The following is a 72089-nucleotide window of genomic DNA, read 5'->3' as shown; positions in this document are numbered from 1 at the left end:
CTGTCCACGTGCACCGCCTTGGACCTGTTGGTAAACAGCACCAAATCCACATTAGTCCCGGTCGAATGCATAGAGTTTATTGGGGCACTCCTGGACACAGCGTCGGCCACAGCCTCTTTCCTGCCAGGCAGATTCGAGACCCTGAAAGGTCTCATCGACTCTGACAACAGCCAGGGTTTGCCTGCAGCTCTTGGGTGACATGTCGGCATGCATGTACGTGGTGCATCACACCAGACTCGGGATGAGGCCCCTCCAACTCTGGTTGGCCTCTAAGTTTTCCCAGGCTACAGACAGGATGGACAAGGTCCTCACCATGCCGGACTCTGATCACCTCCTTACGGTGGTGGTCCGACTCCAAACAACATGTTCCAAGGGGTCCTGTTCAGGGACAGGGCCCCATTGTTGGGGCTGGTGTCAGATGCATCAGACCTGCAGGGGGGCTCATGTGGGGAACTTTCAGACCCAAGGCCTGTGGTCGGCCCAAGACCTGACCCTACATATAAATGTCAAGAAACTTAGGGCGGTGCGGCTGGTATGGCCTTCCACTCGCACCTGGAGGATCCTCACGGACAACATGGCCTCAATGTTCTATATTAACAGGCAAGGCAGGGCCCGATCTTCTGCCCTCTGCCACGAAGCCCTCAGGCTGTGGGACTTCTATATTGCCCACGCTATCCACCTGAGGGCCTTCCACCTGCTGGGCGCCTGGAACAAGAGAGGTGGATCGCTTGAGCAGGGATTTTTCCTTGCAACACGAGTGGTCCCTCTACCTGGAAGTTGCCCACCGGCTCTTCCAAAAGTGGGGAACTCTCCAGGTGGACTTATTCATGACTTGGCAGAACTAGCAATGTCCCCGGTTCTGCTCCGGGGGTGGCCTGGGCAGGGGCGCTGTCTCCAATGCCTTTATCCTGTCCTGATCAGGCCTGCTTCTCTACGCCTCTCCCCCACCCCCAATTCCCTCTAATCAGCAGGGTCCCGGAGAAGATAAAGAGGGACAAGGCCCAGGTCATCCTGATTGCTCCAGCGTGGTCCAGGCAACGTTGGTACAGGACCCTCACGGGCCAAGCGGTAGCTCCGCCATGGCCGTTGACGCTCCGCCCGGACTGCTCTCTCAGGACTAGGGCCGCCTCCTCCATCCCAACCTAGTGGCTATTCACCTCACAGCGTGGCTGCTCAGTGGTTAGGCAGAGAGGAGAGGATGTGCTCAGAACAGGTTCAGCGCGTCCTCCTTGAAAGTAGACAGCCCTCCACTCGCTGCGCTTATTTGGCAAAGTGCCCCGTTTTTCTAGATGGGTGGCGGACCATGGTGTCTCTCCCATGACCGCCCTGATCCAGCTTATTCTTGACTACCTCTGTCAGGGTTCCTTCCCCACTCTGAACTCTAGGGTACGGATGTGGGGACCCGCATGAAAGACCCCCTAAGCTTTTTTCTACCAGCTTAGGTTAAAAACTTCCCCAAGGCACAGATTCTTCCTTGTCCTTAGAACGGTATCGCTGCCACCACCAAGTGATTTAGACAAAGATTTAGGAAAAGGACCATTTGGCGTTCCTGTTCTCCCCCAAATATCACCCCAAGCCCCTTCACCCGCTTTCCTGGGGAGGCTTGAGAGTAAACAAGGTGAGCACAGACCAGACCCTTAGGTTTTTAGCACACTAAAAACCCCAATCAGATTCTTAAAAACAGAACTTCTATTATAAAGGGAAAAAAAAGTAAAAGAAACACCTCTGTAAAATCAGGATGGAAGGTAATTTTACAGAGTAATAAGATTTAAAACAGAGGATTCCCCTCTAGGCAAAGCTTCAAATTTACAAAAAACAGGGATAAACCTCCCTCTTAGCTTGTGAATTTTCCTTGTGCTAAAACAAAAGATACTCTAATGCATTTCCTTGCTATTACTTACTATTTCTGTAAGTTTAGATGTATCATTCAGTAGGAGCTAGATTACTTGCTTGGTCTCTCTCTTTATCGCTGGAGAGAACACAAAGAAACACAAAACAAAAACCTTCCCCCCACAGATTTAAAAGCATCTTCTCCCCTTATTGGTCCTTTGGGTCAGGTGCCAACCAGGTTATCTGAGCTTCTTAACTCTTTACAGGTAAAGGAGGGATTTTATGCTACCCTTAGCTGTATGTTTATGACAACCTTCTCCACCTGAGAGCCCAGGGACTGGCGCCTTCGTCAGTCAAGGTGCACCTGGCAGCCATATCGGCTTTCCATCCGCTGGTGCTGGGGCCCATGGTATTTTCCCATGCTATGACTGGCCGGTTCCTCAAGGGGTTGGACTGTCTTTTCCCATATTCTAGACCCCCTCTCCCACACTGGGACCTGAACGTGGTGTTGGCTTGTCTCACAGGGCCCCGTTTTGAACCATTGGCCATGTGCTCCTGGTCTCACCACTCATGGAAGGTGGCCTTCCTGGTTTCAATCACGTCAGCCAGGCAAGTCTCGGAGCTCAGGGCCCTGACCTCCGAGCCACCGTACACGGTTTTTCATAAAGATAAGGGCCAACTCGGCCCACAGCCCGCTTTCCTCCCGAAGGTGGTCTCCACTTACTACGTGGGTCAGGACATTTTTGTACCTGTCCTCTGCCCCAAGTCCCACGCATCCAGTGAGGAGCATCATCTCCACACGCTCGATGTGCGACGGGCTCTGGCTTTCTACCTCAAGTGGACTAAGCAGTTCAAAGTCCTCACCACTGTTCATTGCCTCGGCCGAGTGTGCAAGGGCCAGCCGATTTCCACTCAGTGGCTTTCCAATCGGATCACTTCATGCATCCGCTCTTGCTATTGTTGGATCATATTTAAAATGAGTAACTGTCTTTTCTGCTACAGGGCTCAACATACCACCAAGCAACCTTAACTCTGCATAAATGTAGGTTTATTGCATTGAATTTCCCAGTTTTTTGGAAAAAGAAAAGATATGTTAGTAGTTATTCAGATAGTTCTACATATCATATCCTACCCTTAGCATACAGAGCCAGCCAGCCTCCTCCCCACAGCATCAGCTGGGCTGCATTAGCACCAGCCCTGCTTTGGCACATGGCCCCAGCCATAGTCCTGACCCATTCACTAGGCCTCCATCCTGGCCCCTTCTCCACAATGGTACCCAGCACCCCAGAGTAAGAAAGGAACACAACTCCCTAAAGTCTTCATTCCCTGGTACACAAACATTTTATTGCCATTCCTCCCTCCCCACCCATAACCCATCTCACATGCAGAATCTGGAGCAAAGGAAAGCTATGTTACAGTGGAATAGTCTTCCTGATCATATTTCAGAATGGTTGGAGGGTGGAATTTGTTGCAGGGCCAGTGAGTGGAATCAGACCCTATTTCTGTTCCAAAATACTGTCAATTTTATGTTTGAGAGAAAGATCATCTGACTCTTAGCCAATGGATGTACCCCAACTCTGAGAAACAGTGAAGGTGTCAGTGCTTGTAATCTTTCTATAAGTACAGTATTACATAGTACACATTTTCTGCTCAGCCATGAACAGAACAATAGCCTGACTAATGTTCTTCTAGAGCTTATTAATTATAGGCACCGACTCCATGGGTGCTCCGGGGCTGGAGCACTCACAGGGAAAAATTAGTAGGTGCTCTGCAACCACTGGCAACCAAGCTCCCTCCCACCCTACCTCCTCCTCCTCCTTCTTTCCCCCCACCCAGCACGTTGTGTCCCCTGCTCCTCCGCCTACCTCCCAGCGTTCCCCACCTGGCCACTGCCAAACAGCTGTTTGGCGGCATTTTAGCATGCTCCTGGAGGGGGAGGAGCAGGAACGTGGTACGCTCGGGGAGGAGGCAGGGAAGAGGCAGGGCCGGAGTGGGGATTTGGGCAGGGAGTTGGAATAGGGGCAGGGAGGGGGCAGAGTTCGGCGGGGACTTTGAGGAAGGAGTTGGAATGGGGGCAGGGCAGGGCCTCATGGAAAGGGTGGAGTGGAGGCAGGGTCAGGGGCAGAGGCAGGGTTGAGCACCCAGGGGAAAGCAGGGAAGTCAGCGCCTATGTTATTAATAGCTTTCAAAGTGCTGCTGTACCAGTTATTCAGATGCTCAGCCAAATCAGAGAAGACTATCACAGTGTCTTGGACACACATCTCTGATGTGGTCCAAATCTGCTTCTATACATTGTAGGAGATGTACACCAGGAATAAGTGTGATGCTTTCTGGGTGTACCCAAGGTTGTGTGGCACCTCACTACCATCTGCCTTTAGCTTGAGGAGACTGTGCCAGCTAGGGGTCAGCTCCCCAACTCCACCAGCCATGGCCAACACAAGCACTCCTCTGTAGGCCTTGCAGACACCACTGTCACTCCAAGTTAGGATGAGCACAGGTCCAACCCTTGTCCTCTGAGCATCTCCCTAGTAGTATCCAGCACCTGGTCCACTGAATGCTCGCAGTATTCAGAATTACTACTTCCAAAGCAACAGTACACCCCAGCTTATCAGTTCTACCTCAGGAGCGCTCTGCTTACTCATAGGACTTAGATAAGCTGACTGTGAAATCAAGTATAAGTTTATTTAACAAGCTATAGAGATTCAAGAATTTTTGGAAGCAAATGGCTACATATAAAATAAAATCATAAGCATTCTAGAGCCAAGACTTTAGAAAATATGAGAGTATTTTGTTGAACGCTGCTCACCCAAAATCCATGTAGCACTTTACAGCAAGTCTGGCTATTCTTATTTGGCATATGCAATCCGGTCTGGCCAAGCCACAGCGTTCTTATCAACAGTGTTCAAGGCACAAAGACCTCCAGGAAATTGAGTCATTTTGCAGTCCTCAACTGTGTGTGTCATGGTTTGTGGCTGCCCACATTGACCTATGGACTGTCTCTAAAATGCCACCGAAATTCTGCTGCAGCACAAATTCCATGTCCGGTACAAAACTGGTTAAGAAGGCTCCATTGCCTTCATGGTGAATCAAACCTGGGTTGACACTGAGTGGGGTCCGAGAGAGAATTTGTAGCTTTCTTGACAGACCATGAAGCTTGCCATGCATACTCTACTGTAAATCCCTCACCCGGTAAACTTATCCACAGCAGGTGCCATGAGGGCAGATGACCATGTGGTGGATTAAACAAGTCTTTAGTTAATGGTGGATGTGGCATATTGCGCAATTTCGTCACAAGGTTTGCTACGTTTTACTCCATGCGAACAGTGGGTGGAGCAATATTGCAGGTGTAGAACTGATCAATGAAATTGTTTTTAATTGTTCACTTTATTAATATAACTTCATAAGCAAAGTTCTATGAATGAAACAACATTCATTCATAAAACCGGTTACCCCAATAACTGGCTAATTGAGTTTCACTTTCAATCCAATTGCTGCTTAAATCGCTGAAACATGCACTGTTTCAACATTCTAACTTCTGCTCCTGTTTGTCATTTATTATACTTGTCTTTATTGGAACGTCTGTTCCCTGTTTGCCATTCCTTACACTTGTCCATATTGTAATTCAAACTCCATTTTCACTTGTCCCAAACTCCATTTTAAAATTTTCACTCCATTTTGTAAAAGCTTGCTGCAACCTTCATTTTTACAAAACCCTGCTGTAATCTTATTAGTTTAGTTTAGATGTGTGAATGAGGTATGGATGGATAATGGAATCAACCTCCAGCCCCAGCCTGTCCTGATGAAATAAAGTGTAAACACCAACAGCTGAAGATGCAGACAACAGCCCTGACAAAGCAAGAAGAGTCCACCCTAAAAAAGAAAAGAACAAAAGTACAACTGAAGAAAGTACAAAGAAAAGAAAAGAACAAAAGTACAACAAAGCCAGGTCCTACACTGAAAGTCACGTCTGCAATTGACGGGTGATCAATCACACCGAACCCAGAGGCAGCGTGACACAGCGAGACATATAGACTCTGGATTCAAACTAAAGCCTACAAAAAGGATGGGTGAGAGGGAAGACTTTGGAGGGTAACATTCTGCTGCCAACATGGAAGGGCATCAGTGGATGCCCAATAGAGACCCAGCCCCTCCTTGTGCTCGGCTTTCTTGGCCAGTTAGCTGCCACAAGCTACGAACCCAAGCCACGAACTCAAGCTACATTCAGGACTGGTAACTCTACAGCAGCTGCAGAACATTTGGGGTGTGTGTGTGTGGTGTGTGTGTGTGTGTGTATACATAGGTATTAGATATTAGTTATTGGTCTTAAATCAAATTGTGTTATTATAATAAACATAACATCTTGTCTTGTCCCCTGAAACGATCCTGAGCAGTTTTGTCTGTATAACACAGGGAACCAATAACCATGGAAGACAAGTAGATTTAAGTGTGCCTGAAATAAGACGTACGGTGGAATTAAGTTGATCATCCTTGTGTGAGACCAGTTAGTCCATACTGGACTGCAGTACTCCGCTGCTGAGTAACAAAGTGCCAAGTATGAAGTGCGTAATGTTTGGGCATTGGAACTCCATGTCATTCTGGCCAGTTTATCGAGCTAGTTGTTGAACGTTTTGATCTTACTTGCCGTCTTAAAGATGGTCACAATATATGTGAGTTCTATCTTGCTATGACCCTCCTCAATGTCAGTTTGCCTCCTCTATGATGGACCCAGTATATCTTCTCTGTCCCCACATCCACTTCACCCACCCACAACGTCCTCTGTCTCTGGCTGCTCCGCATCTGCTATAACAAAAATTTTGGTTAGACTGGCTGCTGACTATTCTGCTATGTTCACAAGTAAATCTCCCCATAAACTATCTTGTATTATGTCATAAATATAAAGGGAAGGGTAACCACCTTTCTGTATACAGTGCTATAAAATCCCTCCTGGCCAGAGGCAAAATCCTTTCACCTGTAAAGGGTTAAGAAGCTAAGGTAACCTCACTGGCACCTGACCCAAAAGGACCAATGAGGGGACAAGATACTTTCAAATCTGGAGAGGGGGAAAAGGGCTTTTGTCTGTCTGTGTGATACGTTTGCCGGGAACAGATCAAGGATGCAACCCCTCCAACTCCTGTAAAGTTAGTAAGTAATCTAGCTAGAAAATGCGTTAGGTTTTCTTTGTTTTGGCTTGTAAATTCACTGTGCTGGAGGGAATGTGTATTCCTGTTTTTGTGTTTTTTTAACTTAAGGTTTTGCCTAGAGGGATTCTCTGTGTTTTGAATCTGATTACCCTGTAAAGTATTTACCATCCTGATTTTACAGAGGTGATTCTTTTACCTCTTTTTTTAAATAAAATTCTTCTTTTAAGAACCTGATTGATTTTTCATTGTTCTTAAGATCCAAGGGTTTGGGTCTGTGTTCATCTGTACCAATTGGTGAGGATATTGTTATCAAACCTTCCCCAGGAAAGGGGGTATTGGGCTTGGGGGGATATTTTGGGAGAATAGGACTCCAAGTGGTCCTTTCCCTGTTCTTTGTCTAAATCACTTGGTGGTGGCAGCATACTGTTCAAGGACAAGGCAAAGTTTGTACCTTGGGGAAGTTTTTAACCTAAGCTGGTAAAAATAAGCTTAGGGGGTCTTTCATGCGGGTCCCCACATCTGTACCCTAGAGTTCAGAGTGGGGAGGGAACCCTGACATATTGTAAGAAACAACTTCTAGCAAGCAACATGCATTATTAAATTATACAGGTGTACGAAGGTTCACCCTACAAACAACAGAGGTGGAGTGTTCATTGGGGCAATGGCATTGGCACATTCCCTCAAACTACCCAGGAAAGCATAAAGTGGATGAATAGAAACCCTCTCATATGTTTTCTTTATTGATGCATGCGTGATGTAATCTTTCCAGACTGCACATTCATTTCTTTACTTGCACAAATATGTTCTTAATTTCTCAATTTGGGTCCCTCAAAGATTTAGTAAGTGCCATGCACTACCTTGGATAAAACTCAACAGATTGAAACCATTTTAACTCGCATCACATCAAAAGTTTGAGCTGTAACTGCACACACAAAAAACACCTGCAAACTTTTTTGAAAATGGCTATTTGGCGGTGGTGACTTATATCGCTGCAACCCATAGCCAAATGATCCTAAATTTGGATCACTAACCTTACCCTGCATCCTCCCGAAGCACACCAAATTTCAGAGGAATCCAACTAAGCATGTCAATTTTAGGGGACTTAGGTCAACATTTAAAGAGAAGTCATGACACCACCTTAACTATAATGATGCCATCACATCACTGTCATTGAAATATTTTTGTGATGCAAGTACCTTAGTCTCAGTCAGACTACCGTACACCTTCACCACCCCATAATAAAAAAAAATTCACTTCCACATCTACTAGGAAAAAATGCTTCATATATAACTTTACCTATCCTAATGGATTAATGTCTATGGATTATTTTTTTTTGTTGGTTATTGTGTATGGTAAAATTGACATTTACAGACATTTACCAATGATCTAAGCCTACCTAACAGTAAGGTTCCAGACCTGTTTTTTCAGGGATAGTCCCTAGCATGTGGTAGAGGTGTATCCTGGTAATGCTTCTAGTTATCCTTGTGACAAGGTGGGTGTGGCAGTATCTTTTATTGGACCAATTTCTGGTGGTGAGAGAGACAAGCTTTCGACCTGACACAGAGCTCTTCTTCAGGACTGGGAAACTAACTCAGAAGGTCACTGCTAAATACAAGATTTGAACAGATTGTTTAGCATAAGTAGTTAGCACATATTTCAAGGTGAAATGGCATGTCAACTTCCCTCCAGTCATAAAGAGGAAAGGAAGGGGGAGGGGGACAGCTAGGGGGGTTGTCAGTGAGTTACAAAGTACACCGGACCCGTGCTAGAATGTGGGGTTCGGGATCCAGGTGCGGTACCGCGTTAACACATGGACTGCTTTACCATGGATCCCACTTTAAATATTTAAATTTGGGATCCATTGCCGCGACCACGCTATATGCGAATCTGCGCCCAGCGATGCGCGCTCTAGCTAGGGTCCGCTGTATTGTAATCCATAAATCCAGTGTCTTAAGACCACGATTTTTAATGTCTAGCAAAGTTATGAACTTAAGATCCCAGGTTCACCTTTTGAAAGTGTTGTACAGGTTTCCCTTGAGGATGAGAACTGACAGGTCAGATATAGAGTGATTGCTTTGTGAAAAGTGTTCACCCACAGGTGAGATGGTGTTTTTGTCTTTTATCATTTTCCCGGGTGAGCTCATTCAAAAGCATAGTGATTGTCTGGTTTCACCCACACAGTTGTTTTGGGGGCATTTAGTGGACTGGATGAGATCCACCACATGTTGTGACAGGCATGTGTAGGACCCATGGATCTTGAAAGGAGCGTTGGGGTAGGGGGCGGGGGGCACAGAATGTTGGTCATTGTAGTAGTGGAGATATGTCTGCAGGTTTTGCATCTGTTGTTCTGGCAGGGTCTGGTGCCGCTTTAAGTTGATGTGTCCTGATCTGTGGGGAGCTTGCTTCTGATGATGAGCATGGAGAGTTGGGAGGTTGTTCGAAGGCCAGAGGCGGGGGTTCAAGACAGATTTCTCTCAGGATGGAGTCCCCATTCAGTCTGGGTTGTAGTTTGATACCCTGTATGGGTTCCAGCGTGGCATGGTAGATGACAACTGTCTTGTTCGGGCTGCCATCTATTCATCTTAGAATGAGTTTCTTCTATTTATGTTCACCTGTGTGGTGAGGGGGAAGCTGTATGGATGGCAAATGCAGCTACTTCCCCTCAAAGCTGCCACCAGTTCCTCTGCATAAACTCAATGCAGCACATGGACTATGGGGGAGGGGGAGTCACTGAACAGCCATTCTAAGTGGCATGTGCCTCTCCAATACTGCCCAAGTAGTGCGTCGAAAAAGATTCATTAACGTTGCTTGCAGCAGCATTTGCTCTCCTTCTGTGCTCTGTGACCCCCAGCAGCGAGGTCAGAGCACAGCTGTGGCCCAGGAGGAGCCAGAGGCATGTTGAGGGGAGAGAGGAAGCTGAAAGGAACCTGGAGGGACAGTTCTTCTGCCTCTGGCAAGGGATTTTACCTGGTTTGGTCATGGTTTGCTGTGCCTCTTTGGCCTCTGCCCTTCTTTCAGGACACAGCCCTGGCCCCTCACCTCACTGTTGCCCATCCAGAGATGCAGGAGGGGTAACAATCTGCTGGAGCAGAGGGTCCTGCAAACTGTCTATTGTCAGAGAAATCCCAGTTTGCTTACAAACTTATCTATTTAAAAAGTTTAAATATTTTTAAAAGATTTCTTTAGCGTTGTATTTTGGATCTGAATCAGTTTCCTGGGCTTATATCTTAAATGTGAGCAGTGTTGCTTAGCTGTAATTTGTAAGGTAAAGTCATAGTATTGGTTAAAAGAACTTCAAATCGATCTTTCAAAACTGCACACGCAAGTACTTCTATTTGCTTTGCACAAACGTTTGTGCCAATATACCTTGATTACGCAAATGTTCATGGAAAACAAATATAAAAGACGTGTGAGCACGTCCAAAGAAAACTCATTTTAAAAAATCAAGTGAATGTGAACGGCTTTTGCAATATTTGCCCAACTCTAGCTTCATCCCAGAAGAATGTGGGTGTCTTACTCCACTGCACTTACAGAAAAAGGAAGACTACTAATGGCTGTTTACTGACACCCTTGCTATTCATTGAATCAGTGATCATGCTTAGTCATGGCTTGCTGCCCCTAATTCTGTTCTTTTCGGATTTGGGAAGAGACGGTGTTGTTGGGGAGGCAGTACCAGTCAAAGGCTGTGTTTTAGGTAAGGTCAGAAGCTGGCATGTGTTTCAGTAGTTGTAACACTAACACTGTAAACCGATTTTAGTACAGCAGTTGAGGAGCTTTGGGTGTCGTTCAGGCAGAATATCACTGCAGCCTTTGTACTTCTGCCCATTAGCCTGTACAAATAACGCCCTAACTCGCTACCAGCTACTTACAATATGAATAGGGCTGTCAATTAATCACAGTTAACTCATGCGATTAACTCAAAAAAATTAATAGCGATTAGAAAAATTAATCATGATTAATCACACTTATAACAATAGAATACCAATTGAAATTTATGAAATATTTTTGGATGTTTTTCTACATTTTCCATATTGATTTCAATTACAACACAGAATATAAAGTGCACAGTGCTCACTTAATATTATTATTTTTGATTACAAATATATGCACTGTAAAAATGATAAAGAAAAGAAATAGTATTTTACAATTCACCTCATACAAGTACTGAAGTGCAGTCTCTTTATCATGAAAGTGTAACTTACAAATGCAGAATTGTTTTGGTTACATAACTGCTCTCAGAAACAAAACAGTGTAAAACTTTAGAGCCTACAAGTCCACTCAGTCCTACTTCTTATTCTGACAATCGTGAAGACAAAAAAGTTTTGTTTGCATTGAGGGGAGATACTGCTGCCTGCTTCTTATTTACAATGTCACCTGAAAGTGAGAACAGGTGTTCTCATGGCACTTTTGTAGACAGCGTGGCAAGGTATTTACGTGCCAGATGTGCTAAACATTTGTATACCCTTCCATGCTTCGGCCACCATTCGAGAGGACATGCTTCCATTCTGATGATGCTCATTAAAAAAAGTGTCAATTAAATTTGTGACTGTACTCCTTGTGGGGAGAATTGTATGTCTCCTGCTCTGTTTTACCCCCATTTTGCCATATATTTCATGTTATAGCAGTCTCGGAGGATGACCCAGCACATGTTTGTTTTAAGAACACTTTCACTGCAGATTTGACAAAACACAAAGAAGGTACCAATGTGAGTTTTCTAAAAATAGCTACGGCACTCCACCCAAGGTTTAAGAATCTGAAATGCTGTCCAAAATCTGAGAGGGACGAGGTGTGGAGCATGCTTTCAGAAGACTTAAAAGAGCAACACTCTGATGCAGAAACTACAGAACCCAAACTACCAAAAAAGAAAATCAACCTTCTGTTGATGGCATCTTACTCAGATGATGAAAATGAACATGCGTCAGTCTGCACTGCTTTCGGTCGTTATCAAGCAGAACCCATCATCAGCATGGACGCATGTCTTCTGTAATGGTGGTGTTCTCACTTTCAGGTGATGTAAACAAGAAGCAGGCAGCACTATCTCCTGCAAATTGTAACCAACCTTGTTTGTCTGAGTGATTGGCTGATCAAGAAGTAGGACTGAGTGGACTTGTAGGCTCTAAAGTTTTACACTGTTTTATTTTTCAATGCAAGTTTTTTTTGTACATAATTCTACATTTGTAAATTCAACTTTCATGATAAAGAGATTGTGCTACTGTACTTAGGTGAACTGAAAAATGCAATTTTTGTTTTACAGTGCAAATATAAAATGAGCACTGTACACTTTGCATTCTGTGTTGTAACTGAAATTAATATATTTGAAAATGTAGTAAACATCCAAAAATATTTAAAATAAATGGTATTCTGTTGTTCTTTAACAGCGTGATTAATCACGATTCATTTTTTAAATTGTGCGATTAATTGTGATTGATTTTTTTAATTCCGTGACCGCCCTATATATGAATAACAACTTTTCAAACATATCTTCTTGCAAGCCCTGTATTTGTATCTACCCTAGGTTTGTAGCAGCAATAATTTTTCATATTATGACTTTTTAATGTTTTCAGTTTGCCTTTAACAAGGGCGAGCATTTATAACATTGTGGAGCTCTTTTTAGAGGCAGGAGGCTTTTTATGGTGACAGAGGTGCAGCACCAAAAGTAAGTGGAAGGAATGTCCGTTAAACTAGATCTTATGCTGCTGTATTACTGTGGTGCTATTACCTGCTAAAAAAATGCCTGGCGCTGAAAGAGACGCGGAGGGGCCGTAGGTCTAAACGGCACATGGGCTCTTTGGAAAGGAGGGCCTTTGCATTGCCTTTACCAGCGAGGCGTCCAAAAGCCCCCACTCAGGGGCTGCTCTAGCTCACGAACGCTTATGCGCAAATAAATTGGTTCGTCTCTAAGGTGCCACAAGTCCTCCTTTCCTTTTTATAAACTGTTAGTAAGAAGAGGTGGGTGGGTCCTTTTGCCCCTTTGTTTCAGTGTCCCAAGCGATGGGCGGATCTTGAGGCTCACCAACAAATCGGCTGGCTAATGTAGGGGGCAGCAGATCCTTACGGGAAAACGGACGGGGCGCCCCCAAAGAATGGGGCTCACCTACACTCCGCCTGAAATCAGAGGCGCAACAGCCCGCGTGCAGCAGCCGGGGGCGAGCGGCGAGCCGCAGCTGGAGGGTAGAAGTACTGCTCGCCCCCGTGTCGCTGCTGCCTGCTACGCGCAAGGCGCCCAGCTGCCGCGGGGGCTCAGCCGGGCGCTAGAGCTGCCTGGGGACTGCTGGCGGCACAGCCCCGCGCGCCCCCCGCGCGCGCGAGAGAGAGCAGCCGCCTCACACCAGGAGAGAGGCGCGGGCGCGGCTCGCGCTGCGGCGGAACTGCGGCTGCGCCCATTCCAATTGGCCCAAGGGGAGGGGGGAGCCGCCCCCTCTGGCTCCGGCGGCTTTGGGGTTGGTCGCTGCTGTTGGGTCGGCAGAGCCCATCCCCCCAGAGCTAGCCGGCCAGTGAGAAAATGGTTGCTGGGCTGGCTTGAAGAGCCGCTGGCCAATGGGAGCAGGGCTAGCTGCCGGCGGGCGAGGCGCGCGCAGCTGCTCCCCCTCCCCCCCAGGGCTGGCCGCGGTGCTGCGTGCGGAGGGGAGGAGCTGAGGTGGCCCCGGCCCGGCGGGGGTGGCGCTCGCCTCCCCCTGGAAGGCGTCCGAGTCCCAGCCCCGCTGAGGGAGCCCGCCCGGCCGGCTGGGGAGGGCAGAGCAGCCTGCGAAGGAGCGGGCGGCCCCGCTCGCTCTTCTCCCAGGTGAGGGACTGGCTGGAGCGGGGCGACTGAGCAGAGGCCGGGCGCGGGGGAGAGGTGCCGTGCGGGGGGACTTGGAGGGAGGGAGTGGCGGGCTGGGGGGCGGGGGAGGGACCTGGGTGGAGGGCCACGGGGGGGACCTGATCTGTGGGCGGGGAGGACCTGGGTGGATGGCTGCGGGGTGGGGCTGGGACCTGCGGGGGCGGGGGGGCTGGGTGACTGGCTGGCTGCTTGCAGGGACTCGGGCGGGTGGGAACCGGGCTGGCTGCGGGGAGGACCTCTGGGAGGGGACACCTGGCGGGGGATATTCAGTCGGGGCTGGGCTGAAGCGCTCAGATCAGTTATAATGAGCCTGGCTGGAATCTCTGGAAGACGGGGAGGAGAGGAACTTTTCACAGTTCAGGAAGCCCAAGGTTATCTTTGGTTTTACTGCTGCTCATTGCTGCTGGGGGCGGCACGGGCAGCCGATTTCAGGAAGTACCCAACTTGTCTAGTCTCTTTTCACGAAGGCCAGATGGTGGCAGGCTCCCCTGGGCTTTATTATAAATGGTGTATTTGCTACAGTAGCTGTAGGGATGGCGGCAGGGAAGAGACTCTTTCTTGGTCCCTGTCTGTGTGTGCTCTATCATTTGCAATTATTTAGCCTTCTGAAAAATGCTAATTGCAGCCGCTACATAACTGCTTGCACCTTTATCGTATGTTCTCGTGTCTATTTTATAAGCTCCCAAGTTTGCCTCAGTTTCCAGCAGATGGCTCATACTTACTTCTCATCCTAGTCTCTTATATGAATATTGCAAATTTGCTGCACTAACAAGCGTGAGCAATAATTTCTGCTCAAGATAGGGCTGGAACTTATTGAGAGAGGCTGCAGCCATTTAGAATTGAGGTGCCTTCACAGAGCTATATGAGAAGCTTGCATGGTGGCTTTTTCTTTTATATCTGATTCAGCCAAGTGTTAGATCTCTCAATTCTGTGGGCACTAAATTGAGTTCAACTGAGTTGAAATAATATAAAAAAATAGATACTACACTGTTTTTAAGTTAAAAGTGGACCACAAACAAATTAGTACTGAAAGAATGAACATAGAGTTGGAGGGGGACAGAAAAAAGAGGAATATATTTTATAGTCTATAAAACTGGTAACTATTTACAGAATAAGCAGTTAGGTTCCCAGCATATGCTAAAAATGAATGCTTTCTAGTATATAGGCCACTTGTGTTTGATAGTCTTTTTGGTATTTTGTACTGTCTCTCATTGCATACCAGTGTGAAATGAACTAAGAATGGTAAACTGGTGGCTTGGAGCATGAAAATGAGTTGTAGTTAGGGAAAAGATCCTTTTTCCAATTAGCTAATCCTCTTTAAGGTCTGTATGTAAAGACATTAAGATCAATACATCTTGAATTCCAACAGTCTTTCCAACCAGAGATCAAATTTTAAAGGACATTGCATATTTTTCACTTTTGTTAAAAATCACTGTTGCATTATGAAAACTTCTTATTAATCTCAAGTTTGAAACTAAAATCCATTCTGACATGAGTGTGCACACTTGTGTTTCCAGAGTGAAAGACTATAAAGACTATGAGGAGTACTTGTGGCACCTTAGAGACTAATAAATTTATTTGAGCATAAGCTTTCATGAGCAACAGCTCACTTTATCGGATGGATTCCCCATATGTTTCACAAATAGATTTTAAAAAGTAGATCAACTTTCAGGCCTATCAACCATGTTAGTGCTTTTTTAAAACAAAAAAACTAGTCATGCCTTTTAATGTTAAATGCCTACCCAATGTTAAAAACAACTCTCTAGTTGTTTTTAAGCAACCTATTTTAATTTCTTGTCAAGAATGGCACAGACCTTCAAAAAGCCAATTTATGTGTGTAGTAGGGAGTTGTATCTGAATAGTTGTCTTACTGTTGGGTCAAATTGGCAGTCTCAAATGGAGGGTATCCTCCTGCTGGATTATTACTTCTCTTTTTACCAGCTGGTCCTGTGTGGTGAAATTTTGAGGTGGAAAGGCAAACAAACCCATACGTTTTACAGAGCTCTCTGTTGCCAGATGCTAATAAAGTAAGGTGTTCTCTGTTAATAGAATATTAGAACTAATTACTAAGTTAAATGTACTTACAGATAACAAAAATATTGGTTTATGAATAATTAAGTATGATTGTTGAAATGAAGATTTTGAACTGAAAAGCTAGTGCTTGATTACAAAGGAATATGTTTTCAACTACATATAGTGTTGATATTTACTCTAGTGCCGAATTTTCTAAATAGACTTCTGTGGCTAGGTCCAAGTTTGAAGAAACATTACAGCCACAGGCTGAAAAAGCACTCTGCTACCAACAGCACATGGGATTCCAGGGGGGCAGATAGCTGAAGTCAATGGAATTATGACAACTTACATCAGCAGAGGATCTGCTCCCAAGAATAAATGAGACTATCAGAGCACTCAGTTTGTGAACCTCAGTGGAGGCTGAACAATCCCTTTTACTACACCCTCAAGCCTTCGCCTAGTCCACTAGCATCACTTGAACTTCAGCCACCAAGTTGCAGTTTCTGTTGTGCACTGACGAACCGTGCACACTGTGCTCTCTGGATATGATGAAAATGATACTATGTTGTGTGGTGTTTTGCAAATTTATGGCTCAGGTCAGTTCACTGTATTCCCTATGGCCTCATATATACTGAAGATGAGGAAATTTGGGTAATTACTGTGAAAAATATTTTCATTAAACTAAAACTTAAGAAAATCCAAATCTGGATGCCTAATGTCATCTCCCAGTAGATAACAATCAGTTTTGAAAATGTATGTTATCCAAAAAAATTTACTTAAAACTTGGTCTGCCTGTTGTCTTTATGGTCATATTAGAAATCCTCTGAAAGAGAGCAATTTGTTGCAGCATGTTGGATGAGATGATGCAAAATTAATATAGCTGAAACTGGTACTTGGTGGTCAGTTTTCTTTGTCATGTTTAATTATGGAAGGTGATTACCATTTAACATCTGCTGACAAAATATAAATTAGAATTTTAAAGTATGAGCCCAAGGCATCGGATGAACTTAATTTTGACTCTTATATCAATTCAGGTTTTTCAGTTTTATAGTTGTCCTATTAGCACTGACTATCTACAATGTCAGTTTAAGAAAGTTGTCTGAAATTTCATGCCGGTTTGTCTTAGTATATTAAGACTTTTTTTTGTAAAACAATGTCATAGTAATAGAACATTTTTATAATTCTGTCCTAAAGTTGCATCATTCTACTGAAGCGGATGACTTGGGCTGTTATCACAGTTGTATAGTTCAACACCATTTCGGATGAATGCGCTTTAAACAAAATCTAGAATCTTCCTACCTTTCTAGCTCTTGTAAAGGTAATGTTTTTTCTGTGAAATCTTATTTTTACCTGCACGGTTTCTGTTATGCTTGTAGCTAGACTCTTAATATCCAGCTTCTGAATAACTTTTTGTGTTTAAAATCAACAGTCCAAAATGACAGTGGGCTTCTTTATGCTTAGTGGATAGCGTAAAATCTTCAGATTATTTGCTTTGAATAGCATGTTTTATGTGAGGTTTCTGTTCAGTTAAACATTATAGTGTTACAATAAATTGTTTGCATAAGACCCCATTTTTCTGGGTTTTAATAACTAGGGCCCAAATCCTGCAGTGAGCTCCATGGTGCATGCTCGTTGGCTTCAGCTGCAGGAATTGGAGGCCTTATGGGGTAAGTCTACAGTGCAAAAAAATAAAAATAAACTTTCCAGGACTACAGACTCCAGCTCACGCTAGAGCAGTGGCTCTCAACCTTTCCAGACGATGGTACACCTTTCAGGAGTCTGATTTCTTTCGTACCCCCAGGTTTCACCTCACTTAAAAACTACTTGCTTAGAAAATCAGACATCAGAATACAAAAGTATCACAGCACACTTACTGAAAAATTACTTACTTTCTCATTTTTACCATATAAAACAAATAGATTGGAATACAAACATTGTACTTACATGACAGTGGATAATATATAGAGCGGTGTGTGCAAGTCATTGTATGAAATTTTAGTTTGTATTGACTTCCCTAGTGTTTTTGTGTAGCCTGTTGGAAAACTAAGCAAATATGTAGGTGAGTTGATGTACCCCCCGGAACCCTTTACATACCCCTGCTTGAGAATCACTGCCCTAGAGCAGTAAAAATAGCAATGTAGATGTTCCCCCTTGGGCTCAGAAACTCACCCCTCTTGCTTAGTTTCAGAGCCCAAGCTCCAGCATGACTACAAACACGTACACTGCTATTTTTAGCTATGTAATGTGAGCCCAAGTCTGTAGACCCAGGATCTGAGGTTTGTTGTTGTGATTTGTGTTTGGTACTGTGGACATACCTATGTTATGTTATTACTGCGCTCTCTTGTGAGGCAGTATTTCTGATATATGCTGCTCTACCATGAGATCTTGGGTGTGATTAAAAGAATGAATCCCAGTTTGGCCGGATCAAATGTTTTAATGCACTTTAGTGAATTATGTGAAATATTGAAATGTTTCTCCTCATGCATAAGGCCATATGCTTCCTTCTCCACCCCTCCGATCAGTTGCATTTATTTATTTTGGTGGTGGAAACTTCTCTGATTCTCTGCCAAATCCACATACTAGCATTTCATCATTCTGAATAATCTGAATTCTCTTGACAATGGGTTTTCATCTGGATCACTGAAACTTATATGCAGTTTCTGTCTGTGGTTTTACATGTGTGATCACATGCAATAGTTTTGCATCTTCAGTAGATAAGTGACTTGAAGGAGCAGGTTTTTTCCAACTGTTTTCTATCAAGTAAGAAAAACTGGTAATAGGCATTACATCAAATCTGCTGATCTTTTAATTAGTTTGTCAATCCAGCTGTATTTTGCTTTGGTGGAACCACAGTTAAAAAGTTAAAATTTAATTAAACTTTTGCTGCAGTTTCTAGATTTAGTAACTTTTGATCATGTTTGGTTCAGCTGAACTGTTCTGCTATGCCTTAGCTTAAATGACAGCCCTCCCCTTCTTCCTGCTGAAACCCTTCACCCAAAATCTCAGCTGAAATGTAGCTGCTGCAACATTTTATATACTAAGGGTACATACTTGCAGGATTCACATCTGAAAGTGGAATCATACACACAGATGACACAAGTTTGGGCACAACATTTTTAAAAGATGGTTATGTCCTTTTTTTTTTTTTTAAAAAGCCATGCTACCTCATTACACTCTCCTGCAAGTGACTCTAGTGATGGATGTTAGATGCTAAGAGTACTGTATCTTGTTTGTTGCTATAAGCAGTCGCAGAGACATAACACCATGCTGTTTTAGCAGGTAAAAATACAAATCCTGACAGAGCTGCTTCTTTCCCAGAATGAAATACCAAAACTAATAAGGAGCAGTAAGTGAACAGCTGTTCGTTTTCTGTACACAGAAAACTGATTAGCGTTGCTTTACAAAAAATGATTTGTGAGTGACGTACCTTTTAAGTGTAGAAAGTCTTAGCATAATCTTTATTGCTATACTTTTCCTTTTCACCTCTTATTTTTAGATGAAGGTAAAACTTTTCACTTGAGTAGCACTTTCTATCCAAAGGACCTTAGTACTTTACAAACACTAGTTTAGCTTTGTAACACTCCTGTGACAGTCTGAATTATCCTGTGTCTACAGATAGTGAAACTAATGCAGAGAAGTTACGAAATAGAACTGAGGATTCCAAACTCCCAGTCCTGTGCTTTATCAAGGCTGTCATTTCTCCATTTATTTCATTTAGTGCTCTTTAGACTCTTGCTTCTATATTAAAAACATTGTTTGGAAGGTGGATTGTCCTTGTTTGTAGTTTATGAAAATCTTAACAATCTCTTGTTGTTGTGTTTAGATAAGTCCCGCTATTACTATTAAAAGTTATATGAAGCATCTGTCAGTATTTGGGGACCAAAAATATGTCCTGCTCTAAAATCACTTCACATTATCTGTTTCCATTTTTGAGGAGCTATTTCCTTTTGGATTCTAGCTCCAGTAAATAACTTCACTGCACAAGAGCTTAGATTTTTGGAAGTAACAAAGATTCAAGGCTGTATGTGTCAATATTCCTCTTTAAACCATTTCAGACATGCATACCTCCTATTTCATCTCATACCAGTTAGCTAAAATAAAAAGCAAAATGCTTTTAAGTAAGTCTCATTCTGTCCATAAGGCTAGAGTCATAGCTTATCATTTAGTATAATATGTTGAATCCTTCTTGTCTCACCTCATAAAATGACCCAGCCCCGTTGTTAATAGAAACCTGAGTTGAACTGTAAAATCCTCAGGAACCTTGGCTAGCAGGGCACTAGTTGTGATTATCCAATCACGCCTTGCTGTGTTATGTAAGCTATTTTGGGTTGTCAGTGTAAATCCATTCCTAATGTCCAGCCTGGTCACTTCTGTTTTGTCCCTTGATCTCTGCTCCATTAACAACACTAGCTTCTCTACCTCTTTGCTGCTCTTGTCTCTCTTTACGGAGGGGGAAGGGAGGGGGGAGCCATTGCAGGAATACTCAACCGCCAGTTGTCGGGACCTTACTGTGCTAGGTGCTGAGATAGAATGTGGGTAGATGTGCTCCCTTACCCTTGGATGTTTACAGTCTAAGACTGGATGCAACAAGTACATTAGTTAATACATTAAAGATTGTCATGCCCAGATACTACAGTGATGGGAGCCAGAAAAGTACCACATATTGATAGGTAAGTGGCAAATAGTAGGCAGGAAGGAGAAAAGATGAGGGTGACAAGTTCACACAGTTACATATACTAGCTGTATGCACAATTTGGTTCTGAATTATAACTATTTCTAAAAGTCATCTACAACAAACTTCCTTTCTAGATGCCCACTGTTAATTTGCTGACTTACTGTAGGTACCTCTATGTCTCTGTCTCCATATCTCCTTCTATGTTGTTCCTAGTGCTTGGAACACCACTCTTTCAGAATCTATTCAAGCCCTTAACCCTCACCTAATTCAAATTATTGCTAAAATCTCACTTCTCTAGTATTGCCTATGTTAAATGAGTCTTTACAAAAAAGAAGTATGAGAACTTAAACTGGGTCATCATGTAAAATCTCCATAACCTGTGCCCTTTCTTGCCATATCCTCTTGTCTATCAAGTCCGTCACTTACGTTGTAAGTTTGGGGCAGTGAGACTTGTCTTTTAGGTTTTTTATCTTAAGTGCCTCATACAGTCATATGGGCACTCTAAAATCTGACATTTTGAAAGCATATGCCATATCTGAATGAGTCAACAACAAACTATATGCCGTATCTGAATGAGTCAACAACATGATGCAGTTGTGAATAAAGCTAATATAATTCTGGGGTGTATTAGCAGGCGTTTGTATGTAAAACCTGGAGGTAATTGTTCTAATATGCTCAGCACTGCTGAGGCCTCAGTTGGAGTACTGTGTCCAGTTCTGGGTACCATACACCAAGAAAAATGTGTACAGATTGGAGAGAGTCCAGAGGAGAGCAACAAAAACAATAAAAGGCTTAGAAACCTTGCCTATGAGAAAAGGTTTAAAAAAAAAAAAAATTGGCCTGTTGCATCCTGAGGGGGGAAAAAAGATTGAGGGAGGATCTGATCAGTATTCAAATATATTAGGGGCCGTTACAAAGAAGACTGATCAGGTGTTCTCCATATCTACTGAAGGTAGGCCAAGAAGTAAGGGACTTAATCTGCAGCAAGGGAGGTTTAAATTAGATATTAGGCAAACTTTCCAAATGTAAGAGTAGTTAAACTCTGGATTAGGCTTCCAAGAGAGCTTGTGTAATCCCCATCACTAGAAGTTTTTAAGAAGGTATTGGATGAACACCGGTGAGGGAGGGTCTAAGTTTACTTGGATCCTGTGTCAGCATGGGGGGCTGGACCTGATGACTTTTCAGGGTCCCTTCCAGCTCTACGTTTCTGATTTTGACTTTCTTGGTATAGTTATTCTACTTTATTAAGACTTGGAAATAAGAAGGGCAAGCATGAATGTTGTGGCTATTTCCATAAGGTAGTATACCCGACTTAAGCCTGGTCTACATTAGAGTTAGGTTGACATAAGCTGTCTTACGTCAACCTAACTGTGTAAATGTCTATGCTGCAATGTTCCGCCCACCGATTAACTCGCCCGCTACGCCGACCTAATAACTCCACCTCCATGAGAGGGGTAGCGTTTAGGTTGGTGTAGTTAGGTCGACACAGTGTCTGTGTAGACACTGTGTTGCTTACATCGCCTGTTGCTGCCTTTGACAGATGGTGCCCTGTCAGCCCCGGGACTCCGGCTGTTGGCCCAGGGCATTGGGGCTCCGGTTGTCATTGCCCCATAAGGCCCCACTAAAGTTGGTGCAAGTGCTTCTGGTGAGGACACGCACCACCGACGGAAGGAGCGTGGTGTGGACACAAAGGCCTGATTTAATTACTGTGATGGTGTAAGTGGACCTAACTTAAGTAGACTTAATTTTGTAGCATAGATATGCCCTTAAACAGGCATAAGTACAGTAAAGATGATTATAAAAGTAACCCCTCACCTGTGCAGAAAGAAAAGCACCAGGAGATCCAACAAAGCCAAGTCAGATTCTAAAGTCAGAAGGACCCATTGTGATCAGCCAGTCTGACCACCTGCATAATGCAGGCCAAATGCTTCCTTTGAGATTGTGTTCATCAGTATGAAACTGTAACAGCAAATAAATACCAGTTAGCCCCAGTGCTGGGTGTTGTTCATGAGAAGGAAAAGTGTGCACACGTATACAGTAATAAATTCTATAAATTCACTTTCTTGGATGCTTTCTCTCGTTAGAACTGCATGTGGTGCAAGTTTCAAAGTTTAACAGTGTTGCGTACATCTAGTAGGATGTTTTATGAAAGGTGTAGAAAGAGGAAACAAGGAAATGGGCTTGCCCAAGCAGAAGTAATGGGAGATTCTAACTCAATCATTCACTGCTTTCCTCCTGCGGCTGTGTCCAGCTGCGCTTCCTCACCACATGTCAGGAGCAGCTGCTCTGCAGCATCAGTCCCTGTGACAGATGGAGCTGGTGTCTTCCTCTAAAATTGTAGCACTTGTATAATCTGCCACAGGCTTCTCAAGGTTAACATTTGAGAGCCTGGAGTGTTTCTTTTGCATCGCTGCCTGCTCTAACCAGGCTTCCCATTTGGCATTCTTTGCTGATGGTTGATCAGTGACATGCCTCCCTGTCTCCTCCCACTTCCTTCATACTTGAGTACAGTTTAGAATTGTGGCCCATGGTTGCTTTCTCCCAACCCAAAGGGGCAAAATTCCTGTGGAGCTACCATGAGGCTTAAGTGAGAAGCATGCTGCTCAGCCAGCACCTACTCCAGACTGGATCTGTGGATGTGAGCTCCTCTCTGCTTATTGACATGGATGGGGAGTGTTTGGCCCTCTTAACAGTGAAAAGGAAGCTGCTTTTGATTTGTTAATGGTCAAGAAGCAATTAGGCTTTCAAAACTCTTAATGTAAGCTTTCCATGATAAATGACCTATAACTCAATGTTGGTTCACATTGTATGCTAACTTTGGTTAAGTAGATGTGAGGACAGTACCCAAAATACATAAGTGTAGAATTCCCTATTTTTAATTGTTCTGTGTGCATGATGACCAGGGTCTCCAATGGAGACCCTAAATTATTTTCTAAAATGTGTTCTAGTTTTTATAGATTACACTTTCCTTAAACTTAGATAACTTGTCCTTTCGTTTCTAACTGGATAAGTACAAATCTCAGGTTTATGTTGACACAGGCTTAGTCTGTGCTCACTTTGTATATTTACAGTACAATTTTGAAATCGGTACACACACAATCATTTTGCTAGGGCCCTATTTTTGAGTGTTGAGTAGCTTCCTGGAATTAGGCTAAAGCAAGGATACACTTCACAGCAGTTTCCAGAAGCTCCTCCTACAATTCTAGCATGTCCAGTTTGTGCTTCTCTGTTGACCAGATTGTACAATTCTGTCAGCTGTTTGAAAGGACTGACAACTGGAGAGCAGTAACACAGGATTATCTGGGTATGGAATTGATAGAGGTTGGTTCTTTGTCTGTTCCAAAAATTATAGTGGGAAGTGGATTACAAAATTAAACAACGTGGTCATAGTTCCATGCTGTGTAATGGAGCAGTACAAAAAAAAGTACCTGAAAAAAATTACAGTTCTCTTAAACGTTGTTACCCATAGAAACCTGGAGCAGCTGTTAAAAATATACTCTTGTGACAGTTTGACAAATTATTTTATACTAGAAAGTAAAGCAAAAGGCCTGATAAAATGTGGTTTATTTGGTAAGAGGGGCTTCATGTCTTTTGTAGGTCAACATTAGAGTGTATTTGACACAGAATTGAAGTGTAAAATTACAGTAGTATCATGGTTACTAGTGGAAATGTTAGCTGCAGAGTTATAGCAAGCTGCTTTGGTTTTATCATCATCTTTAAAATTTCCATACTTATAAAATTATCTAGCTTCTAAAAACAGACTTGCAGCATTAGTGCAGTTAGGCAGACAGCCACATTAAACAGGCACAGTTAAGGCTGCTGCAAATAAGACTAGGTATTCTAAAAGTCTCACCCCTTCTATGGATTTAGAAATAGATTTGATTAAAAACAAATTTGCTTTGCTCTCAGTCCTCTTCATGTACTAAAGAGTTTTAAGTCTAATGTTTAGAAAGCTACAGTGACTAACTGTATTATTCTTAAACATTTCTAGAACAGCTAGTATTAAAGAGGTAGAACTTATTTTGTTTAGCTATTGTGGGGGGAGCATTAATGCATGTGTGTGTTGGAGTTTTTAGTGTGATAGGCACACTGTGAAATGAAAAGTTAAAACAAACTATATAAAACTGTTTCATGCAACTTTAAGGTTTTTAATGCCCATGTCTCTGAAAGTTTCAGCACCATGAGCTGGAATTTAGCTGAGTGTCTCCTACCTAAAGCGGATAGGTTTGCATTAACTAAAACACCATGTACCTCTCTGAGAGAGAATGTAGGGATTAGCATTTACCTATATTAGTGAAATTGATTAGACATATAAAGGTTCCTGGATTGACAATGAAGCCTAAATATGTATTGCAGAAAAATTACATTAAAATAACTTGAAGGTTGTGAAGTCAAACATTCAAAAGTTAGGAAATGCTAGATTTCGGTTTCCTGTACAACCTTAATTTGGCCCTCTTTTACATATGTATTAAGATACTGTTTTTTTCATTCAGTGTGCAGGATGGATGACGCTCCCTGAATGGGTAAGCTATTCAATATTTTTTTATCCTTGTTCAGCATGTGGTTCCAGGCCTTTTGCTGCACATTATCTAAACCCTGCACTGATTGCAGAATTAGATATTTTCTCATGGCTTTTCTATGACACTCTTAACTGTAGCAGATGGCTGCTTTGCAAACATTAATTAAATTACTTTCACAATGCTCCCATGGGATGGGGTAGTGACATTATTCATAAAATAGATTTCCCCCCCCCCCACAAAGATTGTGCCCCAAATTGCCAGAGTATTCTAATTTTGGTTGTCCAATTTGAGATTATGTAGGCTCTGATTTTTGAGTATTTCACATTATTTTTGCATTTTGTATGTTCAAAGCACATTTTCTATAGACTTGATCTACAGTTAAGAACTCAGCATTTCTGTAAATTGGACTCCAGATGTCTTAAGTTGAGCATCCAGAAAAAGAGAGAGACAATTAATGACCACTTTTAAAAAGTTTGATTTAGGTGATTTGCTCAGTATAGTCTCTAGTCTTGTTCTTTGAAACAACTGAACTATTTTTGTGAAAAACTTCCGCCCAGATAGTTGAAGTTTGGCAAAGTTAAAACCAACTGAAAGCAACATCTTTGTAATGGAAAGTATTAGGCAACTTAACAATAGACAGAACTACTAGCCCCACATGTAACTTAAAACTTCATTTTGAATGGCAAATTTGATTTCCTACAGGAACATCCTATAGTCTGTATTTGTGTATATTGATGTAGGAGTCTCACTTTCATTCCTTTCTCACCTTCCTGGCTTCCCCCCCACTCCTTCCCCATCTGCTCCCCACCCTCAGTTGTTCCTGAGTGCTGCTCCATCTCTTGCATCCTGTTACCTTAGAGGAGACAGCACTCTTCAGTTATGGTCCAGTTCAGCTATGACGCAACACAGAAGATGATGCACATTGTCAATGAATGCCTGCTGACTAGGTTCAGCGGTGGCCTAGAAGAACTGCATCATGCTACTGAAGATGCCATTGCTTGGCTAGACGACTCTGCACACGCTAAATAATGTTATGGTCCAGGCAGATGGATGCATCGGAAGGCCTGCAATATGTTCTGAAAATCTGAGATGGGATCATTCTCTGGGGTGAAGGGGGGCTTTCTTCCTGCCATCCCCCTCTACCCAGAAATCTAGCAGCAGGTTGTCTTAATGGAAAATGTGTGGTAATGGACTGTCTGCTAAAGTAGTCAGCTGGACTACTGCTGGTTGTACGCAGTACTCACATGAAAGGGAAGTTGGGAGGCCTTCTGCCTTGTGCTGGGCTTGGATCCTTGCGTGGTAAGGATCTGGCATTAATCTGCCAGTGGATTTCTAATTTGATTGTTTAACGTTCTGTGTTTTTGTGTTGTCTGGGAGTAAACCCTTTCCAGTTGTATGGGCAAAACCAGGTCCAGGCTTTACCAATGTCTTCAGCAGAAACTGAAGTCCTTTAGTTTTTCTTTTCTCAGAACTGCATATTATAGCTGAGTGTTAGCCACGCTGTGTTCTCTCTACAGTAATCAGTTGTCCCTGCAACCGAGTAGAAAAAATACGCTTAACTCAAATATAGAACTGCTTGGTTTTTTTTTAATGTATATAGTAGTAGGACTGGTTAATATCTAGGCATTGTTGTTTTGAGCCACTTCATAGAATCATAAAGTATAGGACTGGAAGGGGCCTCAGTAGATCACCTAGTCCAGTCCCCTGCACTCAAGGCAGGACTAAGTAATAATTAGACCATTCCAGAAAGGTGTTTAGAGGTTTTTAAGAACAGTTAGACCAGGGTTTCTCAAAGTGGGGTCCATGGACTCCAGGGGATCCATGAGTCATGTCCAGGGCCATTGGCCCTGCTGATCAACTCCTCCCCCTCCCTCCTAGCGCCTCCTGCACACTGCTGAACAGCTGTTCCACAGTGTACAGGAGGCACAAGAAGGGAAGGGGAGGAGCGGGGACGGGGCACGTTTAAGGAAGGGTGTGGGAAGAGGAGGGGCTGGGGTGGAGCAGGGACAGGAAGAGGTAGGATTCTACCACCCCCCTAGGTAATTTGTTCCAGTGCTTAAAAATTCCTGTCAGGGTTTTTTCCTAATGTCCAACCTAAACCTCCCTTGCTGCAATTTAAGCCCATTGCTTCTTGTCCTACCCTCAGAATTTAAGGAGAAGAATTTTTCTCCCTCCTCCCTGTAAAAAACCTTTTATGTACTTGAAAACTGTGATCATGCCACCTGCCTCCTCCCCCCGTCTTCTCCAGACTAAACAAACCCAGTTTTTTCAATCTTTCCTCATAGGTCATGTTGTCTAGACCTTGAGTCATTTTTGTTGCTCTTCCCTGGACTTTCTCCAATTTGTCCCACATCTTTCCTGAAATGTGGTGCCCAGAAGTGGACACACTATTCCTGCTGAGGCCTTAGCATGAAATAGAGTGGAAGAATTACTTCTAGTGTCTTGCTTACAACACTCCTGCTAATACATCCCAGAATGATGTTGGCTTTGTTTTGCCACACTGTTACTGTTGACTCACATTTAGCTTGTGATCCACTATAATCCCCAGATCCCTTTCTGCAGTACTCCTTCCTAGGTGTCATTTCCCTTTTTTTGTGTGCAATTGATTGTTCTTTCCTAAGTGGAGTACTTTGCATTTGTCCTTATAGAATTTCATCCTCTTTACTTCAGACCATTTCTCCAGTTTGTCCAGATCATCTTGAATTTTAATCCTATCCTCGAAAACACTTGCAACTCCTCCCAACTTGGTACTGTCCTCAAACTTTATAAATGTACTCTCTATGCCATTATCTAAATCATTTATGAATATATTGAACAGAACTGGACCCAAGAACAATCCCTGTGGGATCCCACTCAGTATGCCCTTCCAGTTTGACTGTGGTGATTACTCCCTGGGAATGGTTTTCCAATGAGTTATGCACCCACCTTATAGTAGCTCCATCTAGGCTATATTCCCTAATTTGTTTGAGAAGGTCATGTGAGACAGTATCAGAAGCCTTACTAAAGTGAAGATATACCATATCTACTGCTTCCCCCCTATCCGCAAGGCTTGTTACCTTGTCAAAGAAAGCTATTAGGTAAAGCTATTAAGACTGTAACTGTCCCATGCACTTCACATTTTTTATTTTCCTTTTGCAGGTCTTAAGATGATGCACCAACAGTGACTATAAAAAGTAAAAAAATAACTAATATCCAGCATCAAAGGGGCTTCCTTGAATATCTGCTGTTAACATTTCAAACCTCTTCCCACCCTAATCTGTGTTGATGTAGGCATTGAATATTGATTTTTTGATTTACAATTAATTGACTATTCTTATCTATTGTTAGGGAGTAGCATTTACAAATTCCCATACCTTACCAAAAAAGTCTAAAGGATGGGCAAGTCACATCTGACTGATTTATTTATAGTATGCAGAGTTGTTGTAGCTGTGTCAGTCCCAGGATGTTAGAGACACAAAGTGTGTGAGGTGAGAGACAAGCTTTTCAGCTACACACAGCTCTTCCTCAGGTCTGGGAAAGGTACTTAAGGTATCACAGCTAAATACAAGATTGAACAGATAGTTTAGCATAAGTAGTAAACACATATTCTGAGGATCATTCCAGGTGAAATGTCCAAACACTGCACCATTAACAGCCTCCCTCGGAACACCATCCATGCCACTATGCATTTCACTTTCCTATACACCTACATCCCCCATAATGACTGCATAGCTGTCTGCCTCAAATATTTACAAGACAGTGGACAACCCTCAGGTATCCACTACATTGTTTTGCCAAACTCATCCATTTCATGCTCAGCCATAACAATTTTACATTCAACAACGAACACTTTTGTCTAACAATTGGAACAACCATAGGTGCTAGCATGGCTCCCCAGTATGCCATCCTCCTCATGGGACCTTGAAGAAGAATTTCTGGGTAAATGCACCACAGAACCAGGGATATTCTGAGGACACCTCAATGATATTTTTCGTCCTCTGGACAGATTACTTAAAATTCCTTCTAATTCCCACCACAATTTCAACCACCACCACCCATCCATTAAACTGTCTCTGGTATGCTCCCACACTAACATCAAATTCCTAGACACCACAATCAGCTTCAACAATGGAACCCTACAGACAACTACATACAAGAAACCCATGGATCAGTACACCTATCTTCATAGATACAGTAACTACCCCAAATGCACCAAGAAATTTGTTATCTACAGCCAGGCATCCAGATACCACAAAATATGCTCTGAGGAGAAAGTTCAGAATACACATTAGCGCACTCAAAACCACTTTGACCAAACAAGGACACTCCGCCAGAAAAGTAGCTCACATCATGGAACAGGGCACCCAAATACTCCAAGAGAACCGGCTTCAATACAGAAATAAAACCCCCTCTGACCACACAACCCTAGTCGTCACCTACCACTCAACACTGGAACCCATCTCGGGTATCATCAAACTACTACCACCCATACTCAATGGAGACCCCATCCTGAAATAAATCTTCCCTGAACCCCTTTTTCTGGCCTTCATACAACCCCCCGACCTCTCCAAGATCATCATCGGAAGCAGGCTCCCCACAGACCAGGACACACCAACTCAAAGCGGCATCAGGCCCTGTTAGAACAACAGACACAAAACTTGCAGACATACCTCCACTTCTACAATGATCAACAACTCTCCACAACACACCTTCCAAGAGGCATGTGTAGGACCCATGGATATCACAACACGTGGTGTACCTCATCCAGTGCACTAAAGGCCCCAATAACAACTGTGTGGGTGAAACCAGACAATCCTATACTGTTAAATGAATTCTCATAGGAACATAATAAAAGACAGGTCCGGTATAGAGAGATCGCTTTGTGAGATGGTGTTCCTATCTGTCCTCATCATCAAAAGAAACCTGCACAACACTTTCAAAAGATGAATTTCAGCTCCCAGGTTCATAACTTGTGCTAGACGCTAAAAATCATGGGCTGAATAATGACCAGATTTATGGCTTATTACAACAATCGTAACCCACTAACTGCCCTTTTTGTCTTATGACTACAAGGGTATTAATGGGCTACTTCACCTTGAGTGGTCTCTTAGAATATGTGCTAACTACATATACTAAACTATTTGTTTGATCTTGTATTTAGCTGTGACACTGTACCTTTCCCAGACCTGCTCTGCATAGCTGTAAAGCCCCCCCCCCCCCCCAACAGAAGTTGGTCCAATAAAAGATATTACCTCACCCACCTTGTCTCTGATTTATTTGCAGGCATTTCTGTGGTGTTGTCTGCCACAGTTTGACTCTCCATTTGCGTGCTGTAAATGTGAGAAATTGTCTGTTTATAGCAAAATGTGCTGTTTATAAATTTTATAGTTAGTGTTATGTTGAGACTTCCATTATAAAACATTACCTCCCTTTTTAGCTTTCTGAAAATCTTTAGATACAATTTTCTGTATGTGTTCTCAGGCTGTAGGTGAATTTGGGGAGAGGGGACTGAAGGAGAGAGTATGGAGCAAAATCTATTCACTTTTTGAGATGAAAGGGTAGAGGGAGGACTTTTCTGGTGTAAGATTTTATGAAGTGTACTCGCTGCTGAATTTCTCAAGCTGAAACTTTGCAATTAGTTCTTACCAAGGACTACTGCATGTTCTCTTCCCCCACCCTCCCCCCAAAAATGGAAAAGTAACTTTTTTACATATGCAGTACAAAATTCCTAGTATGTTTAGAGCTATGAGGCTGAAATAGTCCAGCGTACAAAGTTTACTTTCCCCTTCAAGTAAAAAGTAATTTAACAGTGAGGGGTAACTAACCAGAGGAACAATTTATCAAGGGTTGTGGTGGATTCCAGATCACTGGCAATCTTTAAACCAAGATTGGATTTTTTTCTAAGATATTCTCTAGGCATCACTTCAGGGAAGTTTTCTGGCTGGTGTTATTCAGGAGATCAGAAGAGATTATCACAGTGGTCCCTTCTGGCTTTGGAATCTATAAATCTGTGAAAAATCTGTTTTGAGAAGTAAGAACAGATCCAGGAATTTGTGGGGTTTCATATAAATGTTGGCAGTTATGGAACAGTTTTGAGAGGAAGACTGAATTCTGGGTGCTGTGTGTAGGTGGGCTGTTTGGGGTGGGGAGGGGGGAAGAGCTGCATACCTACACTGTGGAGCAGTGTTTTCTCTAATTTTTCCCACCCATGTGCGGAATGAATTTTATGTGCACCACTATAGCCAATCGGTCGGTGCACATAACAAAACTCATATGGTGGGGGTGCGGCCAAGGGGTTCAGAGTGTGGGAGGGGGCTTAGGACTGGGGCAGAGGGTTGGCGGGGAGGGCCTCTGGGATGGGGCATGGGATGAGGGGTGCAGGAGGGTGCTCTGGGGCTACGCCGGGGTGAGAACTTCTCCCTAGCGCTCTCTTCCCTACAGCAGTGGGGGTGAAGGGGAAGAGAGAGAGAGGCGCCTCTCCCTGCTGTGGCAGCTCCAGGGCAAGGGCCACAGGATAGGCGCCCCTCCCCCAGCCCCTGCAGGTCCAGGGTGGAGCCAAGCCATGGGAGGGACACCTGGGCTGCAGCATAGTTGGGGCTGGAGGGCTGCAGCGGTAGGTTGGGGGCTGGGTTAAGTTGGGGAGAGGGGCACCCCAGCTGCAGCAGGTCCCCGGGCAGGTTCCCTTGAGTGTTTGCATGCTAAATATGGGTGGGTTCCCTGAGCGATAAATAGGCTGCTGCGTGGCCCAGCAGCATGTAGGGAACTTAGCTGGGGAGTCCAAGATGGATACCTCTGTTTTCAAGGCCTTAACATCTGTGGGATCATCTACAAGCGAGAGCCCACAGGAGCCTGCAGTTGTCATCTCTGGTGCCATGCAATTCCACTTACCTTCTCTAGTAAGGTCACTGAGAAGCAGCAGGCTTGTTTTTCCCCCTTAAGGGTCTTCAATAAGCTTCTACATGCTCTATTTCCATTTGGGAATGAAACTGCATGATGCGTTCTACTCCCCACTTAGTTCATTAAGTGAGACTGTAGGCTTCTCGTTTGTTTTTTGTTCTTGGAGTTAAAGAGTAGTCTGGAGTGTTGAAGTCCCCAGAAAAGTTGTTTAACCATAAATCAAAATCCCTCACTGTTTGGTGCAGTGACTGGCAGGATTCTTGACCAGCAATGGAAAGGGGCTGTCCTGCAGCCAAATTCCCTTGCCTGGCATATCTGGACCCCTTCACTGCTGCCTTTTCACTGCCTGTACTTTTAAATTGTCTGACTATTTAGTCGCATCCACACATAAATGGCTTGAAATCCCTGGTGTAATATCTTAAGGCAACATAAGTGCTGACAACATCCATTGAGAAGTTTGCATTTATGAAGGAATTTAAACACATTTAAGCCCTTTGGGCTCACTGGTGCTTACTGGCATACATTAAATGGGGTGCACTTCACATGTACATATGTAGGGAGCACATCTACATATGAACACTGACTGAAATGTTGTAGCCATGTCAGTCCCAGGATACTAGAGCTTACACAGAGCTCTTCTTCGGGTCTGGGCTGAAGAATAGCTATGTGTAAGCTCGAAAGCTAGTCTCTCACCAACAGAAGCAGGGCCAATAAAAAACATTGCCTCACCCACCTTGTGTCTCAAACACTGACTGAATACGGTTTTCTATTGTGGGAGTGTAGTAGCTAATTTTCTATTCCTCGCAACTTTATTATATTACCCTACCTAGTGGCTGATCTACTCAGTGAGACCTACTACCTGTATGTGCTAAGTCTCAAAATCCATCTTGTAAGTTTCATGGCACAGGGAGGGACTGTGCTGAACTCAACTGGGGCAGCTGTGTGTTCCAGTTGGGAGAGGAGGGGAATTCAGGAAAGGAAATTTCTGCTTGCAAGGTATATTTTTAGAAAGTTCTGACCATATAAAAATAAAGGTTAATGAAACCTGTTTAGCAATTTTTACTATATTGTCCACTAACAAGTAAATAATATAATGCAAATTCTGAAATATTCCATATAGCTAGGGCAGTTATAATAATGAACCTCTGTTTACTTGGCAGGATAGCTGTGACCCTTTTTCCTATCTTTATTGAATTCCTCTATAATTCTGTCTTTCTAGCTTGAAAGGGTTGTGAGCTCTATTCCAAAATACTTGGCCTAGTAAGCCTACAAAATCTTCAATTAAGAAGTTCTGCAGCTATAAAAAGCTTCAATAGGTTGGATTTGATTTAAATCACTAGTCAGGAAGACCCTCTATTTAATCATGGTTTTCTACGTAAAAGTGCATTCTTGTTGGTTGGTATAACCTTAATACATAGAATCATAGAATATCAGGGTTGGAAGGGACCCCTGAAGGTCATCTAGTCCAACCCCCTGCTCGAAGCAGGACCAATTCCCAGTTAAATCATCCCAGCCAGGGCTTTGTCAAGCCTGACCTTAAAAACTTCCAAGGAAGGAGATTCCACCACCTCCCTAGGCAACGCATTCCAGTGTTTCACCGCCCTCTTAGTGAAAAAGTTTTTCCTAATATCCAATCTAAACCTCCCCCACTGCAACTTGAGACATATTCTTCACAACTCAGAGGTAGATGTAGGTTTCATTTTTAGAAGGTACACACTATACATTTTTAAACAGTAATTTATTTTGAAAACTTTTCAGATTTAGTTTTACAGCTATATCAGAAAGTGAATGATTGGTTTTCATTTACCAAAGGTAATTGAAGCAGATAGTTCACCTCCCAATGACTTCATAAATATCTCCCATTCAGCAGGTTAATCATTAATATTTGGAGGATTTTCCTTCCAGGCTGTATTAGGAGGAGAACATCACCAGACAGGCATTTAAATTGTTTTATTTAACTAAAACAACAATGTTAAGCATTGTGGATTTTTTCTTCAACAGCAAACCTATAATAGTTTTAAAAAACAAGCATATGTTCCTCTCTTCTCACATTTATCTCTGGACTTTCTCCTTGTCCAGATCTATTCCACCCCAAAAACCTTCTGTTCACTGAACGTTTTGAAACTTTGCACTTTTAGAGAGAGGTAAGGGATTGACTCTATTGTCCGGCTGCAAATTTGTGTACAGAGTTGAGATCTGTCATTTCTCACCTTTATATATTTTAAAAACACTTTTGCTGTTAACAAGCATGTTACCTCTGGAGACACACACCCACAGTTTGAGAACTGCAAAACTAAGCATCTCTGATGGTATCTTCTAGACTGAGCACTGAGTCCCACTGGGTAGATAGAAAGATTAACCTAAATAATCTATACAGAAGCCTGTGGAACCCCTAATCCATGAACTATTGGAACTCATTTACAAAACTTTTCTTAAGCATTACATGAATATATTATCTCATACTATAGAATTCGAATTTATAATCCCTATTTCCTCAAAAAGCATTTTATCCAAAAAACTTGGGGGGTTTGGGTTTTTTTTAAATTAACTTTTATCCATCCTGAGCTTCAGTATGGTCCTGTTGATGTAATTTTTTGTAGTTTTCACTATTGTTAAATACAATTTACATCTCATGATTAAATAGCTGAAATTTTTTTTTCTCCAATCTAAAATTGTAAGGATTATTAGGGAATCTAGTTGGGAAAACAGTACATCTTTCTCAATAGAAATAAAAACGTCTGGCGAAGAGAGGGTATGCTCCCTTTTTAATAGCTATGTGTGATCAGCTCTCATTAGCATTGATTAATTTAGATAAACTGTCTCCGTTATCCCCACTGCCCACTGTTAGGGATGTAGCTTTTGCAAAAGTGTGGTGTTTTCCAATGATGCTTAATTAAAAGTATAAAAGATTGACTAGAATTTTTCTTTTGCAGGTTCATGTTGGGGAGAGGCCTAAAACGCAAGCTGAGTGACTATGAGGAGAACGTGGCTGGTCTCTCAAGTGCCTTTGATTCCAGTCGAAATCTGCCCTATCCACTTAAGAGGCAGTTAGTGCTGAATATGTGCCTCACTAAACTACAAACTTACAAAATGCTGGTGGAACCAAACTTACACCGTTCTGTGCTCATAGCCAACACAGTAAGGCAAATTCAGGAGGAAATGAGACAAGAGAGTAGCCAGCAGCCAATTAATGTATGCAATGGCATTGCTCCCAATCCTCACAGCTACCCAGGAATTGATTCATCTGGAATTTCTTTACATTTGCCTTCAGGTAGTAACCAGCAAGAGTCTAACTGTTGTAACTCGTGGTCTGCAGAAGGCCCAATTGAAAATAGCCTGCTGATGGTTTCAGATGATGACATGTCATCTGCCATTTCATCTATTCTGAAGGATTTGGACTTCATGGAAGATATAAGTCCACCTACTTCTTTGGTTCCAGCTGGAGATGATGAGCCGAAGTCTCCAGAAAACACATGTCTAAAACTAGAAGATGATAGACAAGATTTGAAGGGAGCAGAATGTGTATTTGGTTCCTTTGAAATTTCGAATTCAACCAGTTACTTAAAAGATTTGGCTATAGATGACATCTTTGAAGATATTGACACTTCAATGTATGATTCAGACTTCTGCTCTCCCCCACTAATGGCACCTAGACCACCTTCTGCTGCTACAGAAGAAACATTGAAAACCTTCCCATCTTGCAATTCTTCCTCAGCAAACAATATTCCAATATGTAGAACAGATTTGAGTGAGTTGGACCATATCATGGAAATTCTTGTTGGATCTTGATATTTATTTTTTTTTTAACCAAAGATACTTTCCGTACTGCCACTTAACATTGGTTTGAGGATAAAGCCACTGGCTGGGAAAGCTGCAAGGAATTTCTTTTAAAACAAAACACAATTGTCCACAAGTAGTTCTTAAAATGTCTCAGTTAAAATCAAAAAAGTGGCAGTTTTTAAAATGAAATTATTTATTTGAGAAATTGTGCAATCATCTTTTTCCTTCTGGGGGTGCATGTGTGTGTATTGACATAAAAACATGCACATATCCTTACCCGCCACCCCTCACCCCCTTTGAATAAATGTTTATGTGCAATTTTTAATTTCAGAAGAATTTACATACAAAGTGAATTTCATATGGGAGTCTCTTATGAAGCCTAGATTTTATTTTTAATATTAAAATACATGTCAAGTTGGCATACATTGGAGTTGCATATTTTGATTGTGCAAATCCATCAGCATTACTAGAGATATAGGTATATTTTAAAAATATTAAAACAAATGTCACTTCCATTTGGTTGGAAAAGCAGACTCAAGACACTTGTCAGTGAAGTATCTTGCATTTTCTAAAGCATTCAAAACTATTTATTTTTGTAAATTTTATAGTCTTTCTACATTTTACTACGTTATTTCATCATAGTACAAATATAATGTATTTCTAGCTGGATGTGACTAGTACTACCTCTATAAGCTGAAATGCTTTGACTCTTTCCAGTGCTTTGTCTAAGATTGCAGGTTGTTTCTCTTTTCCTTTTTGTTTCTCAATGATATTTTTCTGGTGGGGTGGGGGGGACATTTTTTAATTCATTAATTAGATCCTTTGTTTGACAGTGATCTAGCTGATTTGTGAAATTAAGAGTATTAAATGTTTAAAATTTCTACAAGTATTTGCAAATGTAATTTATGTATATTGTCCAATTTAACATTTTGTCAGTATTATGTGCTTAGATTTTAAATCTTGGCATTCTTTAAATTAGCATTTACTGTACAGATAGCTTTTTGTTCTGTTTGGAGAATGCCATGTCTTCAGTCCTGTTTTCACTACAAAGCTTTTTTTAATGTGCAATAATACTTACAGATACACATTTGCACAGATGATGCAGAAAGAAATGCTTTAAATTTAAATTTGTAAAGTAGCACGTTGGGAAAGGTACTTGAAGAGCCAGTGTCTCTGTATCCTTTTAAGAAATGAGTTGAGCATTTCTTATAGTACTAACATTTACTGTTTTGAATACTCCTGAAATGTTCTTGTAAATGTGGTGAGTCACTGCTGATGACTTAAGTACTGTCTTGTGAAAGCTCGGGGGTCAGCTCATTCCGATGCAGTTGCAGGACTGGGGCCTAAGTGTGCTGAAAGAATTTCTGTTTCAGATATGCAACAGAAGGGTTTGGTGGGTTTTTCTTTAAATTATTAATTGAAGATGAGGTTTGTAGTGAGAACTGTTTCTCCATGTGATAGTGGGAAATAATTTTTCCCTCAGACTGGGGTCTTCATTAACTTCTGGAGTTGCTTTCTAAAGTACACAACGCTTGTTTTCTCTTGAAACTGTAAAACTGTTTCAATATAGCTGTTAACGCTGCAGTATATTTAGGACAAAAAAAGTTTGTAGAGAGCTTTAAAAGCATCTATAGTTCATTTCACAGTGTCGCCATTTCCCATGTCATTCCCTTTTTCAGCCAGTAGCAGAAGTGTAGCAGCAATAATGTCTCCATTTTGGATAAAGATAATTTTCGCTCATTTTTTTTAGTATGAACTCGCTCATGTTCACTTCAGTGTCTTTTGCTCAGAGCACTGCTTAGCTCTCCCCTAACACCACTCAGTGTTTTTAAAAGATGTTTGCTTTTGTTCCATTTGTTCTTTAACTTTTTTGTGGGTGCAGTATCTGAAAAGAATATGAAGAGCAAGAAAATGTGCCCTAAGTGTTGCATCTCAAAAACAAGGGGTGAAGTCCTGGTCTTGCAGAACAATGGGAGTTTTGCCGTTAACTTCAGATGGGCCAGTATTTCACCTGGGATTTTTAGTCTTAAATACGCTGCAGCGTCGGTTATCCTATGCTAAGATCTCCATTTCAGACCATGTGAGTTCCTCGGTTAGTCTGTCCCTCAAAACTGTGCAAACCCAGTTTAGGTCACATTCTTTCAGCCATCTGGATTGACAATTGAAGGGTATAAATATATGCGCTCAATGTTAATGGTTCTTATAATCTAGAAATTCTGATGGTATAAAACATTCTAAATCGTTGGATAAGGGATCAGTTTGAAAAATGTATAAACAGCTACTGAGAAGGTACAGCTTCAGAATGTACACAGACTGTATTTTGTATAGACTACTCTGGCTTTTCCTCAATCTCTACTTTTGTATGTAAAGATATGCCTCAATAAATCCTTGAAATATTCCGCACTGTGATGAAGCAGAATTGTGGTTAAAGATATTTTTAATTTTGGTCACAGAAATAAAAATTGTATCTAATTTCTTGTTTGCATTTGCAAATGTGGAATTTGACAGTGCAGTAAATACCACCTTTTTGATTAGTATTGCATTCATATCATGTAGCAAATCGTTAACTTTAATATGTTCCCACCATATTCACCACCCTGCTCTGCAGAAACTTAAGATGTTGGGGGGAATTAACCTCACATGCAATTGCTGTAAACTAACTTTTTAATACACTTCTTGGTAATTCATACAAATTGTTGCATACAGTGGATGAAACTTCTCTTTCTGTTGGTCACAGAGCTCTTGCCACTAAACTGTAATTCTTAACTGGTTGCTTAGTATTCCAGTGCTAAAACCATAAACTGATATGTAATGCTTTGTGGGGGGTGATATGGTATTTTGTGTAAAAGGAAAGTGTTTTCATTTTTAATTATGCACAAGTTAATTTTAATTCAGTGTAAAATAAAATCAGAGTCTAGATAGTGAGGTCTATGTAGGTGTTTAGGAAAAAATGCAGTAACTTTTCAATTTAGACATAATTTCAAGAAGTTTCCAGTATGAGTGTAACGAATTTACTGACCTTGCCAGTATTTTCTTCATTGAACTAATGAAGATGCAAAATAAATGCTTTCCTAACAGGCTGCTTTTGGGAATCAGTTTAATAAGCAAACTTGCATATCTCTTCACACCCAGACCCCATCTCTCTAAAGCCACTTCTCTACAGAACAGTGGTAGTGAGGCATGGCAATTTCTCCCAAGTCAGTGTGCTGGGAAAAGTCTCACTGCTGTTGATAGTCAAACATCACTTTCCTACAAGTATGAAATGTAGTTTCCCCTGTCTACACAAGAGTACAGCAGTTTTCAACTTTGTTTGCAGGAAACAAGGTCAGATGCAGTTTTCTTGGTGGGAAATACAACTGAGATCTGAGGCTCCCATCTGTGTATGGGGACGAATAGTGCTCTTAACGCAGCATTAGTGGAAGTAGCTGTCATCCAATGGGAGAACAGACCCCATTGATGGGGAATATATCTTTAAATGAGCTTTAAAAATATGTTAAGAGTAACTTCTTATTGGTGAGTTGAGATATGTTAGTGTATGCTGTGCCTTAGAAATGTTGACTGTGTAAGTTGTCTTGCAGATACAGAACATTTCATATCAGGGTAAGTGTAGCGAAGTGATGCTTGCCGGTGCAGCGCCTCCTGCTGGTTGTTGTGTGAATTAGCTCGATTCCAGCCTGGAGCGCCCTCTGTAGGCTGGTGGCTCACCTGCCTCAGGCACCCATGTCCCTCCCAGACCCCAGTGCCCTTTACCACAGGGTTCTGCCCCAGCAGTGCCCCCATGCTCTGGGTCTCCCCTCCTAGGGGAACCCCTAATCCTCTAAACCAACCTTGCCTCAGTGGCTACTGCCAGTCATCTAGCCACTGCTCACTGGGGCAGATGGCGGTCTGTAATGCCACTCATCATTGGCAAGGGGGTAGGACCTGCTGCCTTTGCCTATTCCCAGGCTGCACCTCTGTAGCCCCAGTACCTTTGGAGGTGAAATTGACACACTACTGCATACAGACCGTATAAACAAGCTTTTCACATGGGGAACTCTGGTAAAGAATCAAAGGCCTCCCATGAGCAAGGCAGCCTCTAGCTGGAATAGACCTTGAGATCTGCATGTACTTAACCTACAGGAGTTTGAGCTGAGTCTGACAACATACTGGCCACATCTCCCCACTCTGAAGTGGCCTTCCAGGAACCGGTGCAGAGCCTAGCTCTGCAGTCTGCAAGGTACCTCTGCATACTGGGTAATCTGCCTCCATGCCACTAAATCGTTGTGGCTCTGACAGGGGGGTGGTTGTCTTGGAAACTCACAATATTAATAGTGCTTTTTAAAAAAAAAAAAAAAAAAAGCACTTGGGTAACAAATATTAATACTGTTTGAGCCATGCTACAAGGGCCATCTAAATGTATGGTTTCAGAGTAGCAGCCGTGTTAGTCTGTATTCGCAAAAAGAAAAGGAGTACTTGTGGCACCTTAGAGACTTAGGCTCAAATAAATTGGTTAGTCTCTAAGGTACCACAAGTACTCCTTTTCTTTTTGCTAAATGTATGGCTTATTATTGTAACAATAATCTAACCCTCTCTCTTTGTCCTATAACTGCAGAGGTGTTAATGGGCCATTATACCTTGAACGGTCCCTTACAATATGTGCTGAATACTAAACAATCTGTTCAACATTACATTTTGGCGTGATGCTGAGAGTTCCTTTCCCGGACCTGAAGAAGAGCTGTGTGGCTGGGAAGCTTGTCTCTCACAAACAGAAGCTGATCAGATAAGATATTACCCACCTTATTTGTCTAAACCAAGGTTTATACATGTCTAGGGCTTTTATTAGTTAACGTATATTCAGAAGCGTGTAGATATCAAGTAATACCTTTATTGAAATAAAAGCACAAAATATACTTTATTTATTCCTAGATACTTAAGTCAGAAGGGACCATTATGATCCTCTAGGTTAGTTTTATCCCCTGCATGGTACAGGCCACAAAACATAGCAATTAGAGCTGGTTGAATTTTTTTTTAACAAAACAGTTTTCTATTGGAAAATGCAGTTTTGTCCAAATCAAAATATTTCTGCAGGAATGGGTATGTTGATGAGATTTTTAGGGAAAAATTCTAAAATCATTTTGACTTCCTGATTTTATTTTATATATATTAATTAGCGGTGTTCAGAAAAACTTGGATGGACCAGTTTTCCATCAGAATGCAGTTCCAGGTAAATCTAAACACTTTTTGCAAAATTGTCTCTTGTCAGAACCTTGTTTTGGTGGAGAAGAGGGCAAAGGGGGAGGGGAAGGGAGTTTAGCAGTATTGAAATGTCCTGTTTTGACATTTTTTTGAAAGAAATGTGTCTTCCTTTCAATTCAAAACAATTTTTTGTTTTGAAGTTTTTGTATTCGGTAGAATGTAAAGTCATAAAATGAAAGATTTGTGAATGGCATTAAGAGGATGGGTTTGAGTAGCAGCCGTGTTAGTCTGTATTCACAAAAAAAAAAAAGTACTTGTGGCACCTTAGAGACTAACACATTTATTTGAGCATAAGCTTTCCTGAGCTACAGCTCACTTCATTGGATGCATTCGAAGTGAGCTGTAGCTCACGAAAGCTTATGCTCAAATTGGTTAGTCTCTAAGGTGCCACAAGTACTCCTTTTCTTATTAAGAAGATGCTGTACCTCATGAAATCCACCGTTTAAAACGATACTTGTGTAATTCAGTTCCTTATCTCTCCCCCTCTCCTTCACAGAATGGGTACTACTTTATCTCTTAATGCAAGGTTGGGAGTCAGATGCTGGGAAGTCACTGATTCAGCTAGAGCAAATGACTCAATGCCAAGGAATGGGAGCCATAAACAAAAAAGCAAAAGGAAATGAACAGCAAGTATTCACAAGAAATTTATCTGAGGCTCTCTCCCCTCTTCCCACCCTCTCCCAGACTCTTAGCTTCAGAAAACTAACATGAGGTTGCTTTGATTCTAGCCACACTGTTTTCCTGCCTAAGTTGGATTTTGGGAATGCTTGTATAAATTTACAATGTATATGTTGTCTAAATTAACCCCCCCCTTTTTTTTGCCAAGACTTTGGAAACTAAACTGAAAATAACTTCTAACTTTAGTTTTTCTAAAAAGGCAACCTTTTTCTTCCAGCTGGCTCCTACCTGTCTTGGCTCAAAGTCCTCTCGAGTTGTGGTGTCCTTGGATCTTGTACTCAGCTAAGTTTGGGGAGTTCCGATGGCCCCAGGTTACTAGAAAATAGAAATCAGCCCCAGTGGATATCAACAGGTTGCCTCCCATTAGCTGAGGTGCAGGCTTCCCACTAAGGGCTTGTCTATATTTAAAATGCTGCAGCAGTGTCGCTGTAGCGCTCCAGAGAAGATGCTACCTACACCCAAAGAAGGAGTACGTACTCCACCTCTCCGAAAGGTAGTAGCTAGGTCGACAGAATTCTCCTGTCAACCTAGTGTTGTCTACACCAGGGTGCTAGGTTGATTTAACTGTCACTTAGGGGTGTGGATTTTTCTGACCTAATTTCCTAGTGAAGACCAGACCTAAGGCAGGAAGCAGGTTGAAACTGTTTCTCTCCCCATCTGCCATATCCTGGCCAGGAGCTGTAAAAGCCTGTCACACTGGGAGTTCAACTACAGACTTGGCAGGAGCAGAACAGTGGTGGAAATGTGTATTCTGTGAGGCTGAAAGCAAGATAGAGGAGCCTGCTGCCAAGCAGTGACAGTGCAGTATGCAAGATAGGTGATATCACACCTGCCTGTTTTAGTCCAAGCAACATTTGTGAAAGTACGGATGAGGTGTTGGGCTGTGAACTGAAGAGGTGCTGGGCCTTGCAGCAAATGATGCTTAGCAGCTATTCAGAAACACAGGGGAACCTGGTGCTGGAAATGCTGCAAGTATCTGTCCTGAACTTCCTCAGACACACTTTGTGCAGATATTCTGCAAAAGCAGGGGCAAGTTAGGCAGAGAGTGAGGCAGATGTTTTACCTAAGACTGCCTTGGACGGTAACTGTGCACGTCTTCTGTGACGCGGGGGTTTGGTTTTCACCTGTTAGGATGAGGGAGTCCTCTGTGCCAAAATGCAGAACTATCAGTGCGACAGAGGCATACATCTCCCTCCTGTATCAGCCTGTCTTGACTCAGCATTCGTGCCTGGTTAGACGAGGGAGATCGTTCTTCCGCTCAGACAAGCTTGCAAAGGCCTTGCTTCTATGGGAGAACAGAATTAGGATAGCTGTTGCAGCCTCCTCCAATGCCTGTAACCCAACATGTGGCCACACAACATTTGGCTGTGCACCAGCTGAGGCAGGCTCATCACTCTTGGGATTGCATTTGCTCTGAGCAAGACTTGAATCATCCCTGACTATATTGTAGAGCAGTACAACAACGGGGCCTATCACTCTAGAGTAGTCAGCAAGTAGTAGTCTAACCAGTGCCGGGTTTGCAGCGGCACCATGGAGCCGGGCCCATGCTCCGAAGGGACCTCGGCCTGCTCCACTTGCACTGCGCCCCGAGACCCCGCCAACCTGATGGCTCTCCCCCCCGTCCCGCCCCCGCCCACCACTTGCTCTGCTCCGCCTGCCCACCGGCCGGCTAAGGGCTACTCTCCACCCTCTGGCCCCACCTGCTGGCTCCTCTCTGCCCCCTGGCCAGACCCTAGTACACCTCCAGCTCCAGGCAGTCTCTGCTTCCCTCCACCTGTGGGGCCCCGCCTGTCTTCCCAAGCTGAGCTGCTGGAACTGGTGCAGAAGACTCACCAGTTGGGGTGGATGGGGGACAGTGTGGGGGGGTTGGTTGGGCCCCTCCAGGCAAGTGGGTCCTGAGGGAGCCCAGGTGGGACAGGCTGTAGGCTGGCTGATCACACCACTCCCAAGGGGCTGGAGTGGTTTCCCCACCCAGGGACCAGCCCTGGCTGCGCTGCTGGCTCAGTCCAGCAGGCACAGTCCCCTCCCAGCAGGGCTGGTGAGTGCGGCCAGGGGGTGGGAGTGGGTCTCAGGGGGGATCTGGGGTGGTGCTGGGCTATGGGGTGGCAGGGAAGATCTGTGTGTTGGGGAACTAGGGAGTGGAGGTTCTGTGTGGGGTGCTGGGCAGTTGTGGTGGGGCTGTGGGCAGGTTGCTGTGGGTGTTGTGCAGGATGCTGTACATTTGTGGAGGGGGGTCAGGTGGGGGACGCTGGGCATAGAGGCTCCAGCGGGGCTCTGGCCAGAGTCAGGAGGGTGTTCATGTTTGGTAGGGGGCCTGTGTGGTGCGGCATGGGCCTGCCCCCAAAGGGGAAGGGGAATGCTGGCACCACAGGGCCTAGCAAGCCACTTCCTTCTGGCAACTGCCAGTTTGTAAATAGTGCCCTTGCACTGGGCTGAGCAGGCCCCCATCCCCGCCATACCATGCCCCATTGCCCCTGACTGGCCCCTCGCTCTGGGGACCAACCTTCCCTCCCCAGCCCACACCATGCTCCATTGCCTCCATGGGGGCCCAGAGATATGTTTGGCACCGGTCCCACAAAAGGTTAATCCAGCCCTGAGTATAACTGCACCTGTCAACTGGTCCGCCCAGAGCTTCAGAAAAGTGTGGGGGGAAAAAAGGTCAGTGACTTTATCTGAGAGACCCCAAACTAAAAAGGCTTTTTTTGGGGTGGTGCTGGAAGACATGCATGCTTGGAGTGTGATACCATAATGGAATACAACTGCCAGAGCAGGGCCATGAGGCTGGAGGAGCAAGACTTCCGCACTATCCCTCCTTGCTAAAGCTTTTGAAGTAGTCATTCCAGAAGTTCCTTCAAATTTACAATGACGTCCAATTCCAGTGTGTCCTTCAAGCTTGCCTGACAACACGCCTCCTAGTAAAAACACCCATTGTTTTCTCTTGCCCCAGTAAACCCAGTAGCTGCAATTTAGTCTTTTACAGCTGAAATCTTTCTCACAAATCCATTGTTTCTCCTTGTCCTTGGAGACAAAGAATAGCTAGGTCTTCCTTACAGGTTGTTTTCACTCTACTTAGCCTGGTCGCTGAAGGACAAACTGATAATAGAGAGCCCTGCCTCCCCTCAAAGTTTCTATGGGAGGACTGACTTATAGCTAATAAAATCATGCCTCCCCCCTTTCCACAATCATCAAAATGGAGAGAGTTGCACTGTGGGACAGCTGCCCTCCATGCACGGCTCTCGTCGGTGGTGGAAGTGCTGCAGATGTAAACACACTCTTCCACAGGCAGCAGAAAGTGAGTACCCAAGCCAGCGCTTCTCTTTCACCGGTTCATGATCACTGTTGAAACTGACAGTGCAAAAACTTTGCAAGTGTAGACACAGCCCTAGTGTGGACACAGTTATACTGGTATAAAGTGCCTTATAACTGTGTAGCTTATTCCCTTTTCCTGTATGGGAATAAGTTATACTGGTATAAACACCTTTTTTTTTTTTTTTTTACTGGTATAACTGTCCCCACTAGTGGGGTTGTCCATTTTAATTATATGCTATAATTTAAAGCTGCACAACTCTTTGTGTAGACAAGCCTTTACTATGCAGTTAGACTGGCTTTCAATCAGTAATATGGTTATTTACCAATGCCTGCAGAAGTTTATGGTTTATAATCCTAGGCAGCTAAATTGTTTCTATTGGTGGCGTTAAATCAATGGAACAAGAGCCACCTTCTCCCTTCTTACAGTCTCGCCTTCCTGATAAAGATCTAACCATCACACTGTTGCTGCATCCCTTATCAGGGTCCTCTGCTGCTGTTACTATTGTACAGTTTGTAGTGATTTGTAATACAGAGGTCCCAGCCAGGTTGGGGCCCCAGTGTGCTAGGTGCTGCACAGATGCATCATAAAAAAAAGTCCCTGTCTCCAATTACAGCTAATCTTAGCTTAAGCTAAGGCATGTGGCTGAAACAAGTAGGGAAGATGACACTTCAGCCTGGTTCTTGGAGCCCCAAGTCTTCCAAACTCCAGGGTTCTGAGCCACAGAGAAGGGCCTCTTTCTTGCTGCCATAGTTTCTGCAGGTTAAGAGCCAAATACTCTGGCTAACTTTTCCCTTCCCCAGCTACTGCCAGACATGTCTTTAACAGTTCCTGCCCTCTTATTTAACCAAGACTTTTTTTTTTAGCTAGCTTTTGTCCTTCACAGTCTAACAGTGCCTCTTGCAGTTAGAAAAGCCTTGAAACTCTGCTTAGGAATTTTATTACTGCAAATGATTCTTATGAGAGGGGCCCAGGAAGGGGGCCTAACAGTTGTAAAGTTACCTTAGCTCACTGGTTTTAAACTTTTGTGTTCAGGAGTCCTGTTTGGCAGAAGGAACTTGTCCTCTGAATATTAGAGCTCACTGCTTGGCCTTTAGCCACTTGCTGAGCAGAAAGAGTAGAAGTAGCCTCAGTGAAGTTTCATGTAAATCTGTGTAGGATCTTTCCAGCATACTTCCACCCAGCATTACTGTGTAAATATGTGCATATGCACAGATGGCTTTTGATTGATTCCCATTACTGTAGTATTTGAGCATCTGCCAATCTTTAATTAAGAGCTTTTAAGCATTGCTCTTATTCCTGAAGGCTGTGGGAGATCCATCTGGGAATTTTAATAAGTAGCGGCCCTACAAGTCCTCTGTCACTGAGGTAGATGTGTGCGGATGTCTACGCTAGAAACTGGTACAGCGTAGACACTTATTACCACGATGGAAGGTGTTCTTCTACCACTGCAGTAAATCCACCCCTCCGAGAGGTGGTAGTTAGTTTGACAGAAGAAATCTTCCATCAACCTCGTGGTGTTTACACTGGGGGTTAGGTCATCTTAATTACATCACATTGTGCGTGAAATTTTTAACAGTCCTGATACTCCTGCCTCTCTTGGCAACAGAAATTCACAGTTTGTCGTACATTAGAGATGCATTTACAGGTAAAAATTCTAATCTAGGTGTCAACAGAAAAGTTTTCTGTATGCCTAGCTCACATGTATGCTCATGTGTAGTGACTGGGGCTAGCCACTTGAAGGAATCATGATCATATGCCCTAGTCTGTTATACACATTACTTCCCGCAGTCCCCATTTGGCCTGGAGTGGCGAACCGCAGCCAGTGGGAGCCGTGATTGGCTGAACCTGCAGACATGGCAGGTAAACAAATTGGCCCAGCCCGCCAGGGTCCTTTCCCTGGCAGGCCACGTGCCAAAGGTTGCCGATCCCTGATCTAGTAGTTGGAGCAATGGCCAGGGAGTTATGATTTCAGGTTTGTATACCCAGCTCCACAACTGATTTACTGTGTACCCATAAGCAAGTCATTCAACCTTTGTAAAAGCTTTCCGCATCTGTAAGATGGAAATTCTTGACCACATAAAAGGGTATTAGAGGGATACTGCCTACTTAAACATTGTATTTCTGCTTTACTATCAGTAATCCTAGAATCAACCATAGAATATCAGGGTTGGAAGGGACCTCAGGAGGTCATCTAGTCCAACCCCCTGCTCAAAGCAGGACCAATCCCCAACTAAATCATCCCAGCCAGAGCTTTGTCAAGCCTGACCTTAAACACATCTAAGGAAGGAGATTCCACCACCTCCCTATGTAATGCATTCCAGTGTTTCACCACCCTCCTAGTGAAAAAGTTTTTCCTAATATCCAACCTAAACCTCCCCACTGCAACTTGAGACCATTAGTCCTTGTTCTGTCATCAGCTACCACTGAGAACAGTCTAGCTCCATCCTCTTTGGAACCCCCTTTCAGGTAGTTGAAGGCTGCTATCAAATCCCCCTCATTCTTCTCTTCCACAGACTAAACAATCCCAGTTCCCTCAGCCTCTCCTCATAAGTCACATGTTCCACTCCCCTAATCATTTTTGTTGCCCTCCAGCTGGACTCTTTCCAATTTTTCCACATCCTTCTCATAGTGTGGGGCCCAAAACTGGACATAGTACTCCAGAGGAGGCCTCACCAATGTCGAACAGAGGGGAACGATCACGTCCCTCGATCTGCTGGCAATGCCCCTACATGTACATCCCAAAATGCCATTGGCCTTCTTGGCAACAGGGGCACACTGACTCATATCCAGCTTCTCGTCCACTGTAACCCCTAGGTCCTTTTCTGCAGAACTGCTGCCAAGCCATTCGGTCCCTAGTCTGTAGCGGTGCATGGGATTCTTCCGTCCTAAGTGCAGGACTCTGCACTTGTCCTTGTTGAACCGCATCAGATTTCTTTCGGCCCAATCCTCTAATTTGTCTAGATCCCTCAGTATCCTATCCCTACCCTACAGCGTATCTACCACTCCTCCCAGTTTAGTGACATCTGCAAACTTGCTGATGGTGCAATTCACACCATCCTCCAGATCATTTATGAAGATATTGAACAAAATCGGCCCCAAGACCGACCCTTGGGGCACTCCGCTAGATACCGGCTGCCAACTGGACATGGAGCCATTGATCACTACCCGTTGAGCCCAACAATCTAGCCAGCTTTCTATCCACCTTATAGTCCATTCATCCAGCCCATACTTCTTTAACTTGCTGGCAAGAATACTGTGGGAGACTGTGTCAAAAGCTTTGCTAAAGTCAAGGAACAACACGTCGACTGCTTTCTCCTCATCCACAGAGCCAGTTATCTCGTCATAGAAGGCAATTAGATTAGTCAGGCATGACTTGCCCTTGGTGAATCCATGCTGACTGTTCCTGATCACTTTCCTCTCCTCTAAGTGCTTCAGAATTGATTCCTTGAGGACCTGCTCCATGATTTTTCCAGAGACTGAGGTGAGGCTGACTGGCCTGTAGTTCCCAGGATCCTCCTTCTTCCCGTTTTTAAAGATGGGCACTACATTAGCCTTTTTCCAATCTTCCAGGACTTCCCCCGATCACCATGAGTTTTCAAAGATAATGGCTAATGGCTCTGCAATCACATCCGCCAACTCCTTTAGCACTCTCGGATGCAGTGCATCCAGCCCCATGGACTTGTGCTCATCCAGCTTTTCTAAATAGTCTCGAACCACATCTTTCTCCACAGAGGGCTGGTCACCTCCTCCCCATGCTGTGCTGTCCAGTGCAGTAGTCTGGGAGCTGACCTTGTTCGTGAAGACAGGGGCAAAAAAAAGCATTGTTCTTGAGGCTGTGAAGCCAATAGTTAAAGTTGCTCATGGGTATTTAAGCACCTTATTAAATCAGCACTTTAATGCAATGATTGCATTTCCATTTCAAAATAGATGAAAAAATACATACAGCAGAAATCTGTATCTAGAACATTCTATTAAATACAACATTACAAAAATCAGTGCAGACTTGTTAGCTCTTGCCAACTTTTTACTATAAGAAGGTTTCTGAAGCTAGGAAGTTCAGTGTTTCTTTAAAGTTATAAGACTTTCAGCCCTGATCCTACACCCACATAAAGCTTTGGGTCAAGCCACACAGAAGTCATTGCAGGATCAGAGCCTTAAATTCCTGGCCATTTTAAATGGCACCTAGTCAAATAAAAGACTAACTGTTAAGCTAGACTGTTCCCATTAACTGAGTACGCATTATGCAAACACTTTTTCCTAAATTAATAGAACTGAGGTATCCTGAAAGTTACTACTGCTAGTAAATGTATAACTCAGCTCTGATTTTACTGCTGAATGGAGTTTATATAGATTTAGGCCTTAATTCTGCCAATACCTACACACTTCATTTTAAGTGCAGACTACGCATGTCCTCAAAGTTAAGCATGGGCATAAGTGTGGCTAGGCCTCAGTGAGGGTCTCATTTAAATACAGGTCCTAACACAAAGAAAGTGATTACTTTTTAGTATTTAAATTAACATTTAAAACATTTAATTTCAGATTATCCAGTTTCTCTGTCGCATGCCTTTACAATTCAACTATATACAATATACTTGTACAAAACCTCTTGTTATAATGCTGTACAGTTATCTTCATAAAGTCACAGTAGAGGCATATCTGGCTTGTTAGCATAAAAACAATCATACAAAGTTTTCACATTTATAAGGGACAAAGTAACGAAAATATTGATATAACCTGCATGTAAAGTTCTTGCTAATGAGTAATGTAACTTATACACCAAGTGAAGATGAATATTTGTCAGGAGCGAGCCATAGATTCTGTGGCTGTTATTAAATATGAAGTGTACCTGACTTGGTCCTACGGGACTTGTACATGCAGGACAGTAGGAAAACTAGTTAGTAATTAGTATGAAATTTAAAGTCTTAAAAATAGCAACCTCCAGCACTGCACAGGACAAAGCCTTGACTGCACAACTAGCTTCTAACAGTTTTACAACCATGATGACTAGGCCCAGTTTAAAATGGTTGGGGGCTGAATGTTTCTAAAGTCATGTTACAACTGCATTCAAAAGATATTACAAGCAGAGACTGATCCTAGAACAGTTTCTGAACCTGCTTATAATATTGACTCCATCCAGGCTAGCTGGTTAAACTCTGTTAAAACACCACTCAGTAAAAATGCCATTCAGCGGTAGAAGTAAAACTGTACAAGCCATGGTTATAAACAGAAAGCGATGTGAAAATCATAGCGTGTGTGGTGGAGGTGGAGAGGGGCTCCTCAGGTTAGGGGATCAGCAGCAACACCGTACCAGACCCAAGGATAGTCCAAAACAAACCAAGTCAAGGAAAAGAGATGGTAACACCAAGGCACACCTTACAACACACCGAAGATGTGTTCAGATTTTTGGGGGGAGGAGGAGTTTGAATTAAAAAGATCCATTTAGACCAAAAGGGAACAGCTGTTAAAAGGTCACAGAGCGATGACCAAATGCCTTTATATGTAACGCTTGGTTCTAGCTGGATTACCATACAAGATATGACTTCATCATTTACCATGACTGCCACCAAAATTTACTAGGACAAAACTAGAATCTAAACCTAAATTACAATAAGTACCTTTTAGTAAAAGAATTGCTTTAGGTGCAACATACAGCTATTATATAAGATTTTTTTTTCTTCACAAAAACATCTCTTGTCTTCAGTAACAAAATGAAGGTAAACTGCACTTTAAATGAAAGAAAGATAGGGACTTTTGCTTTAGCAAGCATCACTGTTGAAAATTTTCATTTTTAGACCGTGTGTACTGAAAATCCTCTTCTTTCTTGGGACAGTTTTAAATTGCATATTTCCATTTAATGGTGTCCTCTTCGAAAACAGGTTATAACTAAAGAAATGACCATGTCTGGAATCTGGTGCTACAGACAGCTGAGTCAAATGAGGGGGAAAAAAAAAAAGTTTTTAATAGTTTAATAGTTTTTCTGCAATTAAAACAGCTTACATTTTCAAACAGATTGTAAATATTTCAATTTGGTAACTTTATTTTTGTCAGTAAGACTAATAATTTCAGTCAGGAACATAAATGGACAAGAGGCCTATTAGTGCATTTAGCCCATCCCTAAGTGAGTACAGGATTGTTTACTACAAGACACTGCCTAACATGTATTCTAGTTTGCATTATCTTGCTCTGGGACTTCCTGTTTCTCCTGAGAAGCTATTCCAAAATCCATTAGATCTTGTTAAATAAGATTTTCCTATTCAGCCTACATTTTCCTCTTTAATTTCATCCCATCATGTTGATTTTTACCTCTTGATTCACTCCTCCCACAAAAAAACCCTGCCTCTTACAAATGTTCAAGGTGTGTGGCTAGCAAAGATCTCCCCACCCTTACTAAATAACAAAATATCTGACGTTTATACTTTCATGAATCAATCCTACCAGTCTCTCTGTCCCACGTGTTTCTCTTCTCTAAACTCCCTCCTGTTTACATCTTTCAGGTACTGAGGTGTCCAAAATTGAACACAGTTTAATATTCAGCTTGTAAAGTGGACTAAAAACTCGCATGTGTGTGCGTGCATTTTGCATTACCAGAGCAACAAGACCGTTTATGTTTTGCTCAAAAGAAAGGGAGCTTTTGTTTGACATTCTCATCTAAACATTACCACAGCTTATTAAAAAAACAAAACGAGGGCCTTTTCTTTTAGAGAAATGAACAAGAATGCAGTTTTGTAACATTTATTTCTAAATGTGACGTTTTCCTTCAAAATGAACAACATTCCTGTAGCAAAAAACTGATGGAATTTGCAAGGCTCACTAACAACTGCCCCTGAGCGCATAGAAATGCTGACTTGAAATAGAGACTAAATTTAAGGGCAAAGTACACCGACACCAGAAAATGTTATTTTCAAGTGTAAGTAATTACCTGATTAAACTAGCTTGAACACTTTAAGTATTTCCAGTTACATCTCTCTCAGCATACTAACACAAATGGGCTAAGTCCTAGTAATATCCTTTGTTCCTGAAACCCCAAACTCTTAGGGCAGTTCCATTTTACTTTATTTCAAACAGTTTGCTATTGCGTCTTTTGTTGAGAGTAGTTTTTGTTTACTCTGTTCTTTCCCTCCCCTGAAGAAGCCTAAACTCTGATTCACTCTGAATACCTGAAATACCAGTTTGACACAACTGCCTCCTCCATTCTTCTTCCCTTCCTCCCTCACTGTTCTGTAAGAGTGAGTCACGTCTGTCTTTTTATTCACGCCTTCATCCCATTAATCCTGTTGTATGGTGACTGGACCTCCTCAGTCATCAAAGTGTCATCAATCAATATTACATGTTTGCTAGTATCTTAGCACAGAGCCCATACTAATCATGCAACTTAAGTTCCTTAAATAACATATGACCTGAAGTTCTAACTCTCCCAATCTTACATCACTTTGCACTTGGTGCATACATAGTACTTAGTGCACAATTTCCAGGAGCATTTGAAAAGCAAAATTTGGCTGAAAAACTGCCAGGTCCCACTAGAAAGTATGTTAAAACATGAGTGGGGGAGGGGAAATGCTGACAACTCTGTCTGTACAGCACCCAGGGACATGTAAAATATGAGACCTGTATCTCTCTAATGTACTTGCCTCAGAACTCTTACCTTGGTTTGAATTAGTGCTTTACAGTTACTAATATTGAATCCATCTTCTAAGTCTTCATTTATTTTAACGTTTGTCTCCTCCAAACCGTCTTTGCTGTCTCCTGAGAAGTCCTAATCAACAAGTAGCATAATTTAAAACACTCTTCATAATATCAAGTGTCCATCAATGTCAAAAATGCTTTATTCAACATAAATGGGCTTTGGCCCTCCGAAAAAGGTCCCCCTCTCAGAACTAATAAGCAAATAAGCGTTTAACTTTATTTTTGGAAGTTGCAATCTAAATCCCTGTCCTATAATCAGCTCTGTAACGTGTATCCCCTGCCACCACCTACTTCCCATGGACTTCAGTGCAGTTCTGTGCAGGGGCAAGATTCTGCCCACTTGGATCACACAGCTGGATTGTGGCCTAAAAATGTCACTTGGAGACACTCTTACTGTTTTTTTTAGGGGGGAGAGGGTTTGGGGGGAAAGGTTAGGCCTTGGGTACATGAGAAAGTTGTTCCATTTTAACTGTACCAGTATCAGTAAAGCAGTACCACCCCTACTGTGGATGCTGTTATATAGTATAATGTGAGAGAACCTGCTTGAATACAGAAAAAACCCCTCCAACCACACACTCCTAATTGTCACCTACCACCCTGCAATGGAACCTATATTGGATATTATTAAACAATTCAAATCCATACTTGATGGAGACCAACTCAAAACAGCACCCGATCCTGCCATCAGTGGCGGATTAACAGATAGGCTCATGCCTAGGGCCCCCAGCCAATTTGGGGGCCCCCACAGGAGCCTGGACAGAAGTAGGGGTGCAGCTGGCACCAGAACGGTGGCACTGCCCCCTGCATCTCCTCTTCCCCCTGAAGCCCTGCCTCCTGGCCAGAAGTCAGAGCCAGGCAGTGGTAGAAGTTGGCCAGGGAGCCTGGGCAATTCCAGGAGTGTGGGGCCCCAATAAATCTTAATCTGCCTCTGCCTGCCCTAACAGATGCAAAACCTGCAGATAAATCTCCATTGCTATACCCCGACAATACACCTTTCAAAGTCCACAGGTACTGCATATGCTTATCCCAACATATGGTGTACCTCATGCATAAGGCCAAGATTTTATCAAGGATATTTTTAATAAAAGGCAGGGACAGGTCATGGGCAATAAACAAAAATTCACAGAAGCCGTGACCTGTCCCTGACTTTTACTAAAAATATCTGTGACAAAATGGGAACCCGCTGGGTAGCTGCAGGGGCCGGCTAAAAGCCCCAGGGACCCCCACTACCTGTGAGGGCCCAGAGCTGCAGGCAGCTGTGGGGGGTCCCCCTGTGGCAGCAAGGAGTTGCTAGGGTCCCATGCTGCCTGCGCTGGCCGGGGCTGCAGGGATCCCCAGCCAGGGTTTCCCTGCCTCCCACAGCTGCAGGGGCCCCTGTCCCCCATGGTGGTAGGGAACTACGGAGGTCCCCTTGCTGCCCACGGCAACTGGGGACCGTGGGGTACACCTGACCCCGGTGCAGCAGCGGGGAGCTGCTGGGTACCCTGGCTGCCACTGGTGGCTGGGAGCCTCAGGGCCCTGCCACCTACCCCGCAGCTGCGGCGGTCTGAAGTCACAGAGGTCTGTGGAAGTCAGGGATTCTGTAACAAAATCGTAGCCTTACTCATGCAGTGCACTAAGTGCTCCAACAACAACTAGGTAGGTGAAACTAGACAATCGTTACATTCTGAAAAGAACTCCCACAGATAAATAAGACAAAACCACTATCACGCGTGGGTAAACACTTTTCACAGAATGCTCACTCCGTATCTGATCTGGCAGTGCTCATCCTGAAAGGAAATCTGCACAACACTTTCAAAAGATGAGCCTGGCAGTTTAAATTCATAACTTGCTAGAAATCATAAAGACATGGGATTTATGGCTTACTACAACACCCTGAAGCCCCCTAACCCCCCATTTTTTGTCCTTTGGCTGCACGGAAATAATTAGCCACTTCACTTTGAATGGTCCCGTAGATCAGTGGTGCTCAACCTTTCCAAACTTTTACTGTACCCCTTTCAGGAGTCTGATTTGTCTTGCATACCCCCAACTTTCACTTAAAAACTACTTGCTTACAAAATCAGACATAAAAATAGAAAAGTGTCACAGCATACTATACTGAAAAATTGCTTACTTTCTCATTTATACGATATTATTATAAAATAAATCAATTGGAATATAAATATTGTACTTACATTTCAGTGTATAGTATATAGAGAAGTATAAACAAGACATTGTCTGTATGAAATTTTAATTTGTACTGACTTTGCTAGTGTTTTTTATGTAGCCTGTGGTAAAAGTAGGCAAACATCTAGATGAGTCGATGTATCCCTGGAAGACCACTGCATACCCCCTGTGGTATATGTACCCCTGGTTGAGAACCATTGTCTCAGATATATGTTAACTACTTATGCTAACCAATATGTTCCACCTTGTATTTAGGTATGACACTGGGTACCTTTCCCAGACCTGAAGAAGAGCTCTGTGTAGCTAGAAAGCTTGTCTTTTTCACCACCAGAAGTTGGACCAATAGAAGATATTACCTCACCCATCTAGTCCCTCTAATATCAGCATAAAAACATCTTATACCTGTATATTTAGTCCTGTACAGAAATAGGGCTAACTGTACCAGTATAAGGTGCTGTGATGGGGTGTACCTATCCTGCACCAGCCCCAAAAGGGTTAACTATGCTTTGCAAACTGAGAAAGCCCCGCCCCTCCAATTCTGCTGGGCATGCTCAGCCTGGAGGCAGAGTATAAAAGAAAGCAGCACTACTCAGTCTGGGCATGCTGCTGAAGTGGGAGGATACAAACTACAGGCTCCAACTACACAGCTTTGGCATACAGAGTTTCAGATAGACCCCAGGCTGTCTGATGATCCCAGAGAAGAGATTGTGCCAGCAGGAACTATGCCATCCAAGGACCCCAGAGACCTGGGGGAACGGTGGAGCACCACTGAGGGAGAAAGGGTCAGCCCAGGGGACTTAGACTCTTCTCTGGTGAGTGAACCAGGGAACCAGTCGGTGTGTTTCAGGAGGATCCCTGCTGACTTGGGGGTGAGCACCCTAGCACTGCCTGGGCTGAGACAGGGAGGAGTAGAGAGGGCCCGAGTCCCCCTATCCTGGGTGCCATACACCCCTGAGTAGTGCCCATTTCCCCAACAGATCACCTAATTCCACAGAGCAGGGTGACTTTATTGACTCTGGCCATTGGGTCACGCCACCCTGGGCAGGAGGGCTACACTCTTGATGCTGGCCACTAGGCCCTACTACCATATTTATAGTAAGGGACATCAGCATAAGACCTAACTGGCTGCAGTACAGTCTTTTCCTTTCTTTATGACTACACGTGACCTAACACCCCGTGACAGGTGTGTTAATACTGATATAATTGCATCCACACTAAGAGAATAGTAATGCCCTAACTATACCAGTTAAAAATAAAATCACTCCTCTAGCCAACACAGTTATACCAGTATAACTCATGTGTAGACCAGGTCTTGCACGACTAACCAGCACTGCAATTTTGTTTGATTAAACTCATCTGAAAGGCTGATTAATCCAGGTAACACCAGGAGTTTCAAATAGGCAACCATCAGGAAAGCTAACAGCAGCTAGTAATAAAGATAGTTACCTCTGAAAAGCAGAGCAAGAAGATTAAATTTGTGCTAACCAAACAAGTAATTATAATAAAAATCTACCTCCAATTAATTTTTCCAACATAAAAAGACAGAATAGCAACATTCTGCTTTGGGAGTTTAAAATGTTGCATTTTTTAATCTCTGAATTTATTTAAAACATTTTTTTCTGTATTATTTTTTTACTCTGAAATGGGTGAAATGATTTGAATAAAGGCAAACTGAATACTGTGTTCCAACCTGTATAGTTAAGCCAGATATTCAAGCATACAGAACTTAATTGGACCAACTGATTCCATTTTTCATAAAGAGCAGTCCAATTTTCACATAAGTCAAGTCAACTGACTTCACTGGACTGAATCCATAATGTCTTGTATAAATTCTAATAACTCCTCCACCTCAAAGTAGGCAACCTCTCCCCCCTTACATTTATGGAACTCTACCAACAAAATCAGAAATCGATTCAATAATCCAAACGAAGTGACATACGGTCATTACAACTGAGACTTCAATACGTTCTCTACTATAAATTGGCAAAGACAGCCAGAATTTAGTCTTTGCATCATTATAATATCTTAGCAGAGAAGCCTTAAACTAAGGGCTTGTCCACACATGACAATTCATCTGGAATAAAGTAGAGAGTGAATTTAAGTGGAACAACTATTCCTGGTTTACTCCATTATTTTGGAATAAGTGTGTCCACACAAGGAACTAATCAGGAATAACTTCCTGTGTAGACAAGCCTTTACATCATCAAAAAGGACCTAGCTGAAGATATTAGAATTTGTGACCCACCAAAATACACTTCCTAGTGCAGCTGTGTGACAAGCCTTTTTTTTCTGCCTAGATGACTTTAATGACTACAAGTTTAAATCGAACACTTACACTGATGTTCTAGCCAAACATATTTTTTAAATTACCTTTTGATTTACATCTATTCCAAGAGCAGATAACAAGTTTTCCTGGCAATAGGATTTATTCCAGGGACATCTTAAACCCGTGGTGCTATTGGGGTCTCTAAGAGTTCTCCAGAGGTTTCCAGAGTCCATGCTAAAAAGAAATGCAATTTGAAATTGTAGTTCATAGAAAACTTCCAAACAAAATCAATGATCTTGAGCCCATACCTCCTATAAAACCATTATCTAATTTTCAATTCTAATGCAACCTCCCTGGAGACAACTGTACAGGGGTACACCTTGAACCACCTACTATGCAATCTGACTTTCTTAGAACTGTTTGTCCAAGTCATCAATCCAACTTGCTAACAAAGATGCATGATGCTCAATGATATAAGCAATGGCAAAAAAATTGTGCATGCTTTTTTTCCCATCAAATAAATAGCCATACAGTAAGAGCATGTCTGAGAGAGCTTTATATGCCTACATATCTCCAGAATGAGTAGAAGTGGACAGGAAATATGCATTAGAAAAATCATGATCCAAAGGTGGTGATGTCCAATTCATGTTGTGGAGAGCAAGCAAGTACAAAGCAGAGTTCTATTTATTTATCTTCAAAGGCAGCTAACCTACAGTTTGGTTAGTCTGTCTCTCTCAACCCTCTTCATTATTTCAGCTTTCGGGCTGAATTGAGCCAGCCTGATATTCACATGGGTTACCTTTCATATTTGGTCTCATCTGGGTAGGTGTGATTTCCTTCTCTGTGATGCTCAAACAGTATTTAAAGCAAAGGCCCAGCTCCAAGGAAACACAGAGGAAAAGAATTAGGCATCTAAATCAGGATGTCAAATTGCAGAAGCCTAACTACTTATTCTATTCAGGTTCTTATGCCATGTTCATCACCACACTATCTGTGTGCCTTCCAGTAGTTCATTAAGTGATGTGGCTAACATCTGTCATGGGTAGTTTATCACATAGACTATCTAGGTTCCTTGTATGTTACACAGCACCATAATATTGGTGTGCCTCCCAAGAATTAAAACATAACAATCTCTCTCTCCCCACCCTCTTTTCTTTCCCAACAGTAAGTTACCTGATCAGACTGGTGTGCATGTAAGGAGTTTATTGAAGGGAAAAAATAAAAACATTTATTTTATTGCATGTGTTAATTCTTGGACCTTCACTAATACGCAGTACAAATAACTAAGCCTACTTTTTAGTTACAATGTTCCAGATGTATGCAGAAACCAGAACAGCTACTAGTGCAGATACACTAATCCTTTCAAAACAGGTAACGAGTTGATCAGCATTCCAGCAGACTTAACAGCCAAGTTACCCATTTCAACTGCTGTTAACTTCATAATCTCCAGGAAGGAAACCAGATGCACCACTGATTAGGGAGAGCATGTAGCTTAACAGGAGGAGCAATAATTACTGGGAGAATTGGGAGGCTGTTGTCAGAAAAGTACCAGTGATTGGGGAAAGAAGAACCTGTGTTGCTACTCTTGATGAAAGAGAAATAACACAAACCTGCAGGAAAGAGAAGGAATGCTGACAACAGAAAGAACACACACACTCTGTCTGTTGGTGTCCAGCATTCCAGGAACTTAGCAATCAGAAGTACTACCAAAAGTAGTAGGAATTCTACAAAAAGAATGAATACCAGCGACAGGTGGACTGTTATACTTTTCAGGGACTAGAAAAACAACCGCATTTCCCTTCTGAACCCAATAATCTGATAAACTTCATGTACTGATTAAACAACCAAAGATCTGAAATAGCATATTTTAAATTGAAACAAGTAAGTTCACTCTCCTCCCCGCAACTTCTTTCAGAAAAATTAACAGTATTATTGCCAGGTGTTTGACTGTTTACTTAAATTCCTTACCAAAGCTGTCTCTTCGTAAATTCAAGAATCCCAATGTCTTCATTATCTGCGTCAAGAACTTGATCTAAGCTTCTTATGCTCTCTGTGGACTGTGGTACAATGACTTCTGGAAAACTCAACTTAAAAATATCTTCATAGTTGAGATTGGCCTAGAAAAAGCAGAGTTTTATTACACACCTCATTAGGCCAATCCTGCAGTTCACACAGGACCTGATCCAAAGCTTACTGAAGTCAATGGGAGTTTTTTTCCATCTACTTTAAGCCTGATGCAAAGCCCCTTAGTAGTAGCACACCACACACTCAAATCTACAAGCATTTTGCTTAAATGAAGGATCGGGGTCAGAGTATGTGACCGATGTAGATATGCACACATCATGTTTATACATTCAATTAAATGAGGTATAGTCACATTATATACGTAGTCAATAGTTAACTCTATGCACACAGTTTACAGGATATCCAATAAAGCTGAAATGAATCTTTGTTTACTTGTGTGTGCACCATAAAATGGTGTGTTTCTTTAATTGCTGGTATAGAACCATGAGAGAGAACTTACACATTTGTTCCTCCTATGCCAATAATGACTGAGGATTTGGAGGATCAGGTCCTTATCCACATGAACGACTCTTACTCATACAAAGAGTCCCAGTGCAATTAATAGGATTACTTGCAGGAGTATACTCACATGAGTAAGGATATGCAGAATCAAGCCCTGTTCTAGAAATGCTCAGTCCATCTGCTCCAAAGTTTTGATTTTGACCATTTTAATTCCATTTTTGCCCAGAATGATAGAATTTATTTTAATTATTTTTAAAACGTACTTTTGGATTGCAATATTCCTTTAGTGTGTTTGCAACCCAAATTCTGTAGTTGCATGAGAACCAGAAAGTGGAACTCTCTAGTCTGTTTTCATTGTCTAAGATGAGTAAAGTACAAAAATGAAAACGTGTTTAAAAAAAAATGCAGTGTTAAGTGTAAGTAAATACAAGTCCAGGGACTTTTCAAAATATGAACTCTTACTTGACACTATCCATTTAATGTTTTTAAATTCAGATAGTTTAAATCTACAGCTGGCTTGCTACCAAATTATAATATTCTCCAAGCTGGTCTAATTTTGGGACTAAACTATTTAGTTGTGTCCTTTTTAAACAATCTCTGTGTGCGGAAGATAGGGTAGAGGAGCATCTTATATCATTCTTTACTGCATTCAATGACGGGGTGTGAAGGAGTTGGCATCTTAGCCACACTTCTGTAGAATAGTGACACCTTGGAAACCAGGAATGTAAACTCTGGAGGCTTTTTTTCTACATTATTTTACAGCTATCGAGCAGGAGATTGGTCTTGGTCAGACAGGACAGGCTCAATCCCTCTCAGTGGGGCTGGTGGAAGGCTCATGTAGGGGATGAGCCTGGACTGCCTAGAAAGTCTCAAGGAATGGTGCTGAGTCCTAGGTTGCCCACAAACTCCTGATACTGTCAGAAGGGAGATTTATTCCTAACGTACGGGCCCAGATGCGCTAACTTTCCTGAAGGGTTATTGTTGGGGTGTCCAAACCATCTATATAGACACACATGTGGCTCGGGAAATTGTTCATGCTGTTGTGCATGTGTAACAGCACCGCTATGGCTGACCAAGTGTCATGTGCCAGAAGACCTCCTGTAAGAAGGAGCCTGCTCAGAGAGGGAGAGAGTGGGTCAGGAAAGACTGGGGAGGGGCTCTGTATCCATCAGGTGGATGGGCTGGTAGGGGGGATAGCTGCAGGGATTAGCGGCCTTACCAGGGAGAGGCTTTAGGAAAGGCCAGGCAGCAGGTCCTGACTTCATGAAGGAATGAGAGTATGAAAGGTGTGTGTGGAGTTGATACTGAACTCTTTTTGTGAAAGAAAATGCTGAAACTATGTCACTGTTGGGAGCTTTCTTCAACGTGCTGGCCCACCAGTCTACAGTATAATCAGATAAAGGTTAGTTAGTACAAATATGTTGTTTAGCATTTTCCTGGATGGGAATCTCTCAGTGTATAGTTGTCTTATCTGCTTAGTTACATTATTTTTAACACTCAACTCCAGCCTATTTTCCCTCATCTTGTGGCTTTGTCATAATGAATGTCTAATGCGTGTCAGAGTTAAGATCTGTTACTTTGTTAAAGCTAGGTACAAAGGAATTACCATAACAGACTAGTCCTGTGGTTCTCAAACTTTTATACTGGTGACCCCTTTCACATGGCAAGCCTCTGAGTGGGCCCCCACTTATAAACTAAAAACACATTTTTATATATTTAACACCATTATAAATGCTGGAGGAAAAGCAGGGCTTGGGATGGAAGCTGACAGCTTGTGAGCCCCCCCCTCCCATGTAATAACCTTGTGACCCCCCTGAGGGGTCTGACCCCCAGTTTGAGAACTCCTGGACTAGCCCAGTGGTCTTTCTAGTCCAGTATCCTGTCTGACAGTGGCCAATAGGAGATCTTTCAGAAGAAGGTATAAAATGGCGGGAGGGGCAAGCAGGAAGTCTCTTCATAGGCCCAGGAAGCTGCTGTTTGACTTATATCCTGAGGCCTAAGGGCTCTGTCTCAAACTATTACTATTTATTATTGGCAGCAGTGACAATGTGCTAGGTATGTTCCACACACAAGATGTAGTGTCTGCCCCAAAGACCTTACAGTTGTAGGCAAGCAATATACCAAGGAGGGGAGTGAGGGATAAATTACATTGTTTTCGTATACATTATATATACAAGGGGAATTCCCAGTAGCCCATCACTGTCTTTCTGCCCTGAAACTGAACATACCTCATAGTTGAATGGCATACTCCACTCTGAGTTGCATCTGATACATCTCTTTGCCTTGGTTAACCATACAGATTAAAATAGGATGTTGGTAGCAGAAGAGATTTAAATGTCTCTTTTAGAGAGAAATCCAGTGACTTGGTATGGTCTGTTTTGGCCAGGAGTAACTAGTAATGTGTATTTATCTCTTCATATGCTCCCCTCTCTTCTGTCCCACCACACCCAGGCTTCTTGTCCTAATTTTCAAAACCCTCCACAATTTAGAGCCTCCCTTCCTATACATCCCAGTGTCTTATCACAAGGCAACTCCCACCTTTCTCTGCCAGTGATTCCAGCCTCAATCTCCTCTTCTCCCACAAGAACCTTTGTGCTTTCTCCCAAGCTACCCCTTGCTCCTGGATAAAATTTCCAGCCAAAATCCATAAAGTCATCACCCCACTCAATCCCTTCTCAAAACTCACTTCTGAAATAGCACATTCAGAAAACAACCATCTGATAACATGTAGGTAGGTGGTGAGTTGTAATTACTGATATAATTGGCTAAGAATTATGCATACTACTAATCTCTGCTTTTAAATATATAAAATGTTTGTAACCCTGTCCTCCTCCTCCTCCCACATATTCTAGCTATTGTCTTTTAGATAAGTCCCTCCCCCAAAGCATGTACAGTAGCTTGCTTTGTGTTGTGCTAGGCATCATATCAACATAATCTGACTGTGGCCTCTAAGCATTACAGCAATAAAAACAAGACTAATCTACAGTATTTCATGGAAAAGAATCACATTTCATAATCTTCAACTTTGCATTTAATTACATTATCCTCCCAAAAGTGTATCCTCCCAAAGTACAGTTTGCACAAAGTGCTTTCTAGTACCCTAAAGAAACTGTAGCACAACAATTAAACTTTTAGCAGTCTCTGACTTACTAGCAACACATACCTTATCCAGAGAACTAGCACTAGGTTCCCTCCCATTGTGTACAGATGGGTTGGAGCAGTGATGCCCATGAGAAGTGTTGCGGTGTTCTCCATTTAACTCCACATCAGAAATTTTTGTTTCTGCTGAATTCACCAAAACTTCAGGACTGTGACTGATGCGCTCAGACTTGACTAAGGATTCACTGAAACTTTCAAAGTCACCCCAGGAACTGTTGGATTCTGATGTACAATGAATGCTTTCAGAAAACCCTTCACAGTTTCTTCCTCTACTGTTCCCCCAGGGGAGGCTCTGATACATCATTTCAAGTTCCACTATATCTTCCTTAGTTCTTCTTTCATTTATGTTACATTCCTTAATTCCCTCACTATTTTGACTGAGAGACATACCACTCACTTTGGCCGTAAGATCTTTCAAAGACTTCCAGCTTAATGCTTCAATGGTGCTAGGACTTTCCACCAAGTGCTGGTCCTGCATTTCTGTGTTACTGCAATAATATGAGATCACTAGGAAAACTTATAATGTAGAAAACAGAAAATGTAGTCAAGATGCTTAAATTCTAATGTTTCCAAAGCAGAATAAAGATCTTCATTTTGTCTTAAATAGTCTGTAATAATGATGCTAAAAAACAGTATGTCCTTCACTCTCTCCCCCAGTGATCAACATTGTGTGTGTTATTCAGTCTGACTGTCGTTCCACCGCGGATTTCAGTCTGCAAAGGAAGGATTGTAAATAAAGACAGCCCTGATAATGCCTGTGTAAAGCTAAGAAAAGAGAACTGATAAAGCAAGGAAAAAAAGTTCATGTTTAAACAAATACATTCCACTATTATATTGTTGAAAACAAACTTAAAGACACTGGTTTAAAAATGATCCATCTGAGGTTTATTTTTTTCACATTTGATAATACTTTGTGCCTAGTCAGTTTCACCATGTCTCCTGGAGTCTGTTTTGCCTTTTGTATCTGTCCTTCATAGAGCAATAGTTTGAAATATAATTTTTTAAAAGGGTGTGCAGGGGTGAGACAGGATTGTAAAATCACAAAAATTGGCAGTGGGACTCCAGCGGAGGTACAATACCTTTAATTATTTTTTTAAATTGCTTAGAGGCCACTCTGACTTCTAAAGGAGTGCCTGAAGGTGTAAGGCTGAATTTGGCTGGATATTAATGTTTGAAAGCTCTGATTTAATCTTAAAATGCTTAATATGTGCACATTCAAATGATAAAGAACTCTAAAGTGAAATAATAATGGAAAGATTGTTCCCAACAGAAGACTTTAGTGGTGCTCAGTCCATACTAGTCTTGATATTAAAGCTTTATTCAGAAACTTGACAGTGAAAATAGGTAGTAGTAAGCCACAAAAATGGATATTATCAATACTGACTACTGACAAAAAATATAAGCTGTCTTGCATGCTCTGTGGTATAGTGGCACCAAGTTTGCTCAGGTATATTTCAAGTGATGATCAAAATGCAGGGAAATAAGTTATGTGGTGAAATTCAGGACTGTGTATGTGTGTAAGGCTTTTCTGGTCGTCCCTTTTTTCCTTAGTTGCCTGTCGGTGGTTTTGTGCATGACAGCACATTATTAGCAAAAAGAAAAGGAGGACTTGTGGCACCTTAGAGACTAACCAATTTATTTGAGCATGAGCTTTTGTGAGCTACAGAAAGCTTATGCTCAAATAAATTGGTTAGTCGCTAAGGTGCCACAAGTACTCCTTTTCTTTTTGCGAATACAGACTAACACGGCTGTTACTCTGAAACCAGCACATTATTAGCACTCTGCCAAACCATCAGACTCCTGCTCACCCACAGGAATAACCCCCGGCCCAGCCTCTCCAACGCCGGCAGAAAGTGCCCTATATAGGGCTGCTCGCTCAGGCCTGCGCCCTCCTTTATTCGCCGTGTGCGCAAGGGCAGAGGGGCAGGAACCCAGAGCCGATTCACTGTGCCCGGCTCCACGCCTGTCCGTGCCTCAGTTTCCCCAGCTGTCCCGTGGAGGCGATGGGAGGTGGGGCCCCTCCGCGCCCGGGCTGGGTGCCTGTCGGGCGGGTCCGGGTCCGGGCCCGGCTCTGAGCCGTGTCCAGCGGGCAGCCCCACCCCGCGCCCGGTCGGGCTCCGGGTGAAGCGCTGGCCCCGGAACAAGGTGCAGAGCTCGGCATTGGGCCGGGGCCGGCGCGCTCCGGGGCAGCCGCAGTTAGCGCCGCTGAGGCCGGATCGGGGCTCCCACGGCGCAGCGGTCCCCCCATCACAGCCGCCCCCCACATGGGCCAGCGGGTCCCTCCCCCCGCCCGCGCTGCCCAACCCGAGAGCGCACCGGGGCCGGGGGACGGACCCCAGGAGGGACGGATGCCGGTCGCTGGCCCCGCCCCGCAGGGGCTGAGGGGAGCGGGTCGGACCCGGCCTGTCACCGCCGGCCCGCCGCGGGGAGAGGGGCAGCCTTACCCGCATCGCCGCGCACGGCCGGGCCCGGCCAATGACCGCCGCTGCCTCGGCCACCGCGACTGAGGGGAGCGGGAGTCCCGGCGCGAGCCAGCACCGGCCGGCCTGGGGGCGGGGCCGAGAGGCGGGGTCAGAGGGCGCGGAGGAGAGGCGGGGGGGGGAGCGCAGCCCGGGAGTGAGGTCACTGTGAGGGGGTTGCACCCACCGTCGCTAGGGGCGTGGCTACACTGCGGGGGCGGGGCCTAGGTGGCTGCCGCGGAGTCTTCGTTCTGCCTGCCTGCTTGAGATCAAAGCTGGGGGTCAGTCCCACAGGCGGCTCTTAGGCAGACCCAGCTCAGCCAGGCCTGCAGTGCCCACCCCTGGTACCTCCTTACTGCCCAGGCAGGGGTCAAGATATGCCAGCCCTGCAGCCCCAAACAGCTCCTAACAAAAAGGCTCACAGGGACACAAGGGGCAGTCCCTCTCCCCCAGCTAAGCTGCTTGCACCATGTGCTGGGCCAGGTGCAACCACCCTCCCCGCTCCTCGGGCCCAGGAGAAGTCATTGCTGGTTTTCAGCCGGTGGATTGGTGTGAACTTGTATCCTTCCTAGGCTCAAGCCAGCTGAAAGTTCTGCCTGCATCTCACGTGCCATCAGGTCCGGTTAGCCGCAGCAGATAACATCAACTATCCCAAAAGTGGAGATCTAGCAGGCGTAGTTGTCAATATTGTCAAAATGTTGCCAGGGACAATGCTGACAAGCTAGGGGCCTGGGGGATGCTAGGCTGCTGGATAGTTGTGGGCATGTTGGTTGAATTTTTAGGATGGTTTTCATATGAATATCCTAATTTGGCAGATTTGAGGGTGACTCAGGCATCCATAGCTAATGCTGTAAAGGCCCAAACAACCATCTAGTCACTCAAACCCCTCTCCCAACAGGCTTCTCCCCAGGGCTTAAATCTCATAGAGTATTTCCCAGAGCCCGCTGTGACCCCCGCCCCATTCTCCATGGGGCATGTCAGGGCTTGGGGCTTCAGCCCCATGGGAGCGGGTGTGCACGAGAGTTCAGCCCTGCAGGGCCTTGTGGACCCCCTGAAATCAGCTCGCGGACCCCAAGAGAGCTACAGATCCCCAGTTGAGAACCACAACAGCATCAGGCTGGAGTCAAGGTTTGAGAATATTTACTGGAGCTTGGCTCCAGACAGCTCCAGCTGAATTTAAGCCCCGCTTCTCCCAACCTCTCAATGTCTTGGAGTGGGAATTATCTTAAGGAGAAGATATCAGGCATCTTCTCTCTTCCCCCAACATCTCCCTCATTTTGTGGGTGGGCATAGGTCTTTGTATCTCTCTAGTGGCCTTTCCCATGAGAGTATGTGGGGCTTCTCCAACTGATAGCACCCATTTTCTCCAGTTTCTCTTGATTTTTAAAATCCTATTCTCTCTCCCCCTTCCTGGATCCCCTCAATTTTTATCCCCTGGGTCTTTATGTGCCATTATCTTTCTGGCTCACTATTGCCAACCCCAATCAGGAGTCAGGTCACAACTTGTGAGATTGGCTTTAAAATAATGGAATTTCAAAAAGTAGTAAATGTTGTGTTCTTTTTATTTATGTTTTCCAGCTTTTCTTCACAATCAGGAGGGCTAGAAATATATATATTTTAACCCAGCTGAAATGAACACATAATCACAAGATTCCAGGAGCTGGAGCTTTAAGAAAAACACACACCAACATTGTGAGACTTGGGATAAAATCCAGTGAGTTGGCAATGCTGCTGTCTCTCACTGCGTGGCTTCTTACTACCCCTCCCCCCAGTTTTGTCCTCATTTCTCCCCCCACCCCTCTTGTTTGTCCCACTCCCTTTGCCTCCTCAATTTTTTATTGCAGCATTGGGACTGGAGAGCTCAGTCTTCCATTGTGCTTGTTGATCCTGCTGCTGTGCAGAGCCAGCTGGGACTGAGAATCCTGCCTCACTTACTTTCTCTCTAGCAGTTGAGTACACAGGAGCTGAAGCAGGATGGAGGCACTCAGCCCAAGGCTGCTGCTGCTGCTGGCTGGCTGGCTCTGCTCTCACGTTCTGTTGGCAGGAACACAGATTTGAAACAAGCACACAAACAAATCCCTGCTCAGTCTTTCCTTAGGCCTCTGGGTGTAGCTCACTGCCCTCAGTGCTGGGTTTAAAAATCTCTGGCAGTCCTAGCCAGCCTGGGACAGTTGTAAACGGGAGGAAAGAGGTTTTCTGGACCAGGGACTAGGGAGTACTGTCCATGCATTTCACAAGGATGCATCCCACACATCTTACTCCTGTTCCAGCTAGGGACACTGTACTTGGGGTGAGAGGCTGAATGTGAGGAAATGCCCGGCTGTGCAGCCAAAGCAGAGGAGGGCCTGTAAACCAGTTCCCCACCCCATCACTGGAGCCATTTCCTGTACTTCATCATCACCCCACTATGCCAGGCTGAGGATTTGGGGAAGGTCAGTCAGATCATTCTTTGAGACACATCCCACATGTAGCTGACTCGTGTGGCGCGGTAACCATCATGTTTCCAGCCCCCTTCCCACCCTGGCCCTGCAGCAATGGCACTGAGCTGCTTGTTCCTTCCAGCTCCTGAGATTGGTTTGCAATGCTTCACATTTTCAAGGCTGCCTTCCCAAGGCAAAGGGCAAGGAGCTTCCTAACCGAAGGCTGAGAGTCTCCTTTACATTTCAGCCTCCCCGAGTCAGATGGGCCCCACAGCCATGGGCTTTACAGGGCCCAAAGGCCTGACAGTGGCCAGCTGGAATCTGATGCACGATTAAGACTGGGGGTGGGAGAGCTGAGGAATGTCAGAATTTGGCCCAAACCCTTGGTGTAGGGGAGGAGAAGATCACAGTGTCTGTCCTCTTACTGTAACACTAGCAGCCTCGCTAAGAAGACTCCAGAATAGTGAGGAAACAATGTTCTTTATTTATCTCTCCAGAGCACATAATAGCCCACTGTGGGAACAGCAGCTGCTGGCTCTGGGCTCCTGTGTCACAAATGAGATGGCAGATTCACACAATAAGTTGGGCTCCCCCTAGTCTGACCCTCAGAAGCAAAGAGGCCTAACAAAGCCGTGCCATCTAGTGGAAGTAACCAATAAAACCTCTCAGAGCCCGTAACATGGGTATCAAAGCCCTGAACAAGGCACTGAAAGAATAATCTCTGTAACAATTGCTGCTTGTGCAAATTTTAGGACTGTCCTGGGCTGTGTCTTCAGTGCAGAGTTCTCTACGCTCCCGTTAACTCCTCCTGAGTTAGCCTAGTTCAGGTGAGAGCGGCTACTGTGTGAATAAGAAGCGAGCTGCACAGAGCATAGTGCAGCACAGTGCATGGGTTAGCATCTGACGAGTTGTGCTAACTTGAGCTTTAGCCTGTAACCCCTCTCCCCTGCCCTCAGACCTGCCACTCAAATTAAAAGCCTCCCTACACTCGAATTAAGGGTTTTACATGTAGCCAGGACTCAAGTTACAGGCAACCTTCAAGTTATAACACTCTGTAATGAAGACAAACCCATATCTAGTCTGACTCCTGCATAACACAGGCCATAGACCCTCCCCCAGTAATTCCTGCACCAAGCCCATAACTTGCGTGTGAGCTGTATCGTGTCTTTTAGAAGGGCAGCCAGTCTTCATTTAAAGACTTAATAGCCAAATGTTTCAAACCTGGGTCCCTAAATGTAGACTTATAAATCCCGATTTAGACCACTAAATAAACACCTGCTGTTTCTTCATTTCAATGGGTGCTGTGTGTGCTCAGTCCTTTTGAAAACCAGACAATTTATTTAAGGACCTAAATATGGACTTTAGGTGCCCAACTTCAGGCACCCACGTTTGAAAATTAGGGCTGTAATATATAGAGTTCAGAGTAACAGCCGTGTTAGTCTGTATTCGCAAAAAGAAAAGGAGTACTTGTGGCACCTTAGAGACTAACCAATTTATTTGAGCATGAGCTTTCGTGAGCTACAGCTCACTTCATCAGATGCATCATGTATCATGCATGCATGCATCATGTAGCTCACGAAAGCTCATGCTCAAATAAATTGGTTAGTCTCTAAGGTGCCACAAGTACTCCTTTTCTTTTTGCGAATATATAGAGTGGTTGCCATTAAAATCTTGACACTATGCCCCAGCGTTTGCCCTATTCTCTGTCCATAGCTTGGCGGATACCAGGGAAATGTCAACGTTTTAATGGCATCTGCTGTGCAAGAGAAGTCTAATTGACCACAGACAGGCTTACAGTTAAGAATAGATCCTTTACCTCTCTGGCATAACAACAAATATAGCAGTGCAGAGTCAGTGTTCTCTGCTGTTAGGAGCAGGGGACTAGGAGCAAGAAGACCTAGGTTCTGTTGCAATCTGCCATGCACTTTAGAAAGTTGTTATTTGTACTGTGGTGGCACCTAGATGCCTCCATCATGGATCAGGGGCCCGTTGCGGTAGGTGCTGTACAAGCACAGATATTCCCTGCCCCCAAGAGCTTACACTCATGTCATTTTACCACTCTGTACATCTGTTCCCAATCTATAAAATGGGGGTGATAACGTAATGTTGAAGTCCTTGAAGGGTGTTGTATAAATGCAGCGTACTCAAACCACAGAGGGTCAGCAGAAAAGAGCAATCTTACATTCTGGGGCTGGGAAATCTGACCCTATCTTGCATTAGAGGGAGGTAGTTTGCCCTGTGGCACTCTAGCTCGTATCTCTCCTCCCTAGAGAAAAGCTGTATGCATTTTATCTATGTTTGAAACCTGCCTGGGAATCGATAAGGGTATAAAGTTGAGTCAGTGTGGGATATGAGTGGGTGTATTCATTCTGAGTGAGATTATGGTTGATGGATGATGCAGTCGTGCTGCCACACCATTATGTCCATCAGCTGATGTAAGTTATTGGCCCTCTATGTCTTCATATAAAACTGATTTGGTCAAGGTGAATTACACTAGGGAGAGCAGTTTCTCATCTCTGTGCTAAACCTTTAGCCAAAGAGTTACAATCAGTGTTTATTTGCAATACAGGCAAATGCTTCAGCAGGTTTATTAGGTTTCAATGTACCAGTGACAAGGATATTTTAAACAGCAGGTGGAAGCTCTGCCTTGACTTCTTAATGTCCAGAGAATTATTATTATTTATTATACCCCAATCAGAGTTGTAGAAGAACTTGGATAGACATGCTCCCTGTCCCAAAGGACATCAGCCCTGATCCTCAAAGGTATTTAGGCTCCTAGAGTGCAGTGAAATGGGCATTCCAGCATAGATTAGAGTACATTCTCTCTCCTTCTTCGGTATTTGTCAATACTTGTGTATATTACATGTAGTAGGTCTGGGAGTCCAATGAAGTTGGTTGCCAAATGGATTTTTCTGATGCGTGGGCACTTACTTTTTGAAACATTTAACCTTGTAGCTTCAAGTAATTCCAGGCATGCCCAGTGAAATGAGTTGAGATATCAGCTGTTTGCTAATCCTATTTTTACTGCTTGATTAGGTCTGAAATCCATTATTGCTAATGAGACTATGGGGGCAGGGGATGGAGGAGGAGATTTGTTCACAAGGGCTCGGAGCTAAGCTTCCTGATCTGTGCTGAGCCTGGTGTGATATACTGAGTATTAAATAGCTTGAAATTTGACCAGCTTTATTAAATAGTGCTATAGAAGGGTCTGAGACTTGATTAGTAATGTTTATGCACCACCATGTTAAGCCTTGGCACTTGACACTTATGAAACTCAGTAAATGGCTGTATTGAAGTAAAAAGAACAGGAGTACTTGTGGCACCTTAGAGACTAACAAATTTATTAGAGCCTAAGCTTTCATGGGCTACAGCCCACTTCATCGGATGCATAGAATGAAACATATAGTAAGAGGATATATATATATACACACATACAGAGAAGTTGCCATACAAACTGTAAGAGGCTAATTCATTAAGATGAGCTATTATCAGCAGGAGAAAAAAACTTCTGTAGTGATAATCAAGATGGCCCATTTAGACAGTTGACAAGAAGGTGTGAGGATACTTAACTTAGGGAAATAGATTCAATATGTGTAATGACCCAGCCACTCCCTATTCAAACCCAGGTTGATGGAATCTAGTTTGTATATTAATTCAAGCTCAGCAGTTTCTCACTGGAGTCTGTTTTTGAAGCTTTTCTGTTGCAAAATTGCCACCTTTAAATCTTTTACTGAGTGGCCAGAGAGGTTGAAGTGTTCTCCTACCGGTTTTTGAATGTTATGATTCCTGATGTCAGATTTGTGTCCATTTATTCTTTTGCGTAGAGACTGTCCAGTTTGGCCAATGTACGTGGCAGAGGGGCATGTCTGGCACACGATGGCATATATTATATTGGTAGATGTGTAGGTGAACGAGCCCGTGATGTAGCAACACTAGATAAAGAAAGTCATGTGATAATTAACTGCTATGCTATAGGCTATCCCCTGCCCACATTACAAGGAGTGTTCGACAGAAATACTGTGTAATAATAATTCACACTTTTGTGGCTCCTGCCTTCCAAGGATTTCAAATATTCATTAATTAAGCTTCACAATGCCTCCGAGATAGGTGCAGTAATGATCAGGATCTCTGTTTTACAAGTGAGGCGCAGAGAGACTACGTTACTTGCCCAAAGGAAGACAGCGAGTCATTATCAGAACCCGTATCTCATGCTTCCCAGTCCTTTGTTCTAACATGAAGACCATGCTGAGTTCCCAAAGTAAACTCAATCAGCAGTAAAAATGATCAGATTATTTGCCCTGTAGTAGTCTGGCATGAATGAAAAGTATCTGCTAGCTTTTAAAAAATAGCATGGAATTAGTTGACAAAAAGACTTTGAGTTTCAGCTGTTCATGCACCTCCAGTCAGACCTGGCAGGTATGAAACGTAAGGCCAAACCAAAAGGGGCTTCCACACATGATCACTTGCATTATTTGGGACTGATCCTGCAAGCCCACAGCATGCAGAATTCTCACTGTGGTCAACGGGGGTTC

At 43.3% G+C, this 72089-nt stretch overlaps 2 protein-coding genes across 2 annotated transcripts; one reads left to right on the top strand and one right to left on the bottom strand.

Moving 5' to 3' along the window:
* The first annotated feature begins 13054 nt into the window (after window positions 1-13054).
* On the top strand, window positions 13055-38186 carry LOC144266581 (SERTA domain-containing protein 2-like). The gene is made up of 2 exons (XM_077820012.1): window positions 13055-13752; window positions 34809-38186. The coding sequence occupies exons 1-2, from the start codon at window positions 13055-13057 to the stop codon at window positions 35662-35664; spliced, it is 1554 nt and encodes a 517-aa protein (XP_077676138.1). The 3' UTR covers window positions 35665-38186.
* A 10683-nt stretch (window positions 38187-48869) lies between these two features.
* CLBA1 (clathrin binding box of aftiphilin containing 1) lies at window positions 48870-65218 on the bottom strand. Its single transcript, XM_077819474.1, has 6 exons — window positions 65123-65218; window positions 62683-63391; window positions 58962-59110; window positions 57098-57227; window positions 52521-52631; window positions 48870-50802 (listed from the first exon to the last, which is right to left on the bottom strand). The coding sequence occupies exons 2-6, from the start codon at window positions 63154-63156 to the stop codon at window positions 50635-50637; spliced, it is 1032 nt and encodes a 343-aa protein (XP_077675600.1). The 5' UTR covers window positions 63157-63391; window positions 65123-65218; the 3' UTR covers window positions 48870-50634.
* Window positions 65219-72089: the final 6871 nt, after the last annotated feature.

Source organism: Eretmochelys imbricata, chromosome 6 (assembly GCF_965152235.1).
Source record: "Eretmochelys imbricata isolate rEreImb1 chromosome 6, rEreImb1.hap1, whole genome shotgun sequence".
NCBI lineage: Eukaryota > Metazoa > Chordata > Testudines > Cheloniidae > Eretmochelys > Eretmochelys imbricata.
Note: the sequence above shows the minus strand (reverse complement) of the source record. Positions and strands in the feature narration are given on the sequence as shown.

Bases quoted from the DNA above. Each gene is read 5' to 3' on its own strand.
- LOC144266581 (XM_077820012.1), top strand. From the start codon at position 13,055: ATGGGGCTCACCTACACTCCGCCTGAAATCAGAGGCGCAACAGCCCGC. The intron at 13,753-34,808 runs GTGAGGGACTGG...TTTCTTTTGCAG, and splicing joins CCCGCTCGCTCTTCTCCCAG to GTTCATGTTGGGGAGAGGCC.
- CLBA1 (XM_077819474.1), bottom strand. From the start codon at position 63,156: ATGCAGGACCAGCACTTGGTGGAAAGTCCTAGCACCATTGAAGCATTA. The intron at 59,111-62,682 runs GTATGTGTTGCT...TGCTTTTTCTAG, and splicing joins GTGCTAGTTCTCTGGATAAG to GCCAATCTCAACTATGAAGA. The intron at 50,803-52,520 runs GTAAGAGTTCTG...CATTTGACTCAG, and splicing joins AAGCACTAATTCAAACCAAG to CTGTCTGTAGCACCAGATTC.